General features: G+C 38.7%; 6 protein-coding genes across 9 annotated transcripts in view; 3 read left to right on the top strand and 3 right to left on the bottom strand.

Annotated features, from left to right (window-relative positions):
- The window catches only part of LOC110062273 (signal recognition particle 19 kDa protein-like), a 2,200-nt gene extending 315 nt beyond the window's left edge, over window positions 1-1,885 (top strand). Inside the window, exons 3-5 of the mRNA XM_020769149.2 lie at window positions 390-461; window positions 1,063-1,171; window positions 1,674-1,885. Coding sequence (XP_020624808.1) covers window positions 390-461; window positions 1,063-1,171; window positions 1,674-1,822 — 330 coding nt within the window. The 3' untranslated portion in view covers window positions 1,823-1,885. The remainder of the gene's footprint in view (window positions 1-389; window positions 462-1,062; window positions 1,172-1,673) is intronic.
- Window positions 1,821-12,869, bottom strand: LOC110062272 (uncharacterized). 2 transcript variants are annotated; one of them, XM_020769147.2, is made up of 15 exons: window positions 12,385-12,869; window positions 12,171-12,218; window positions 11,559-11,637; window positions 10,966-11,045; window positions 10,373-10,444; window positions 10,131-10,195; window positions 9,594-9,709; window positions 8,663-9,061; window positions 8,188-8,251; window positions 7,993-8,113; window positions 5,499-5,651; window positions 5,155-5,247; window positions 4,703-4,795; window positions 2,961-4,248; window positions 1,821-2,650 (listed from the first exon to the last, which is right to left on the bottom strand). In XM_020769147.2, the coding sequence occupies exons 1-15, from the start codon at window positions 12,505-12,507 to the stop codon at window positions 2,424-2,426; spliced, it is 3,021 nt and encodes a 1,006-aa protein (XP_020624806.2). In that variant the 5' UTR covers window positions 12,508-12,869; the 3' UTR covers window positions 1,821-2,423. The 2 variants fall into 2 exon arrangements, with proteins under 2 accessions (XP_020624806.2, XP_020624807.2); XM_020769148.2 differs by having other exon boundaries at window positions 7,993-8,110.
- Window positions 12,870-15,605: 2,736 nt separating this feature from the next.
- LOC110062267 (armadillo-like helical domain containing protein 1) lies at window positions 15,606-25,982 on the bottom strand. Of its 3 annotated transcripts, XM_089287090.1 has the most exons (15): window positions 25,884-25,982; window positions 25,525-25,716; window positions 24,859-24,927; window positions 24,476-24,557; window positions 24,148-24,232; window positions 23,822-23,910; window positions 23,359-23,466; window positions 22,757-22,964; window positions 20,994-21,066; window positions 20,197-20,242; window positions 18,715-18,798; window positions 17,685-17,762; window positions 16,813-16,894; window positions 16,694-16,744; window positions 15,606-15,826 (listed from the first exon to the last, which is right to left on the bottom strand). In XM_089287090.1, the coding sequence occupies exons 2-15, from the start codon at window positions 25,713-25,715 to the stop codon at window positions 15,807-15,809; spliced, it is 1,266 nt and encodes a 421-aa protein (XP_089143216.1). In that variant the 5' UTR covers window position 25,716; window positions 25,884-25,982; the 3' UTR covers window positions 15,606-15,806. The 3 variants fall into 3 exon arrangements, with proteins under 3 accessions (XP_089143216.1, XP_089143217.1, XP_089143218.1); XM_089287091.1 differs by lacking the exon at window positions 16,694-16,744; XM_089287092.1 differs by lacking the exons at window positions 16,694-16,744; window positions 16,813-16,894.
- A 1,945-nt stretch (window positions 25,983-27,927) lies between these two features.
- On the top strand, window positions 27,928-35,746 carry LOC110062263 (voltage-gated potassium channel KCNC1-like). The gene is made up of 2 exons (XM_020769137.2): window positions 27,928-28,762; window positions 32,928-35,746. Exons 1-2 carry the CDS (start codon window positions 28,259-28,261, stop codon window positions 34,533-34,535), a joined length of 2,112 nt encoding a protein of 703 aa, XP_020624796.2. The 5' UTR covers window positions 27,928-28,258; the 3' UTR covers window positions 34,536-35,746.
- A 571-nt stretch (window positions 35,747-36,317) lies between these two features.
- On the bottom strand, window positions 36,318-41,697 carry LOC110062274 (uncharacterized). The gene is made up of 2 exons (XM_020769151.2): window positions 41,625-41,697; window positions 36,318-38,175 (listed from the first exon to the last, which is right to left on the bottom strand). The coding sequence occupies exon 2, from the start codon at window positions 38,027-38,029 to the stop codon at window positions 37,025-37,027; it is 1,005 nt and encodes a 334-aa protein (XP_020624810.2). The 5' UTR covers window positions 38,030-38,175; window positions 41,625-41,697; the 3' UTR covers window positions 36,318-37,024.
- Window positions 41,698-54,443: 12,746 nt separating this feature from the next.
- Window positions 54,444-65,761, top strand: LOC110062223 (potassium voltage-gated channel protein Shaw-like). Its single transcript, XM_089287658.1, has 3 exons — window positions 54,444-55,467; window positions 59,903-60,777; window positions 62,655-65,761. The coding sequence occupies exons 1-3, from the start codon at window positions 54,922-54,924 to the stop codon at window positions 63,334-63,336; spliced, it is 2,103 nt and encodes a 700-aa protein (XP_089143784.1). The 5' UTR covers window positions 54,444-54,921; the 3' UTR covers window positions 63,337-65,761.
- Window positions 65,762-70,376: the final 4,615 nt, after the last annotated feature.

The raw sequence follows: 70,376 nt of genomic DNA, 5'->3' as shown, positions 1-70,376 counted from the left end.
ATGACAGACTTTTTCTGAAAAGAGCCGACAAGAAATAAGAGTGCACTAAAGCTTTTGCAAAAGATTCCGGCAAAAGAACCGGAGCGGTTTAATTTTACTTTCATCCACGATGCAAGGAAGCAAGGTATTTAATAAATGGACAGTTCCTTGCTCATGAATTGTAAAACTGAATGTCATTAATTTTCACCCGTGATGTTCACAGCATCGGTTGACAGTTGTAGGTCTTGTATTGAATTATAGTTGAGTGATATTGTTTAAGATATTCCGTGGACAGCAGTGTTATAATTATATTCAGTATATTATAAAGCTTGGTTCAATGGCAGAGCAACGTGACAAAAATTTGAGTGCATTTTTTTGCAACACTAACTCATTCAATATCCTATTGACAGGCTGCTGACAACCCCACAGTTTATGAAATAAGAGATGTATGCCAGAGTCAGGGACTCAATTGCGAATTAGAGGTTGGTGTTTAAAAAAAATCATTAGATGCCACTCAGCTTTGTTTTATTGGAAATCCTTGAATCTGATTGGTTCTCTCATCGTTTTCTATTCAACAATAAGATTATGAGCTCACAATTTCTATCACACGGTAGTTTACAAGGACTCAGCACAAGTTAACTATCACGCATAGAAATGTAGAGCAAATAATCTATTTGTTTTAGTATAAATCTACAAGTCGCTCAAAAGTCTATCTGAATCCTCTTCAGACATTTCGAAAACACAAAGTGGCCAGCAGTTTGTTTACAAGCACACATTGCTGGGGCTACTCGTTATCTACTATGTTCAGAATAGATAGTGAGTAACGTTGCCAATCAGAGAATGGCATTTGTGATAGAATGGTAGTATATTTATACTAATCACTGACAGACAACGGACTGCTAATTATATATAATGCAGTGTAGGACTAAGAGAAAAGAGGGACTGCTTGTAGTCTGCAAGCAAGCTTGATTTGATTAGATTTTTTTCGCAGACTAATCAGGAACCTCCTTTTCTTCAATTCATGTAACAGATTTTGGATAAACTCTAATAAGCAATGCTATTTCTTCTCATTGTTGTTTCCAGAACAAATTTTATCCCAAGGATAGTGCTAAAGATGCTTTGTGCAAAGGCAGAGTGCGTGTACAACTGAAGCAAAGTGATAACAGCTTTATCAATGAGAAATTTCAATCAAGTGAGTGATGCTTGGTGTATAATAAATGTAGATAAATCTGTTCTCCTTCTGTTCACATTATAATCTTCCAAAATACAAGATACAACTTGTGGGAAAAAACCTGACTTTGCAGGCTCCCACTTTGTAGTATCCCATTGTTTTAACAGTAATACTACTATTTTAATACTATTATTTCACCTTGACTCAAGTCAGGTTTAGGGCATTTTGTTTTATAGCCAGCAATTGGTCAACGATGCTCACTGGGCTAATGTAGTTATACCGAGAGTGATTATGTCGGGCTGGGGATGGGATACCTTGCACTGAAAAGAGATAATCGTATACATGTTGAGCTTTCCAGAAATGTAAATAGCATAATTTTTGTATATGTATCATGCTTATCTGTTGTTGACTCAAGTTGTGCCTTAATTACAAACATAATTCAGTAGTAGACCTTCTAACCATTGGCAGATAATTTTTTTTTTTTGCCTTTAAAGATGCACTGTTATTTGTTTGCTTTTGACAGGAAAAGCCTTATTTCTATTTCTTGGTGAAATGATCCCCAAATTGAAAAGTCGTCAAAGCAAATCTTCACAAAGTGACAGTTCAGGTCAACAGCAAGGAGCTGGAGCAAGCTCCAAGAAGAAGAAAGGAAAGAAGGGCAAAGGAAAATGAAAAAACACTTGCTTGTATTTAAACAATTATTTTCATCAAAGTAATAAAATATGTGTCTATGTACATGTGTATTTAATTCTTTGTTTTGTGCAACAAAGGAGTAGTTTCAAGAACACTTAAAATATAAAAGTACATTATTACATTGATACACAAATGTGTGTCAGAGCATTTACAGTTATGCTCGAAAGTAAGTTATCACCCTCTCACAAGACGAGAATCTCATGTCTCAAGAAAAGAGTCTTGTTTTGCAAGACAAGACTCGTCTCGAGAGACGAGACTTGCCTTGTGTCATAATATATTTACAACATGGCACAATACTATGGAAGTTTGAACGATTTTTTAACAATCCACAAGGTAGTTATTGTTGCTATCATATCCACATTCAGCCACAATATCCACAATTCCAATCACTTTCTTGAGAATGGTCTTGTGCCTTCAGGGAAAGAGTGTGGGTTCATTTTACCAGACAGCAGTTAATATTGTGATGCCTACAATTCATGGCATAGATCTTTTTAATAACCATTTTGAAATACGTTCATTTAACTAAGGGAAGCTGAGTAAACTGATATCCACAGTGGAAGACTATTGAGCATTTTGTATTTCACAGTGAAATTGTTGATGAGACATCAGACCAGGCATTAGGTAGATTCACGACGACTCTTTTGTCAGGTGGGGCATTTGACTTGAGGACTGCTGGATTCTTGTATGGGATGGGTGAAACAGGAGGGGAGTGCTGCTGATGTTGCTGTTTAGAACTGTCAAGCCCATTCATGGAAACTGGAGGATCCTGGAAGTGTACATGTGGAGAACTTGGGCGTGGTGGTTGAACTGAAAACGCAAAAAAAGTGATAATTATTGTAAAATCAGAAAAAATATGCCGTGACCTTGACCAACAGGCTTATTGCTTTAGTGTTTTGGGGAGGAGTGTTGGAAGGGGGACATTATTGTCATCAAACTTTTTTTTTTTGCATCAGAGATTTTTGGAATAAGAAAATCAATTAAATGTAAGTTAGGTTTCTTCCATGGAGGCGCAGTGGCCTCATGGTTAGTGCGCTCTTGGCTCGTATGCAGACTTTACCTTTACCTTTAAGTTTCTTCCACATCATAGCAGAGGACAAGATCTGAACATGTACTTTACCTTCCTTGCTTTCTCCTTTGTTCTGGTGTACACTACCAACATCCCAGCTGCCAGTTTTGCCTGTCGAAGTCTTTTGCCTGTTGGCCAAGTTCTGAAGCCGTTCTCTGAGCTGATGATTAGCTGGAAGACCACCAATCACTCCCCTGGAAACTGGTGTAAAGCCTTGGGATTTTGATGCACGTTCCATTTTTGGAGCTGCTTGGACATAAACTTGCCGAGGAGGCTGCTCTTGGTTCTCCTTCAAGTCAGATAATTTAGCAGAAGTTACAGCAGCAGCAGCACCTTGTCTTATGGACTCCGGATTCTTAACATACCTAGGGGAACTCAATCTTGAGTCCTCTTCAAGACCAGCAGGAGGCATTTCATGGGACAATCTGTGGGAGGCAGCTTGAGGTGGTTTTGGAATCCCTTGTGGAAACTCTTGTGGAACACCAGGCATTGGCTGGATAGTGTTGAAGACTGCTGGCTGCTGGCCGACTGCTGACTGAGAGGTTTGTACTTGCACCTGTGCATTAATGCTGGGTTGCCCTGCCATCTGAAGATGAGAACTGTACAAGGGTGAAACTGAGGATGATCCTGTGTGCATCACTTTAGTACCTGGTGGAGCTGGTTGGTTTTGTACCAGTGGTATATTAGGAACACCAGTCACTATTGGTTGGGGTTTTGATGTGGTTGCTTCTCTGTTTCTAGCTTGAGTGAAATGAGCTTGGCTGGGAGGGTACGTGACAATGTTAGAACTCATCTGTCCATGGCCAGGGATTCCATAATCGACACTAGTTGAACCAGAATAAGGATACACCAAAGGAACATGTCCATTGTGTGGCAACTGGGGAACTGACACTGCAGTAGGCACCACTGAATGTTGCTGTTTAGTGTAATTCTCCATGGAAACTTGGATGTGCGGCTGCACAGAGTCAATGCTCGTCACTGGTGGATTGTGTTTGTGGGAAACTGGTGATGCAGCCATTCTACTCAAAGCAGAGTACTGTGATGCACTGTGATCCTGGGATGTTGCAAGAGGTATAAATGAAGGCTTGTTTCTACTGTCTGCTGTCAAATCTCTGCCTGTTCCAGTCCTTAAATTGGTTACTTCCTGTTCTTGCTTTTCATATGCTTGAGAAACTGGAGCCCCAGGTAGATATTCCAAGCTATGATTTTCATGTTGCGATGGATGGAGGGCATCAAAAGCTCCTTGCCTCAAGGCTATAGGGTTTAAACTGTACAAGGTGTTGATACTGCTGGATAATGCTTGATATTCATGGCTTCTCAAGACAGCAAAAAGTTCTCTCTACAATAAGAACAAGTATTGAAGCCATTATTCAATTTTGCTCATGTTTGCTGGGGTAAAATGTTACAGCAACTCAGGTTTTATTTTATGCATGATTATAATGATATATTGAAGTGCATGCCATCAGTACGTAGAGAGAAGAACAAGAATACTACTGTCCAAACAATCTTAAGTCCCCAGTGGATGCAAAGGAGTATGTCGTACAGATAAGCTTACAAACATGCAGCACTTTCACGCATTGTGTTGTGCACATCTTACAGTGTACTTACATCTTACATATGGTGCCAGGAAGGGAATAACAGTTCAAACAATTGCTGTGAAGACTGAATCACTCTTCTTGCTAAGGTGTGAGCGTGTTCTACACTGTTCTACGCCATCAGTGACATACATAAAATATGCAATTTTGTAATATTTTCAGTTGATCATTTCTGGAATCCAGGAACTTTCTATTTACCTTCAAGTATTGCAGCTGGTCATCTGTGGTTTTTCTGTATTCCAACAGCTCATATTGTAAAGCCAGGTTCTGTTCTTGTGTGTGCAGAATATCCTGAAAATCAAATCAGTCATAAACTTTTGACGACACTAGTGGTTACAGTGGGTGGTGCACGACTTGGTCCTAGTCTAGTTCTACTTACCAAATATTAAGTGTACAATCATGAAGACTGTGAGACAATCCCTATTTTAGATGAGTTCAGTGCAGATTGAAACTACATTGATTGTCAGTGCTTTTTGCTTCCCACAATAATTATGAAGAGTTTACTTGATGCAACAAGAGAAAAAGAGACTGCAAAATCCAGTCATCTATAGATCACTGTTGAGTTACAGTACTTGCTATAAAGATTCCATTGTACGGTAAGTGATGAAGATTTTTTTTAAAAGTTGGTTAAGTTGCAATGGAATACTCACATTAGTAAGGGCATCAACTAAAGCTCTCTGTTCTTGAAATCCCTGGAGAACTTGCTCCCTCATAACCATTTCTGCTTTCCTTTGAATTTCACTCTATGTGGAGACGTTGCAAATAAAATACTGTAATTGAAATTTATACATGAAGAAACTAAGATTGAAATTGTTCCAGGCTGAAATGCAAGTGACTGTTATGCATATAATGATAACTATTATTTTGTCATAATTTATTACATTGCTTGCATTATTTTAAACAATAGCAAAGAAGGACAGACAGCTGTTAAGATGTTCTTGAAAATTAAATACTACATAAATTATATACAGTGAAAATGTATACAGTACTGTACCTCCTTCAAGTAACCCATCAACTTCGTGACGGCAGTAATAAGTGATGCAGTGTATCCACTGAAGCTGCCCACAGATGGCGAAGTCAGTTTTGTTTGCTGTCGACCTGTTTCAAGTTCATAAGCTGCTACTTCTGTTTCCAATTCCTCCACCATCTAATGGTAAAAACAAATTAAATTACACACACCTACGCACTATGTAAAACATAGGCACGCAAGGCGTGCAAGAGTTATTTTTTTGTGAACTATAAGTCTCGGAGATAGGAGCATTCATGGAACTGTTTACAGTAATGATTTGGTTGATCTGACAAGTTTTTTGGTTGCGATGTACAGCAAGAAAGAAACTGGGAGTTTATGATGTACATATGATGTTACATCGGTAATGGTAAGATAACTAAATAGTAAGCCATAAAATGTTTGACTGAACAAACTACAGTAATCCGACACGTCTCCAGATTAATGAAGAGAGCATCTTATTTTCTAACAGGTAATTTTATTTGTTCTTTGATACAACCCACACTGTGATTGGTCTGACATGCACACATGCATAACTTCCTCACTCACCGATCATGTAGCCCTTCCCCCCGGGGGGGGGGGGGGGACTCCCTTATATGGGCTATATAGGTCTGTGCGGCCCCGAAGGGTATGGTTTTTCAGCCGTTTTGGTCATAAATAGGGTATCGATTTTAGCTGATTTTGGTCATTTTGGTCATAAATAGGGTACGGTTTTTGCACTCTAGCCTTGATATGGGTATGTTTTAAGAAGAAGCCACTTTTTCATCATTATCGAAAAGAAAATCAACAAAAGCCCTTCACAAATTTATATGTTTACGGTAATTTAACATTGGTTTGAACTAGGGAGCTAATTATAACACAGGTCTGAAACAGGGTTTTGATTTGAGGGTCAGGTCGTAACTAGGGTTTCGAATTTTTGGTCAGGTCATAAATAGGGTAAGGAATATTGCAGATTTTGGTCATAAATAGGGTAAGGGTTCTGGGAAGTGGGCCGCACACCCCCAACCAATTTTTCTGGGAGTACCCCCTCGGGAGCCCTTCCAGCCCCCAAGAGGAATTTTTGCTCAAAAATACTCAAGTTAAGAGAACTTTTCGCATTTTATACGCGTCGTAAGTTTACCCTTTTTACACAACACAACGCAACAACACTACTCCACCAAAAATTGAAAGAAAGAGAAAAAACCGCTCTGACACGTTGAAAGTCTGATTTAATTAAATTGCACTTTAACTTGGTGCCACACAGTCTTCAAAGAACATTTGAACAGTTTTCATACTTTTTACCTTTAAAAATATCGGACTGAAAAGAATGTCATAAAATGCCCATCAAATAAAAATATTAAACTGCTACTGCAGAGACGTAAAAACACTCTAGAAATGAAAGCTTTTTTGTTTAATATCCTGGGAACAATAGCCGATAACTTGTAAGCTCTAATTGAATTTACTCCCATATGAAAAACAAAAGTGTCGAGTTACCATTTGTAACTAAAAATAGCAAACATCTCGTGGGAACAAGTGGTGACGATTCGTCAGCTCTAATTGAATTTACTACCTTGTGAAAAACAAGAGTGTCAAATTACCCATTGTAACTAAAAAATAAAAATATCTCGTTATATTTGCATGCAATAAGAACAAAATAATCGTTACCTGCACTTACTATTGTAAACGTTAGAACTGCTTCAAATCTAAATAGTCTCGTCTCCTCTAAAACATGTCCTAAGAACTAGAACCGACGATTTGTGACCTCTAATTGAATTAACTCCTTGTGAAAAGCAAAAGTATCAAGTTACCCTTTGTAATTAAAAATAAAAATATCTCGTGCCATTTGCCTACTACTCATGAACTGCTTCAAAACTCATGACTCATCTTGTTCATAATTAGCCACCATTACACTGAAAATTATGCACTCTAAAACAACCCAATGTACGTATGTAACTGTCACACTCCCCTCCAAACCGGACTAAAAATCACAAACCGGCAACATACACGTCACTCTTTATTTTTCAATTACCAAAGTCCTTGTGTTTATACATACCTTGTGTTTCTCACGTACCATTTACCTTTACAACAAGAAATTTGATTGGCTGTTCATAGTAGATCCAATCTGATTGGTGTGACATACATACATCTCTCACTCACTCACTCACTCACTCACTCACTCACTCACTCACTCACCCATTGACCCGTCCATAACATACCCGACGCGCCGACTAAGAGGTATTTTTTTTACAAAAAAATAACTCAAAAATTATTGGATAGATCACTCTCGTTCAAATTTTACTAGACTAAGACGTAACTATTCTTAAAATTGTACATTAGCTTATTTATGTATCTATCCAAAAAATTCCTGTAAAAATTGGAATAATTTTCAACAGGTATTTTATCGGAACTACTGTACTTGAATATGTTAGCTAAACAATAATGATTACCAATATTTTTATAATTGCATTAATTTATGTTTACATGTATAATACAACATACAAACCCTTTTTAAGTCATCAAGACTTCGTAAACCACTTGATGAAGAATTAGATGTCGGGTTGTGACTCGGTTTAGCCGTTGTGTCTCTTTTGCTGGGTCCAGGCCGCTGATCTGATACTACACTTCTTTTGAGAAAGCACAGTATGAATTCAGTATGACATCACATTGAAATGTTCTTAAATTCCTTTTTTTTTTATACCTGGATGATTGTGCTCTAACACTGGATGGAATACTGTTGTTTGAAGTTGATTCTCCCATGGACACTAGAAAAGATAAAATCAATTATCATAATACTTATGACAAGTAGTTTTAAGGCAGACAATTAACAAAATTTTATGAAAAAAAAAAATTGTGAACTACAAACAGTAACTAAACAAAGTGGGAAAACTGCTATTTGCTGCTGTAACATTTACTATAGAAATCACCGAGCCTCTGCCCTGTATTTTGTCTTTAGCTCCTCAAGATAGCAAGCTTCTAAGCAAAATATTAACCCGTCGCGTGGGACATGCACCAGCCAAGGGGTGGGGCTGGGAAAGCCTTTCTTTCGTGCTCCATGCTCGCATTGCTGTCATGCTTAGCGAAGAGAAATCACAGGTAAAAAACATCTGTGGACAGACAAGCATTTTAATGCAGTCCAGTTGAACTAAAAAAAATGATTTATGATTTTCTCGCACCTGGTTTTACAAAGTTAGGCCCTCCAGCAATGACAGTATCTGCTGACTCCTGACTTAGAAAAGATGGTGGCTGCCCAGCATGATCAGCAACCATAGGAAAGCTGCTGTGTTGTGCCACATGGTCAGAGCCATGCCCTCCAAGGATGGGTCCAGATCCCTCATCAATGATTTTTATACCATCTGTTGAGGAAATGGTGGGTTGTCCAGCAGCAATGCTATCACATGAGGGCACATTGCCTGAGCCGTGCCCGGCATTTGAGTGAGGTGTATGGTTCTCAAGATATTTGTTCTGTTCTTCAACCACATACTGTTGAAATCTTTGAAGGTCAAGCATGGGTTGGAAGGAAGAGGTTGTTTTTCTTTCATGGCCAGAAGGTGGTGTTCCTGGAGAAAACTCATCTGCATAATAGAATCCATACTTAATATTAATAACTGCACCTGGTGCCTTAGTTGTAGTAATTTAGCTGGCAGTAAACTCTAGATTCAATGACAAGTTAAGTTACTACACCTAGGGAGTGGCTCCTTTCACAGAAACATTAAAGTTTCCCTTAAAACATAATGCAGGGGCCTATGAGTAATGCCCTAGCCCTACATGTAGTCTGGCTAATCACTTCATTGTGTGTTTGGATAAAATCTGTACTCCCACATTCCCTCTCTACTCCCAGATATATAAATGACCACCAACAAATAAGTTTAAGTTTAATACTTTGTCACGCTAATACTTATTACATTAATGGTCAAAATAGTTAGCCTGACAAAATCCTTGGGATTAACTCAGTAGAATAGTGTTTGTGAGTGGGACACTTATTACGTTAGTGGTCAAAATTACAAGTTGGTCACTAAGTTCAATTCATGTATGAATGATTTCATCAGATTCAATTGCTCTGACACTACAAATATTGTTTTAATAGTATGCATGTATGTACATTACCTTGATTGTGGTCATCTGGAAGTTCATTCAAAGCTGGTGTTCTCATGACGGAATCACTCAGCAGCGATAGATGAGTTGGAGTCTCTGGCATTTCACCCAGTGGACCAGCTAGAAAACTAACCACAGAAAGATGATTTTTAAAATCATGTAAGCAATGGTTTCATTAAGGGCCAGGCATGGGGCAAACTGATCGCCTGTGAGGATGATTTTGCCTGCCTAGTTTGACCATCTAAGGAAAGATTTTCTTATAAAGAAGTTTAGTTTCAAAAGTTTTGCCCACCTGTGAAAACCAGTTGTCCTCCTGCTTAAAACATTAATTAAAATCCTGTATAAGGTATATCATAAGAGATTATGCCTCACTGAGCCACACCCAGCTAAATGTAGCTACATACAAATTTGTTCACTTTTCCTACGTAAGGGTTCCAGGAAGGGTGAATTACTGACATTTTTTCAATCGCTTTGATACAGCAGGTACACCAAACACATCAGAATTCTTGACTGTATCATAATATTCAAATAGTGTTTGACTTTACTTACCGCTTTTCTTTGCCATTCAAAGCATTACTTGGGGCAGCAGTGATATTTGGAAATCCCATGAACTTCTGTTAATCGTTGAAAAATGATATATTTTAGGCGACCATACATGTACAATACTACAGCCCGAAAAATGCATTAGAACTACATGTAAAAGCAGGAACATTACAGAAAAATAACAAAATTAATAATATACTACATGTCAATTAACCATGTCGAACACCTCATCTTAAAGTTTTTGTTACCTTTGGATCATCACCAAACAAATCTTTCACAACTGACATAGCTTTGTCGGACTCGGACAACACATCCTGAAACTTAAAAATTAATTAAAAGCTTTTTCAGGTAAAAAAAAAAATAGTCGATCTGGATCAGGATCAGTGATCCAAGATCACTCAGATCAGAGTACATCAAAGGAACGGATGAATCCATGACCAGAATGGATTCATCGGTTCTTTTGATACACTATCATCCGAGTGATCTTGGATCACTGATCCTGATCCAGATCACCCCACAGGAATGCACCCTTAACATCATTTTTGCTGCTAAGGTTTCATACAAAATTTATGTACTTTAAAATAATAATAAATTTTGATCTAGTTGCTTTTTCCAACACCAAACAAATATTCCGGGTAGCATTACTTTTTGGGGAAAAGTTTGCCTAGAGAAAGCCTTAGACTGGAAAAAAATATGGTTACAAAATATTTTTTTACCCATGCATATGTATATTAATTAATTATTGGTACTATGCTGACCAGTTGCTGTTACTTAAAGGAAGATGTCTACAGATTGTCTCAAAGATGTTGATCTTTTTATTGCTCTCTACAGTACATGTTACCTTATCTTGACCATATAAAACTTCTTGAACAATGGCCAGTTTCCGCCTTTCAACTGTATCTGGAGTCTGAATGGTGGAGTCTGGTGAAGCCACATTTTAAAACAAATATTATAGTTATTATTTTAGACTGAGATACTTGATACTGATTGCAAAAATCATGTTTTTAATAAAAGTACGAAATCTAGGGAAAACCATCAATTAATAAGTTTATATAAAGTTAGTACATTGTAAACAGATGTATTTGTTTTTGCCATCCAGCTAGGTAGTTGGGCATTAACACACTAAAATTGTACCATAAGAATAGGCCACGTTCGATCTATCAATATTCTAACATGGCTCCAAGGCTTTCAGGACAAACGTCTATATTTGGTGTTGTTTTCTTTGTATCCAAGTTTCTTTTGGGAATTGAGAGACAAAAGAAACTTACAAAATTTATAATTTTGACCCGAAAGCCTCAGAGCCATGTTAGAATATTGATACATCGAATGTGGCCTATTATGGTAAAATCTGGCATGGTCACAACTATCATCCAATCACTTTTAAAGTTCTATCTTAACAAGCCGTAGCTATCTAATAACAATAAGGATACTCACCTAAACTTCTGTCCTTGACTTGACTCAGCAAGTGCACTTTGCCGGCATTTTTGGATTTGTGAAGTTCATGTCTTTTGATCTTCAAGAAAAATATCATGCACAAAACGAGGAGCAAAACTTTTAAGCACAGTTACAAGCTGAGCTTACAAACTGAGGTGCACTTGACAGGGATTCTGGACATGGGTATGGTCGGGGGGAGGGGGGTGTCGACTTGTGGTTGGTGTTAGGGTCAGTGTTATGGAAGTATCCAGTTACGAGTCTATCTATAAATGGAGGTGCCTTGATCTTTAAAGACAAATGCTCCATTAATTGTATCCACAACCGATTGAAAATGATTTCTTGATTATTCATGAGAAGATATCAGGTGTCTGTGGTCAAACATTGTCAAACTCAAAAGGTCACATATTTGATACGAAGATATGTAGGGATTTAAACATAACAATTGCATAGACTTAAAATTATAAAACAGCTGATAAAAAAGGCGACGGCCACTGAAGCTTAACGGTGCTCCAGACATGTAGCAGTCTGAATATAAACCTTATAATATGTGGCTTAAGACTTTAGCGCGGCTGGTATAAATTGAGTTTCACTAATTCCCAAGACTGATTATACCTGTTCTTCTTTCGTGGCCTTGTGTACATTCAAGTCATTCACTGTGCTCTGAAAAAAAAAAAGATGTGGCAACCTCGATATGAACTAACTGACGTGTCAGAAAAGCGAGAAAAGTCTCTCGTCGTACGTTTCATAAAAAAATTATCGATCTCTAATCTCTGGATTCCCAGCAAAAATAATTGGCAAACGTCTCCGTAAACGTTACAGTACTTACGTCCCATTCCGGTTTCTTCTTCTTCCTTTTGGTTGATTTAGTTTGCTTTGAGGCTACGTATCTGACAGGGCGTCGAGGACGAATGTTATGATCTCCAACAAGAAATCCTCCTCTGGTCGCCATGTTTGATAATTTTTATTTCCCGCCTTCCAGTGGATAGAGCCCAGGCTCGCCTTGGCGGCGTCAGAAACGAGGCTAAACTAGCCCTCTTCGAGAGCATGGCGTTGCGTGAAAGACACGGGGCCAGAGCTGGACTATACCAGAGCCCTGTGTGGCCAGCCAGCATTACCTGTTGCCACCTCACGACGGGGTCGACGTCAGCGGGGTTGGACTTTGAGTGGCGTAATTTGCCTAGTACCCTAAAATAGCCATGAGGCGTGATTTATTATACTCAGTATGGTAAGTTCTTTGAGAGACAAGAACTGAGTTTTTAGTTGATGTGAAGTGTGAATCTTTTGGTCAGCGGAGTCATCAGTATGACACTCCACACTGAGACTAAAGCAAAACCAAGAATGACAATTCACATCTGAGTCTTTATCATCACCCTCCAAAAGTACAATTTCACTTCCAGAAAGCAGAACAGAACCAGTTTACTGCTCAGTCCACCCGCCCGGTAAATTGATTCGCTTTTTTAACTAATCCTTATCTCATTCATTTTTTTTTTTTTAATTATCCCATTTTTTATCATTATTCAAAGAGATATCCAGCTGGACATCTTTCTTGTTAAAACCCATGTTTTCAGGAAATCAAGGAACACAAAGCAAAAATTTAGCTGTGAAATTATATGTGATTAGGAAATTTCTTGGAAAATTTCCGACATAAGATTATATATGTATACCTTCTTTACTTCTCCTGTATACATTTTTCTCGTACGACGAAAAAGTGATAGATAAATAAATAAGGCTAAATAAATAAATTGATTTTTTAGAGTGGTTTCTTTGTCTTTTATTGAACCAATGAAGTTGCAAACAACAATGCACGTGCTGGCTTCAAGTGCGTCATCAGGTGTTAGCTAAACACGTTTTCGTTTAAATTAACATACTTCTGTCGGCGTAGACAGTCTAATCATTGCGATATAATTAAAATTTATTTTATTAACTGATACAGTTCGTGAAACGAAGGAGCGCGGTCGATTTGAGGCAAGCAAGTGTCCCAGGTATGTACGATTTTATCAGGGATTGTGAAAATGGATGAAGGTAGCCGATACAACTCAGAGAACGAACAGGCGGCTAAGCGTCGGCTAACGGCAGAGGAAATATCACGATTGCCGATTCGTTCTCGACCTATGTTTCAGGCTTATATTAAAGCGAACAGTCTTTTAGACGAAGCTGGCCAAGGATTACAGCCGAGTAACAATTCTTTCCTGGCCGATTTTGCCAATGAGCAAGGCATTCTTAATGTGGAGGAACCACCAGCCATTAAAAAGATTCGTCGTTTCGTCGGTGAAACGATCGATGAAAAGAAAGAGGGCACATTTATTTCAGCTTTACCAGATGATACCGGAATGTCTCTTGCACAATGTCAGCAGTCCCGACTGCTATGTCCTAACTACACATGTTCAAACCCACAATTCCAGGCAAGCTCATTTGGCCTTCATTGTGCTGCCATAGCAGAACACGAGCGGTTCATTCGGTCCCAGGACTTCACCCTTCAAGTTGACCAAATCTCCCGAGTTTGCATAGGCCGCCGCAGGCACGCTATCTGCGAAGAACTGGACAATACAGCATGCTTCATAAGAAACCGGAGAATGGAGAGCTTTAATTTGAACAATATTTCTCATGAGTTAGCAATGCTAACGGGTAGCCGAAAAAGAAAGCGATCTGACATCGAAGAATATTGAAGAAAAATGCCTTTTGAGGTGAAATATAAATATTAATAACAATTTTAATTATAACAATTTTTAACTTTAATATAATATAATGTCTGTGCCAGGCCCTGGCCGCGACGTACTTTTGTGGATCAAAAAATATATATATTTATTAAACCAGTCTGACAAGTTATTGCTCGGCACACATTGATTCTCCGATTGGCTGAAAAAAAAAAGAAATAGCGAAAAATATGTTTCATAGTTTCGGGCGTTTACAGTTGGATTAAGGTATGTAAATAATGTTTAAAACACTCTTGAAGACAGTTTAAGCGTGGTTTTCTAGTGTCTCGTGTTATTGCCCACTGTAGATGCTCGTCCATAGATAGATTTAGCAGTTGAGTGAAATCCCGATTAGTAACGAAGCGCCAAGTGACTAGGGAAACGTGTTCGTTTATATATGGAGGTTCTTTATACAGGCGTCCTGTTATATGTGGGTGTCAATGGCATGAACCATGCAAAAGTCATCATGGCCTAAAAATTAACCGTCAACCGTCAAATAAGAAAACATTTTACCTTCAGCCGTCAAAACAACCGAAAATGTAACCGTCAGTCGTATTCGTGTATTTTAATTATAATTACTTTGACTGGCTGATGAATACGTACGTTATACGTATTAGGGAATTATTAACAGGGCTCGTCATATCTGGATTCCGATGTATATGGCTTTGGTTATCAATGATAAATGCATGGCAAAAATTAAAGGGACACAGTCAGCTGGCGCACATGCGCATTAGATACCATTTTATAACAAATTTGCATATCACAGAGACGCGATCCGTACTGCTTTTAACCAAATATGATAAAATAACATCATAGGATGAGCAAAACCACACTCAAAAACAGGTTTTTCAGTAAATGATTGAAAGTCAAGCAAGACACTGCGAAGATTGAAGTGGATTTCTAGATGCCGTTCGATTTCAGGTTGAGGTGAACTCTTTTCAAAGTGAAAAAACTAGTGTTCAGTCCAAAAGCTGACTGTGTCCCTCTAGGTTGGTCTGTCTATTAAAGTAGACGTAACACAATAATGTCAACACAACGACGTTAACGAGATTTCTTCCTATGCTGTAATCTTTGTTGTTGGGAGGGATATTCACGCATGAAGGACAATTTTTAAATATAAGAACACGAGAGGAGAGAGCGAGTGAGAGTGTCTAACCAAAAAACACAAGACAATGAAGCCCGGTTGGGCTCGAATCCAGACTGCAATAGGGCGCGAGCTTCTCGTGATTTCTCACCTCCAACTCGCTATAAGTAGATCCTCAACTTGTTAACGACATTTGTTATTATTGTTGTTGTTGATGATGTTTTAGTGGACTTTGAGAACCACATGTAGAGCGGCTAAGATTTACATGAGTTGAGATTTTTCAAAGTTTTATTATGCAGATAAGCACAGTTCACTAAGACACGAATACAGTTACGTCATAAATATGAGGCATGTACTTATCATTCTCTAGTATTTACAGGAAAGGTGAGTATTACAATGCGCTAAAAACAAAACAAAAGATAATCTCTTCTTTATTCGTGACGTTGTGTCTTCCCTAGAAAACCTCACACGTTATTCTTTCGTTTCGATCACTGGAAGATATAAAGAAAACAAAAAATTGTGTGAGGTTAGCTTCAAAAAACAAAAACAACAGTTTACCTAGTTATTGCTAAGTAAACAAATTACAAACGTGATCCGGGGTTTGAAGGGCTTGTGCTATTTTTACTAGACTACGAGCAGTCCTTCTTTCGCTTAGTCCGTCGTGGGTGACGCGAAAGAAAACCGCGAGAAAAAAATTGGCCGCGCGAAATCCTGGGGGTTCCTCGCCTCCAAGATTTTTCGCGGCCATTTTTTTCTCGCGGTTTTCTTTCGCGTCACCCACGACGGACTAAGCGAAAGAGGGACTACTCGTAGTCTATATTTTTACCAGCACAAGTTGGAATTAGAAATTCCTATGGCAGTTACTGTGTAGTAAATGAAAATATCAATCCTGTATACGAGAATCTATTTTTTCTATCAACTCAAGCTGTTTTTGTCACGGGGTTTACATCAGGTGCAGCCTGGCATTGTTTTAAAACAATTCTTTCTTCGCTTCGCCGCGTGAAGCAAATGTTCCGGAAACACTGAAACGTTCCCAAAACATTAATTTTCATTTCCACAACAAATGTTTCCCAAAATATTTCCGGCACTCCAGCTGTTCATCCAGAGCGTGCTCTTGAACACGAGCCAGACATTTACGATACAATTTCAGTTTCTTCACAATTTTCAAACGATCATCAATGCAGTCAGATAATAGGCTACTTGTTGACGGAACGAGAAGGCAAGATGGCAATATTTTTGTCCATCCTACAAGGGTTTCATTTAGGTTTTGAGTAGGAAGGCAGTAGGATTTTACAGGCAGGCAAATATTTTTGAACTGAACTTCTTTGCACGAAAACATTTTGTGAAGATTTTTATACCAGCAGGCAAAATTGTTCTCACAGCGGGTAAAACTTGTCGGACATCATTACCTCGCTCAGTAAGTAAGCAACAAATTTAAACTTACGCGCGCGCAAACAAGGTATTATTTCTGTTTTACCTCCTGGTATGTTGACTTTGTTCGACACTAACACATCAGCCTGTATAGCTGTCATACTAACATACATAGTGTCTGGGTGAGACTAGTGGAAAGAAAACAAAAGTTAACTTCTGGAAGTCTTCTTTGAGGAAGAAGTGTGGGGGGAGGGGACCACGGCAAGTGACTGAAAATTGGTGAAAATTTTGCTCTTTGTTAATTGAGGAATGACATGTTTTCTAACTCATAACTGAGATCCAAGTAGGGAAACATTCACTGATAGCTGGCTAATGGGCTGTAATTTGACCTAATAACTGAAAAACCGCCGAGTGTCAATTATAATTGAGAGTACAGTAGTTTCATCCAGTCCCTCTCCGAGTGCAAAGTTGCGTATTGTCATCAGGCCTCATTAAAGATGATTTCCAGTTCTTACTGCGCAGTCTCAGCACCCTAATAATTAAAAACATTATAAATCTCACTCGATGGAAAGCGAATCGATGTTATTCGCTACGAACCACATACCTTACCTTTGAGGCCTTTCAAATTCTTTTTCCAACAGCTTCATTGATTTTTACAGCTGCGAAGTTGTTTCATCAAGAAATATGAGAAAGAACGAAGCATAAAGCTTCGACTGCTTCGCATCCATAATGGCGGTTGTTTTGAAACTTTGAATTCACTTCATGTAAGTATATGCAAAATGTTTACATTTTGTGATGTCTTACATGAAACAAAACAAAAAACGCAAACAAACTCTCGAGAATGCGCAGTACGGACTGGAAATTATCTTTAGACAATGCGGTTGCTTCCTTACAATTTGGATTATATTATGTCTTTTATAAAAAATTGACAGTAGACTTGAGTTGGCGATTAACAACAGAGAAGTATAAGACACTTACCATGAACTCTTCATAAAACGTGTCACCGAGGGCCTCGCGGACCCGATCGTTCACAAGAGGGAATGATCGAACAAAGAACTGCGGAAAAATAAAAATACCAGCACTCTATTCTCAACGATATGCGAAATAGAATTGTCCAGCAAGAAAATCCATAATAATAGCTATATAGCGGGTGATTAACCATGTCCGTTGAGGGGCGGTTTTCCGCACTTGAGTGAAAGTAAAATTTGTCCGCATTTGTTTTGGTTTTGGACATACGACGCACAGCAATTGGCTTCAAAAAACTCGCGCCACTCTTTCATCCAATCAGAAGTAAAAATGAAACCAAAACCACTCGTGACTTTCCCGCCCTTTGCGTCGGCTGCACATCGTATTTTCTTCAGTTTTGATTGGTTCATTAGATTGCCTGCATGTGTCCTCTGCGATTGGCCAGTGTGTTTACTTTGGTTTTTGGTTTAACGACACTCGATTGAAAACTGCTCTATAACACTGCTGATTACGGATTAAATTCTTTGAGGGGTTGGCGCGGTTCCAAGCCCGTATTTACTTTGGTTGCATTGCGTTTGCTAATAAACTCCGTCTCTAACTCGAATTGGTTCAAAAACGTCCAGTGAGCTCTAACAAATGAAAGGCAAACGTGCAGCTCCTCAAACTAATCACAACTTGAAACTGGTAATACTTTTCACAACTCATGATTGCATAAAACTTCGCCCGCGCATGCATATAGGTAATTCCTGTGCATGGTTACGGTACGCCTTGTAACAACGCGCAGGCACATTTTTTCGTGATGAGAATGCATTAAAAACGCGCGTTCGATGTTCACCACTGATGTACACCACTGAACTGGGGCTAGACTTTCTCAAAGTACCTCGCAGTTGTAGGCAGTCCCAGCGCGAAGGACAACCTTGTCATTTTTGAACGTCACGGATGTTTTTTTCCTAGTAAGTCACTAAACAGAAGGATAGTACAATATGCGTACAGTGGAAACTATTTGGAAATATGGCCTGCAAGGACTCGATATAACAGATACCTCCAAAGCGATGCCTGCTTGTCTCTGACTATCAGCATGTTGAGTGTTTCCCATGGCAAAAAGGAGACCATGAACAGTGCGAAGCTGCAGAAAATAAATGATGTATTTAGTATTAACTAACATGACTAATCGTACAAGCTCCAAAGTGTAAACAACTTAGACATGAACTGGTCATTTTACTCAATTGTACCTTCGAACTTTTAATATTACCCTTATCGGAGTTTTGTTATGAAAGTTTGAAGTTCAATTATACCCTTATACCCTAATACCCTAATACTCTAATATTCTTATATCCTTATAGCCTAATACTTAAATACCCTAATACCCTAATACCCTAATACCCTAAAACCCTAATACCCTAATACTCTAATATTCTTATATCCTTATAGCCTAATACTTAAATACCCTAATACCCTAATACCCTAATACCCTAAAACCCTAATACCCTAATACTCTAATATTCTTATATCCTTATAGCCTAATACTTAAATACCCTAATACCCTAATACCCTGATACCCTAATACCCTAATACCCTGACACCCTGATACCCTAATACCTAATACCCTAAAACCCTAATACTCTAATATTCCAATACCCTAATACCCTAATACCTCAATACCCTAATACCCTAAGACCCTAATACCCTTATACCCTAATGCCTTAATACCCTAATATCCTAATATCCTAATACCCTTATACCCTAACACTCTTATGCCCTAATGCCCTAATGCCCTAATACCCTAATACACTAATACCGTTATACCCTAATACTCTAATATACCAATACTCTAATGCCCTAATACCCTAATGCCCCAGAATCGTCGAAAATGTTCCTTCGCTGTGATGTTCCACAGGGAACGATTCTTGGGCCTCTTCTTTTTCTATTATATATAAATGATCTGCCTAATTGTCTCCAGCATTCTCAACCAAGGATATACTCTGATGACACTAGTATTACTTTTGCTGGTAGCGATGCTGGAAATAACAGCATCCACACTACGTAGGAGAAATTTGGAAATGCAGCTTTTCTACAGTTAGGCCTACCGTCCACGCTAATCCATCACGAAAGCGAAGCTTTTTGAAAACGCTCTTCAAACCGGAGGAATTTGGAAACGCCGGCTTTGCGTTTAATCTAGTGTGGAAAGAAAACATTTTGAAAACGGTGATTTTCAAAAATGATAGTGTCATGATAAATCATGTGATCCCTACCCACTGTTTCCTCAAACACAAATCCAAAATGACCGGTGATTGTTGCGTTTTTAAATTCCTCCAGCGTAGTGTGTACAGAAAACATTTGTTGCGTTTTCAGAGTGAAACCTCCGTTTTCAAATTCCTCCGGCGTAATTTGGATGGGGTCAATATTAGTCTCAACTATCTTAACTTGAAGCCGATTGTTGTTTGTTTCCTTGAATGTGCTATTTACATTGCACACATTTAAAAAAAAAGTACACACTTCTTTGGTTTTATAAAACTTTTTGTACCTGGACAAGACTTTCTACTGTTTTGGCTGATTCTTTAGCGAGAATTCTAAAGAAGAGATAAATGCAAATTAGTCTCGCATTTGTTTGATATACAAGTACACCCTAGGGCAGATTTAACTGGTCGTTGTGGCCTCCTAAGTGGCTTTGTAACGCAAAAGGTAACGTGTTTAGATCGTTGCAGCATACTTCAAGAGAATCTCTTACCGCAGCGTGTCCTGGTGTGACAAAATCAACTAATACTGAGGTGATTAAGTAGCTACGTCATGGTTTGCATATCTTGAAAAGTTCAGCCTAAATATTTCAAGTTCGTCGTTTGTAATCCGTGTTAATCTTCTCCATCCTTAACCATCCTTGTTCCTTTATGGTTTATTATTATTTTGTGGGAGGTGCAGCGGCCTCATGGTTAGTGCGCTCGATTCCAGAGCGAGCGGTCTGGGTTAGAACCCTGGCCAGGGACATTGTATTGTGTTCAAGATTGGGCACGACACTTTACTTTCATGGTGCCTCTCTCCACCCAGGTGTATAAATGGGTACCGGCGAAATTAATGCTGGGGGCAACCTCGTTCCCAGGTTAGCCGCTTCATGCTATTGAAACCGGGATAAACTCCAGCCTGAAGAGCCACTTGGCTCGTATGCAGACTTTACCATTATCTCTTTCAATTGGTGTTTTTATATCTTAGTAAGGTATTATTTTCAGGTTTCCCTCAATTAAATGCACTTTTGTGCCTAGCCAAAATAATTCAAAATACTGTGACTGAGCTCCTTCAAGTGTCCACAAAAACACCAAGTCATCTTACCCAATCATCTTAGCAGCTGCTGCTTGTTGTACAAATATGGGAAGAGGGGCCTGGAGCTGAGGGGCATCAGGATCTGCAATTTACACAATCATGTACATATCATTCACAATCACAATCAGAATGAGTCAGACGTGAAATTATGACCTACACAGTTGAAATAATCAATGAAACCTCTTGATTAACTTGGTTTCTTGATTACAAGGGATAAATTATCCATGCCAAGGGCTTCATTAAGGCTGGAGTAAAAGACCGGGGATGGGGGGGGGGGGGGGGGGGTCAAATAGATTGCAAAGAGCTTAACATGAACAAGAAGTGGGATTGTTTGATAGATGGTGGTTCAAATATACAGTTAGCACTTTGATTTACTGGCAGAAGGTTACATGTAAATTTGGCAGCGGTTCAGTATTGCATACCACCTCAAACTGTTGACTTAAATGGGTATAAAATGTCTTGAGTGTTTGATACCCCTCTGTGTAGCCTCCCTGGTTGTTACATCGACCTCAACTACCCTCTCCCCCACTCAACCCCTAGGATAACCCCTGAGTAGAGGGCCCCCAATAGGTTTGGCGGGATGTGGGATTTGGCTTTTTTTCACCATGATATTTGGGATTTGAGCTGAAAACAGGGGTGGGAAGCGGGAATTACAATTACAAGCGGGAGCGGGATTTCTTGTTTTTATAGGGTTGGGATGCGGGATTCTTAAGGGGAACAGAGCGGGATATGGGATTTCAATTCTCACATGACCCCATAAATTGTTATTGACCAGCGCAAAAACCACAAGCTGGCAGAAACGTGCGTATATAGCTGTGTCAGGTTTCAAGTAATTAATAGCAACAGCTCTGTACCCTGTCAGGTTCTGTCAAACGTATCCATTATCGCTTGACTACATTAGTACCATGAGACTGTATGAGATCTTTGAGTCCTAGTTCTACTGATTGCGATCATTTGTGTTGACCTCTGACATCAATGACATCTCTCCATTTCCGACATTTTCGACGATTGCGTCTGTAATCTTGGCCCCCCCAATCATTTCTAGGTTTTCTAGTCTTACGACCTTGTCCAGAGCGCTTGGTTTGTTTTGGTCAGGATGACCACACCAGATGGCGGTGAGAGTGATTTATCGTACAAAGTATGCGAATTACGAATTGCATCGCCATATATTACGAAAAGGATGCGCGAGCAGGAATGCCTTCTTTCGGAAAGAAAAGTTCTGAGCCCAGATCTCAAGGAAAGTGAAGACGCTGAAATTAAAGCTTTGAAAGAAACTGTCAAGTGTATTTATGGGCCATCTCTTAAATATGGTAATGAACAACCTTTTTCTTTCACTGATACGTGGACAAAAGAACACAAAACAGTAAACCGTTTACTGAAAGAAACGTTATAATCATTTGGCTTATTTATCTGCTACCCATTGAATTCTTTTGTAATCTTTTACTGACAATTTTGATTTTTAAAAAGTTTCTTTGTTAATAATTAAATTAATTATTAATTTAACAAATTAAAAATTAATGCAGAAACGTCTTTAAAAAGTGGGCGGGATTGGGATTTCCAGGCAAAAAAAGGGTGGGATGGCAGGATTAACAAGAAAAAATGGGTGGGAAAGCGGGAATTGAGAACCCTATTGTGGATCCTCTGAGTAGCATGACTTACTAACCTGACAGCGTTGCTTCTTTAAGTGTCTGGTACCCCTCTGCGTAACCTCCCTACCCCATTCTCCACCCAACCCCTGGGATAATCTCTAGTAAGTAACATTACTAACAAACCTGACAGCATTGCTTCTGAGCTGTCCCTGATTTCATCCTTGGTTGGTTTTAACAATCCCACCATACCCTGCAGCAGCGAGTGCTGGACATCATACTTCATAAGATCTTTAATCAGCTCACAGGCCTCGTACTGCACCTCCAGGTGAAGGGACCTCAGCAGCATCAAGACTGGTTCTACTATGGTTGGGTTGGCTGCTCCGACTATTGGCTGTTACAAGAAAATCGATCAAAACATCAACAATTGCATGCAAATATGCATCAATTATTTCATTGAATTTCATGTAAATGCTGCTCATTTTAATACTGAAAGATTTGCTGTTGAGAGGGGGTGGAGATTCAACTGCTACTGCACCCTGGACAGAGCCTTTGTATTGTGCCCTTAGACAAGGCAATTTTTTACACTTTTTTCACAGTGGCTCTCTTCACCCAGAATATAACTGGGTAGTGGAACAGGACAAAAATGTTGAATAATACCTAGTTGAGTCAGAACATACCTACAGGTAAACACTGGGGCATAGAAAACAATTTAACACTGAAGGAAGTTTCTGTCTTGAAGCTATCTGCTTTGTTTGCAGACAGGTATTTGGTATGACCACACCCACCTGTACTATTCTCAGAGTCTGAGCAGCCATCTGTTGAGCCTTTGGGGACACACACTTTAACAGAGCAATCAATGCCTTGTAGACTTGACCCTCATACTTTGGGTTTCCCTGAAAAAATGTAATATCATAGTCATCATCATTATGATTAGAACACCCAAATAGAGAAGCCCTACACACAAGTTGATGTCGCAAGCGATACGAGTCTCTTGAAAGCACAAGAAGACTCATTGAAGGAAGTGTATGTACAGGTAGTTGCACAAGCAGTTCACATGAAGGGAAAATCATACTTCTGGGTAGACAAGTCCAGAGGGCCCAGGAAACATCTCTACAAAACATGTTGTTACTTTCTGGGCTGAATGCAAAATAGATTTGTAAGTGATGTTAATAGTTAGCCATCTGTGAGCACCTCTATGATCTAGCTAACCATTTGTATAGGTGCAAGGTACAGTCTGCATGTACTCACATTTGAAAGTTGTTGTAGTAAATTTCTGGCACAGTCTTGTGTCTCCTCGGAATTAGACTTTGCCAGGCATTCTGCAACAGCCCTGATACCTAACCAAATTAAAATGGTTTCATTTAAAATCCATAAATTATACACTGTACGTTCAATAATGGTTCTCTATTCACACAGTAACTTTTAAGAGTTCAGAGGCATCTTTTTTTAGGGAGGGTATGATCACAGGTTAGCTGGAGTTAAGCCTTCCCCCTACCTCCTCCCCTCCCCCACCCTCACCACTCATCTGGCTGTTGTAATTGTTAGGATTGGAGTATGGATTTACATTTTCTTACCAAAGCTTTCGCAAATGAGTTCTTTGTATCTTCTTCCAGAGTTTGCCACGCACATCAGTAGCTTCAATGCCTGGGCTTTATCCTCCTAAAAATCACATAATGTAAGAATAATGGCTGTCCAACTTTTCCAGATCCATGTTAAATCAGAATATTAGCTTAACTAAAGTTAAGTCAAAGTAAGATTTTGATCTCACTTCTCTCGCATATTAACTAGTTATTAAACTTTTAATCAGAGATTTGGTTAATGGTAGAAATAATTATTTTTGGAATGCATTAAACATAAAGTCAAGGTGTATTAATTCATGCACAACATGTACTCGTACAGTACCTCTTTTGCCTGCTTAAGACCAAGAATTTCTAAGACAGTGAGAACACCACCAACTTCTAAAAATTCTGCTAGAAATTTATGCCTGAAAAGCATGTAGAATAAAAGAAACGCATCAGTCATTCTGCAGTAGTTAAGAATTAAAATAAGTTGAACAGCCTGGACAGCCTGGATCACAGAAAAGGACTAGGAGAGAGGTTTAAAAGGTCATGACAGCTGTGGATTCAGACCGATTCATGGATTTTGATCTATTTTGTTATTTTTTGTCCATAAGTTCCTTATGGTTGTGATCATAATAGTTGACAGCAGCCACATATATGCAATCATTATTTAGGATTCGAACTTCAGAGTTTGTATTAAATTGAAAGGCACATACAGGCACTTACCCACTTGAAGATCCAACAAAAATGGTGATAGCCTGAAGCTGGAGTTGAACACATGTTCCAAGCATGTATCTTTATCACGCAAAAAAACACCAGTCAAGGAATAAACTGCACATCTTTTGCTAGCATCCCTTTCTTAATTTTTTTTTTGTTAATAACTTGTCTCAATTTTTGTTGGCATTCATTGGAAAATAATATTTACTGATATTCCCCAATAATCCAATACTGATTGTCATCATTATCCCCAGCGGGGACTCCCGTATGAAAAGGTTGGGATGCTCTTTGGAAAAATTGAATTAAACTCGTAAAGGAGACCAGTTTAGTCATGGCTTTATTTGGCCCCTAAAAGTTACCATTAAAAAGGAAATTTCTTAAAGTGCACCCTTATAGATAGTTTGAATGCTAAATATTGGCATTTTGTCCTGAACACCCTGACATACCAAAATCCGTGATTTATACCCGTTAGTGAGACCAAGAACATCCGAGTCCGACCGCCCCTGGGCCATTACAGTGTAAGTTCCCACGTTAAAGTTCTCCCTGGGAATGTATTTAAGCTTAATTAATGTCCATTAATTGCTAGCTTGTGAGTAGACTCTCTTCCAGGGAATGGACAAAACCTTCGCTCGCCTTTTCTCACAGAGGCTGACGGGACATACATGAAAAGGATACGTGAGGCGTAGCCAGGCAGTAAGACGGGTGAGAAACAAGCTTGCTGCATGGGCAAACTCCAGTTCCAATTCTGGTCCAGTTTTACCATGGTTTGACTTGATAAAATCCTGCAGAATCTTTGATCGAACACTCTTCGACCCATGGTCCCACTGTTGCAATAATTTAGTCACAGCTGCCTGGTCGGTCTTCATTCTTAAAAGCAAGTTAATCGTAATCAATAAAATTCTCGCCATTCTAGAAGCGATCACTCGCCCGTAGTTTACAGTTCACATCTTATATACGCGGAGTTGACGAGACTTCCACGAAATTCAAACCCAAACCAATAAATTCTAAAAGAATAAGTCGATTTAGCCCCATACCTTTTAAAATGGTTCAAAATAAAGTAAATTACGGTTCACTTCCATGTCCGCCATAACAACCCGTGTCCGCCATATTTGTTGACAATGACAACTGTCTTGCCATACCGATGACCAATATGACTTACGGCTCAAATCCCAGTCCCAGTTCCAGCGCACTTGGCTCTTAGATCTCGAAAGAAATTTTAATGCAAAAACTGAAAACGTATTTCCCAAAGGACGGAAATTGCATTGTTTGGCAACAATTACTCGTGACGTCAAGTAAAACGCTCTATTCACTTTAATGTGTATTAAATATCACGGCATTTAAAAGCTTGCCATCTCAAGTTCGTTTTATTCCGACATCACCCCAGTTTCAAAATATAAAATAACTCGAGTTAATTTAGTTCTCAAATTTCATTTTTTGGAAATTATATGTTCCTTAGTCTACGACGGTTTTTATCAGTATCTTTGAAAGCAAGCATGGCCAATAAAACAAGGAAAATGAAAACTCGGTTGCTTTTTATTTCTTCGATACAGCCGCTGTTTAATGACGTTCTCATAAGCAATTTCTTCCAACTGTTCTCAAATACGTTTTTCGCTTTTGAAATTTTTTTTTTAAATTTCAATCAATCTGGTCCTTTCTACAGACATCGTGGAACCATTGCTGAATATTTTGTGTTTTTTGTAACGATTTTCAGCTGGTAATCATTAATTTTTTTCTTCCGCTGTCGGCAAATTTCTTGTCAAAAAAGCTTTTGTCTCTTTTAGTTTGAGACACAAATATCCAGTCAATTAATTTAACTCCAACTTATTAAGTACTTGCCTGGATGAAACTCTAACATGTGACATTACAAATGGAACTGTTGAGTAATATTTTCCTACGTTTTATTTGTCTTTCCGAAATTTGAAGAAATTATTTTCATTGTTTTTGTTTGGCCTCGTCACGGTTTTCTCTTGTTTCATTTTATCAGTTTTACAATTTGCACTTGATCAGATCCTTGCTCGATGAACTCTACCGAGGAAGTCGAAAATTCTGAATATTTGGCCTTACGTTCCTGGTAGCCACAACAAACGCTAAAAGACCTTCGTCATTCAGCTTTTGCTTGCAAATTAGGATCCGGTCCCACGCATGTACTTTAGCGAAAGGTTCCTGTAATTAGTAATGAAAACACCTCACTTGGCTGATAAAGGAACCATTTAATCAAGTGGGTTTTTCCAGAATCCAGAATATCTATTGAAAAAACAAGTTCATTTGTCAGTGATGGGTGTTCCTCCATCAAGTAATTCACCTTTGCATTTTCGTGCACTGGACCCAATAATGCCTTGTTAATTGGGAAAACATTCCCCTAGGTAACTCTAATGAACCATAGAAAACGACGGAAAAATGCCTGTGGGTTTTTGCCATTATAGATCAACGCCGAACCAAGAAAAACACAAATGGCCTGTTTATAATTTCAATTAGAAATGATTTTGTTGGCGACAGACCGTACATTCACAGTGGGAAGTAAGAAACATTAAAACGAAAACAAAACTGGTGAAAATATCACCATATAGTACATGAAACCAATGGCGATCTAACTTGCTGACAAGTTTTTAATATTAGCTATTTTAACACGAAATGTGCCCTGGAAATAAAACAATTAGACATGCCAAATCAATATTCTTCGTACATTTTAGATGGACAGTGTGATTTTAATTCGGCGGTATAAAAATTGTATGCTGCAATTTGAAAGCTTTTCTGAGCAAAACCGCGGCAGGAGAATAAGTCCTTTATACTCATATGGCTGACGCTAAAAGCAAATGTGTCTACTGCCATTTCTCAACTGGCGTAATTTGCATGTCGAAATTCACTGTTTGCATAAGCGACAACGGATGACAGCTTTCGTTTATCAACGACACGAGTTGCAAGATGAATTGTCAATATGGCATCTCCTCTCGTTTCACTATTGTTTCTCTATCTCCTCTGAGGCTATGATAGAAGGCGAATCGAAAATTTCCTAAGTAAACTCATAAATTTTTCAACGTTATGGGAAAAAAAACCCACTCTTATTGGCGACTATGCACATATATCTTTATTATTTCTTTCAAACAAAGCTTTGGCCTTTGAATGAATATGCGGTTCTTTTTGCCAATATCACCTGTTTTGGAAAATAGACAGCTGTCAATCATGTTTCAGAGAAGTAAGTTTAATATCCGTCAGTAGCTGTGCGTTTGTGTGCCTTCATGTTCCCACGAATACCTCGAGGCCAAATGAAGTTTATCATCGAGGATTTTCACGCAACGAATTTCGCAGTTTGACAAGAACACTTTCAATACCACTGCTCAGTCGAACAATTCGCGAAAGAACAAGTTATTGCGATTTCTCGCTTGGTTGTCTCGCATCTCTGTCTGCAACTATGGATACCGAAAGTGACAGAATTATAATCAACGTTGGAGGAAAACGCCATGAAACATATGCAAGCACTCTACAAACTATTCCCGATACCAGGTTGGCTTGGCTGGCGGGGAGTTTCATTAACGGGGATACCAAGCAAGAATATTTTTTCGACCGAAACCCTAAAATATTCGGTATCATTCTCAACTATTATCGCACGGGCCAGTTGCACGCTCCCAGGGATTTTTGCGGACCGCTTTTTGAAGAGGAGCTGACATTCTGGGGAATCGAAGAAAAAGAGATGGAAGCGTGTTGTTGGCCGTACTACAGTCAACATCGAGATGCTGAGAAAAATTTGAAAGATTTTGTCGGACCTGAGTTTGAGGATTCGGATGATGACGATGATAATTCGTCCCCAGATTTAGATTCATCGTATCGCCAAATGTCATCGCTTTCATGTTGGACAATCTACCGACCAAAGATTTGGGCTGTGCTCGATGATGCTCACTCATCAACCAGGGCAAAGGTAGCGAAACATATTTAGAAAAACGTAGAATTTTTTTGAATTTTTTTCAGCAAAGTAAAGTTCTAAATCCATCCCGAAAACAATCTCATTTTCAATTTTGTCAGTGCTGCTGAAGAAATATTGGATTTTAGCTTCTTAACCGGTATTTCATTCCACTAATCCAGTGTTCTCATCCTTTATGAACCCGCGAATGTTTTAATATTTTCCTACCTTACGTAAAAAATCTATTCTGATAAAACAAGACGCCATGAATTGAATTATCGTAATGCAAGTTGAATACATGGGGAATTATTTATTTTGCCCACGACCTCTGAATAAATACACAAAAAAACAACGCCTGTACACAATAGGAATTATTAAATATAAACAGCAATATTAAAATTACGTAAAATATGTTCTTAAGCAGGATTTCGTGGAGTGCTGGCAAATCCAGGGGCTTTTTGTGTAGATGGACGAATTTGGCTAGTTTAATGTTTTTTGAAGAATTATAAATGTGGTTGATGCGATCTTAATCCCTTTAAGTTTAGCCCTGCTTATTTGCACGCAAAACTATATATAAAAGTTTCCCATTGGAAGCGAATTGAAAGCATTAATGCTTTAATATTCCAATATTTTTATAGCCTTTGTGTTTTTTGCATAGTCATGTTTTTCAATGTCTACTCACTTTGTTCAACTTTTAAATTAGGGCGCCTGGTTTTTACCAGCGGGAATTCTAGATTAAGCGGTCCAGTTCCGTATTTATGGAAACTAATTGTTAGAGAAAATAATTCAGGCTGGGAAAATAGGTCAAAAGTGTAGAGATCTTTCCAGAAACCTCCGGTGTTTAAAAAAAATGAATAAAAAATTACGAACAAAAACAACTTGACGCACCTATTAGAGTCTTCCTTTTTTGTTATGCAGCTGTTTAGTTTCCCAGTGAAGGGTCTTCAGCTGTAGTTTATTTTATCTACCGAAGTCTGCTATCAGATCAGTATTGCTTTGTTATCATCTAATCCTTACAAACCTTGGAAGTAGCGAAAGACGTAAAATCGTAAATGGACGAAAATTAAACTGACCTTACAGGCTAGTTTTGCTGTAAAATGAAAAGAAAAGTTTCTTCGTCATGGTGAATCACGCCTCTTTTAACCACTTTGGAATTAATTTTAGTGGCTTGTTGAATTATCTCTTGCAGGAATACTTATCGACCGTAAAACTCAGACAAGATATATATTTACAAATCAAACTTTGAAATTAGAGACGCCAATTCTTGTTTTCTGTATGTGTTCAAGTTTCAATGACGGCCGTGATACCCTTAAGATTTTAACCTCTGCAAATAAATATAAAGACTTATGTATTCTAAGTGGCTAGCCACAACCTACCACATAATGCTCAGAAGCGAACGTGTCAAATTAATTTAAAGCTAGGTTCGCATCGACATCAAATTTGGAAACGAAAGTTCATCTAATAACAAAATTGTTTTTATGCGCGTGCAGTAAATACACACTCTCTTTTTTTTTTTATAGAAACATTGTTTTTTTCCGGCCGAGGCTAAATGATCTCATTTTTCTGCCGATTTTAGGCTGAAAAGTATTTTCATGAATATTTTCTTGAAAATATTCCATTGAACATTCTTAGATTACAGCGTATGACGTTTCTGTTTTCGAATGTATTTGGTGTCTGGATGGTGTTAAAGTACGTAATTTTGGAGCCAGCCTGCAGGCATAGAGGCCTGATATGACGCACATAACGTCTTGCAGAAATGTGTTAGCATCAAACATACGGCTAGCGCTGTTTTTGTTGCTTTTTGGCTAGTACTTTTTTTCTCCGTTTAGAGAAAGGAAGAATGTTAAACGGTTTACGTAAATTTAACATATTATTGTATTATATTTACAAATTTTCAACATACAAAATTATATTCTTTTCAAAATTTCATCCTCAGGTTTATTCCTAAAGTATTCTTAAGATTTCGCAAATTTCAGCCCCAATATTCTTATAAAAGATATTTAAAAAAAAGAGTCTAAAGTCTCAAAGACTTTCGCCGCAAGCGTACAATTAGTCCTCCTACGTAGTGCAAATGTGAGCAGAATTCGAATATCTAATTTTTCACAGGATGAATTTGTCACCCCTTATTTACCAGCACCGCACACTGGGAAAACACCCCTTAATATATTTTCTTTAGAGTAAACCGGGCGACATTTCCAGAAATTTCTTAAAATTGACTGAGGTTCCGGGAAGAATTTGAAAAGAATGCCTGATGTACCACATTTTAAAGGTACCTCAAACAAGGAAAAGTTGTCGCAATAAATTATATGAACGGCTGCGCGGAACTGTAAGCAGAAACAATTTTCTTGGGCCCCCAACCAACACTTCCGCATTTGCGCAATCAAAATCAAGAAACAAAAAGGTAATGGAATAATGAAATCGTATGGTCAGCGAAATTTTTGGACGTTGTAAAAACTATTAAGACGAAATCCGAGGGAAAATCAGCTTTTAATGGACAAAAACCCTGTACTAGAGTAACTTTAAGTATATTACAATCCTTTCTGTATTTTCTAAAAGCCAAACATATAAATAATCGCTGAAATAACATCAATAAAATTTACCATGGGGACTCGAGAAAATGTGAAATTTCAAAGTTCAGGGAAACTGTCACATCACAGGTAAAATTTCATCATCAGCTTCATTTCACCAGTACCTCATGTTTCATATGAACTTCAAAATTTGTTTTCGTCATTTAGTGTTGTTTGAAATGATTTCTTTTGAGAAGATATGTAAAACACTCGTACAGAAGTTTGTAAAACAATGTAAATGACCTTGGTACAATTTTTGTCCACCTCAGTTACTCGCACTTGTGGAGGATTCCTTCTTAACAATGTTGAATAAATGGTTCAGTGGTAATGATGATAATATGAACTAGATTGTCCGATAATGCCAATACATACATACATATATATACATAATATTTCGCAGGATGACCCCTTTTGTTAGAAAAAAAAAACACTTGTAAAAAAGATTCCTGCTGCTAGATTAAAAGAAAAGGGATTCGAAGATTTTCTTCAGTTTTCCTATATATGACGTATTATTTAAACTCATCAGTCGTGCATACGAAAACTTGCACACATCATTACCCGCCTTACAATATATAGTTTTAGAGCGAAATATTTTCTATCCCTGATCGATGATGCCGTCGATCGGCGAAAGCTTAAAACATTGACTTGACAAAATACAATAATCAAAGGCCTCACTCGAAAGAACACTAGATTATCCAACATGCCACGTACGTACTGACGGACAACATTCAACGCTTTCTAAAACTGGCGTCCTGTTACATATAGCACATGCAAGTTGTTGTTCACAAAAACGGAGCATTAACCAGGATAAGACAGCGTGGCCGAGTGGTGAGGCCGCCGGACTTGAAAACCGGACGTCGCGGGTTCAAGTCCCGCTCTGACCACTTAACTGGAGTTGTTTCTTGGTAGAACCTAGTTCAGCTCCTCGGTCATGCTTGTAAATAGCCAGCTGGTCTGCCTCTCATCAGTTGAAATTTTTAACCCTATTATGTTTATTTGCAATATTTCTTTCTTTCAGTTTAAGTGGCATGTTTGAAAACTAGCTAGCTGTAGCCGAGTGCATCGCAACTATAAACTCGACGTTTAACTTTCTTTTAACAAAAACTTTCTCTGGTTAAAAAGGAGTTAAAACATGAAGTTTCGCCTATCAGTCTTAAACGATTAAAAAATGTTTTAAATGTTTTTAATCTTTTTAACAAGAGAACGTTTTTCATTCTTACTATAAGTTTTTGTTGTTGTTTTGTTTTCTATGGTTGTTCGGGCGCAGTTTTTTTTTTTTTTTTTGGTGTTGTTGTTGTCCAGCTCATCAATTTTTTAAGAAACAGTTTTGCAATGTGCTCAGCCAAACCAACCGAAAACAGTAGTTCAATAGAACACTTAACAAAAGACTAATAAATATACCTGCCAATAAGTACAGTCTCCAGCGGGGCCGTGTTAACGGGTGGCCGGATTCAAGGGGTTCTTTAAATAACAAAATGACTGACTGAGCTTTTGTTTGGGCCAGAACAAAGCGGCCGCAATTACGATGTGGCCCTATTAACGGGGTGTTCACTGTATCTACTTTAGGAACATTCAACCCAACTTACCTTCACATTTAATTTGTTTATTTTCTTCAGGTGTTTGCTATGGTGTCCCTGTTCATGATTCTAGCCTCGGTTGCTTCAATGTGTGCCTGGTCGGTTGTAAAGGACCAAAATAATAAATACATTCAAGGGTTTGAGTACGCCTTCTGTGCCTGGTTCACGCTGGAATTTGGAGCCAGGTTGATATTTTGCCCCGACAAGATCGCTTTCTTTAAGGAAATCATGACCTGGGTCGATTTGATATCCCTGCTTCCATTTTACGAAAACATCATTCTTGGTAGTGGAAACCTAAACTTTCTGCGAGCGGTGAGGCTCATACGAACATTCCGTGCATTGAAAGTGTTCGCTTTTACAAGCGGTTTGCAGATTATCGTGCAATCGCTCAAAGCGAGCTTCAGAGAACTTATCCTTCTTTTGATAATCTTGCTAATTCCAGTTGTGGTATTTTCCAGCGTTTTATTCGAGATCGAAACCAAACAGGGAAGTGAACCTGATTTTCAAAGTATCCCAGAAGCATTTTGGTGGGCGATTATCACCATGACAACCGTTGGCTATGGTGACATGGTGCCTAAGACAATCCCTGGTAGGATCATTGGTGGAATATGCGCCATTTTCGGCGTGCTCATCGTAGCTTTGCCTGTCTCTGTGATAGGAAATAATTTCTCCACGTATTACTCCCATGCACAAGCCAGGCTTAGCCTGCCGAAGAAAAAGCGACGCTTAATTTGTGAGGCTAAACTGCGCGTGAACCCCAGACATGGTCAGTCACCAACCAGCACCACGTCATTACAACAGAACGGGCAATTGCCGGAGGTGTTGACCCAGGAGTCAAGAGAAGGCTCGGCTACTAAGTTTAGGCGCTATCATCGACGCTCTCGAAACACTCTTTTTGCTCATGGTGATGTGTATATCGGTCCAAGCAAGTACGAGAGAAACAAGGTTCGTCGAGATGACACGTGTAATGAAGAAGAAAATGAAAATGAAAGCGAGAGCGAAACAAAGATAGAAAGTCCAACCACAAAAGAAACAGTGGGAAGCGGGGATGTGGACAACAGATCAGAAAAGATCGCTCATTTGCCATCGGCTCATGAAATGGAGGAACTTCCTACTATTTCCGCCCTCCCCAGAAATTTCACACTTATAAACTCGATGCACGAGAGCGAGGAAATCATTGAAGAAGACACGAGACCTCCGTCGGTTCTTTCCGAACGCCGTGGAACGAAGAAGAGAAAGAAAATGTCCACCTCCACCATCCCTTCATCCCGTCGTAAAAAATCCAGTAGCTCTCTATCCAGGTCATGGGTGGAATTAAAAACTGAAAATTCTCCGCAGAAAAACGGGCGCCCCCAAAGTTCCCGCGGGAACAAGGCCCGCGTGTCACCCGCGGACGCGCGGGGGAGTTATAAAAATCCTGCTTTGGAGTTAGAAAGTCCTCAAAGTTTATCCCCATCTCAAATATACTCTGTGCCCTCGTTTAAAGTTGGCGTTGAGATGACTCGGTTGGACAAGGCTGGTGTTCTAAACTTACCCAGTGAAAACAGTATTGATAAGAGTGAAATGCCGTCGACGGTGGTGAGGGATAGCCACCACAGAACGGGAAAGGGAAACGAGCATGACCTTGCAAACGGATTTAAAGCTTAATTAATTTAAAAGCTCACTGTTTAAGTCAGTAACGCACCTAGCGGTCAAATACAAAAGCCCAACGATAATAAAATTTCCCGCGAGAGACTCCCATACGGAAAGGACGGGGGTGCTTGTCGGAAATTTTCTAAAAGAAAAGAAGTACCAAGACCTTGTTTTGTGGGCGTGATTGGAAATGTTTCTCACCCTTAAGAGGTGCTAATTCTAAAGCAACAAATCAGTGTCACTGACTTTTTTCGCGAAAGCTCCTGCTGTGGGACCTTTTGAAGCTTGACGCCTACCAAATCCACTTTTTTAACCCCTAAAAGGTACGACAAACATCCCGGTCCTGTTTAAATGGGATTCCCCCCGCCCCCCCTCCCCACCCGGGTACAAGTTCAGTGTCGAGAAAATTTAATGAAATGAAGACTATGTTTAAGAGCAAAAAAGTTTCCAGAGAAACAAGTGACGAAAATAGGTCGATAATAATTTCAAATTATCAACGCGTGGACGGTATTTGGCGTACAGAGCGTACGCTTCCTCGAGCAGAGTAATTTTAGAAAAAAAAAGCATAATTTGGTGGCGGCAGTTTTGGTAGGAACTGCGCTTGCGTCGTTCAAGTGACCGCTGTGCGGGAAAATGAAATGTAAGTTATAAGTGCTTGCGGGCTCGATTAATGCTGCTCTGTTGAAAACGCAGGTTCGTTTTTCACGACTAGCAGATCTTGATTTTTATCAAACTCTTCGACTTTGGAAATTAGCTTTCAAAACTGAGACAGGCTTGAAAATAAAACTTACGAAGAATGGCAATGCATTATGGAAAGAACCGGTCAATCAGAGAACGCAAATAAATAGTTAATACATTAATAGGCCATTCTACAGTTGTTTGCTTAGTTACCTGGCCATGAATGCAAGCGAGGCTGGAAGTGGCCTTACTTTGATACAGACCTCTCTGCTTTTCTCATTTAAATGCCAGCTAGTTAGCATAAGAGCAACTAGATTTACACAACAAAAGCAGTAAGGACTGTATCAAAACAAGGTCACCTCCAGCCTCGCTGCCATTCAAAGGCCAGACCACTAAGCAGACAACTGTAAAATGGTCTATTAATAAATACATAGATGAAAAAATAAATAAATAAATAAATAAATAAATAAATAAATAAATAAATAAATAAATAAATAAATAAATAAATAAATAAATATAATAAACAACACTGGCCTCTATTCACATGACATCTGTTATTTACTGACCCGGCAATAATTAAATGATTAGTAATAGTAATTGGACCGAGTGGAGTAAAATTCAGGGAGTAATTGCACGAGTAATTTCAAAATCGGATGAGCGCGAGGGCGAATTAAAACTATGAGTACGATTACTTCTTGAATTGTAAATCACTCATATTAAATGATAAAATGATCCATAATACCTAATTGAAAGTAAAATAAAATTAAGAAACCGTGAGAAAAGTGAGCGTTTACGGCAGTTTTGAAGAAAATTAACAAGTTATGATCAAGACACTACAGAATGGCTTTTAATTGTTATTGAGTGTCGTAAACCAGACCAAAAGTAATCACTCTGGCCAATCGCAAAAGAGTGAGACAGTACAGAAAACCAATCTCTACTCCCAGTAATTATATGTAGCTGGCGCGAAGCGCGAGAAAACGTGTGCGAGTGGTCACGATTGGTTTTGGTTTTACTTCTGATTGGGCGGCTAAAAGTGGCGCGAGTTTTTTAAGCCAATCGTGTAGTGTGCTTGATGCGAAATCAATTACTTTTCGACATTAAAGTGAAAACCGCTCAATCTACCTTTATGCATTACGTTTATTATAACCTGAAAAACATTTTGTACAGGCAAAGTAGCAAATGGAATATTTTAAATTAAATTCGATTGTTTTCAGCCAAAAAGGAAAAACGTACGACAATTCATCTCTGGAGGTTACGTTTGCTTTAAAGTACTTTGACCATTTCACTGCTGCCTTAATTTGGTGCTTCAAAAGAAAAAAATCACCACCATTCTGGAAGCACGAACTTAAACAGACTTTGAAAACTTTATGTCGTGGTTAAAGGGGCTAGGTCACGCTATTTTAGGTAATTTTGTTTAATTTTGTCCATGATGAGTTCTAAATGTTAAATTAGCAGAGCTGGAGTCTTTCATTTGCAAAATCACGGCCACATAACAGATGAGAATGATTTTCCAGCTGTGGAAATGCATTTTGATTTTAAACTGAGATAAGCTTGCAAAAAAGTCGGGCCAACGGTTTTCAAATTTAGCCAAATGCAATCCATTTCAATCCTCTCCAGTTTTGTCCATCCATGTCCCTTCTTGGCTTTCCTATGTTTTGTTTGAGTTCTTCTATAGTTTTGAGCCGTTATTGTGACGTTTTAGCTAACTCTATGACCGTTTGATCAGTGCTGAAACTGCCTATAATTGTGTGACCTAGCCCTTTTAACCTAACCAACATTATTATAAACAAGGACGCAAAAAGCTAATGGCAAGGTTTACACAAGCGTCATTTTGATCTCATATGATCATCGTAATGATGGATGAGACATGTCTCATTACTAAATTCTTCCTGACAGATCCAACAGGTGAGGCTTTCAACTTGGCTTAAATTTTCTGCAGTCGAAGAAAACAACTTACCATACTTTTTGCTACCTTGAGTAGTCGTTGGCTCCTCCAGATGTCTTCTAAGTTTTCGGTTCTGGCCACGCTGGTTGCGTTTTAACGAACTGTCTACATGTATTGCGTGTTTTTCTTCATGCTGCTTGCAATTTGATGATTGGCTAAAGCACTTACTACAATGCCTGCATGAATACGGCTTCTCTCCTGTGTGAGTTCGCTCATGTCGCTTGAAATTTGAAAGCGTGCTAAAGCACTTTTTACAAAGTTTGCATGAATAAGGCTTCTCTCCTGTGTGAATTCGCTCATGTACCATGCACTGTGATGATCGGCTAAAGCACTTACCACAATGCTTGCATGTATACGGCTTCTCTCCCATGTGAATTCGTTCATGTTGCTTACAATCTGATAACTGGCTAAAGCACTTTTTACAATGCTTGCATGAATACGGCTTCTCTCCTGTGTGAATTCGTTCATGTCTATTGCAATTTGATTGCTGACTAAAGCCCCTTTTACAATACTTGCATGAATACGGCTTCTCTCCTGTGTGAGTTCGTTCATGTTGCTTGCAATTTGACAGCGTGCTAAAGCACTTTTTACAATGCTTGCATGAATATGGCTTCTCTCCTGTGTGAGTTCGTTCATGTCTCTTGGAATCTGCTAATCGGCTAAAGCACTTTTTACAATGCTTGCATGAATATGGCTTCTCTCCTGTGTGAGTTCGTTCATGTTGCTTGCAATCTGGTGACCGGCTATAACACTTTTTACAATGCTTGCATGAACACGGCTTGATCCCTGAGTGAGTTCGTTCATGTTCCTTATAAGCTGATATTTGAGCAAACACCTGGCCACAATACTTGCATTCGTGTGCTTTCGCTCGTATCGTCGTTGCCATATTTATCAAACCAGATTTTTATTCGTCTAAATTTTAGGCCGCTTTACGTCAAATTTCTTTGTAAGCTAACCTGGATATTGAACTTGATTCCCTTTCAAGGTATTTTTTCAACTGTGTTGTCACTATAGATGTTTCCCCATATATTCCTACCGAAATGAAAAAGAAAATATCACATAAGGTTTTGTCACTTAACGGGCAGTCCATTGCAAACCCGACTTAATTCGTCCGATTTACATGTTTTCATTGGTGTTCCAAGGCATCTTAGGTAGGTTCAGAGCCACCTTAAATTTTCGAAAATTTAAGGTGGCTCTGAACTCACCCAGTTTTTTGATGCCATGAATTTGGCATCAGCCAATATCGAGTAGTTATAATGACCCATCAAAATATACATCTTGGAAAATGCTGAAAACTGTTTTGATCCACCTTAACCATTCTGTCTCATGAGATTTTGGTGATAAAAATGATGAAAGGGAGTTAATCATGGCTACTCTGACACTACAAAGTCATGTCGCTGAAGATGAATTTTGACAAAATCAACACATCATAATGACAATATTCATTTTCACTGCACATTAGTTCTACAATTTGACCAGTTATTTGAATAGCTTTCATGACACTGTATTTTGTAGATAACCCTTAACCAGTCAATGCACTGTTGTTTTCATCAGAATACACTACTAAAATCAGCCACAAGTGTTTCTCTTTTTTTTGTTACTTAAAACTATTAAACACCGACTGTGTAGTGGTACTTATTAAACATACTAGTTTCCAAATAAAAGAATCATTTTGTCTGTAATAAAGCAGGCAATAAAGTGAAGAGAGCCGGAAAGTAATGTTGGGTAAAACACAATCCCCAGAGGAGCATCTCTCCCAGCTTCACTGGCAGTTTCTTTAATACCTTGGGGGCTTTATCAAGACCTTTTATCAAGCAAGATCAAGGCTCTTTTTGTATTTGGGTTTACAATATTTGGCATCACATTTTTCTCAGAGAATGGGCTTCAAACAGGTCTTATTCTTCCAGGTCTCTTAGGTCATGTTATAAGTTAGGACCTCATGGATCATGCACGACTGCATTAATGGTTTGCCAATTCTTTTTCAAAGAGCATAAGAATTCCTCCAATAAATATACACACCACTTGGGGGCCATTGTTAATTTTGTGGTAGAGCTCTGTTGTTTCAGTATGTTGTGAAAATTCCTCTTTTGACTTGTCAAAAAAGTGAGTTCTGTAATGACCTTAACTGCACATACAGAAAAATGGCTGATGTTGGCATAAGCTGTGTGCATTGTACTCTCAAAAAACACACTGTTTAAACTAGTGCGAGCACTTTTACATTTTCATCTCAGTCAATGTAAAGTGAAGACCATGGACTGTGTACTCCAGAATGCCCAGGATAAAATGCAGACTGAGGGTAAAATGCAGGACTGTAAATTCCAGACTCTTAAATTACTGCATCATGTTACCATTTCCATTATTGAATGTTAACTGTAAAACAGACTAACCCAAGCATTATTCTGGCAGGCTAACCCGCAAAATATTCAGGCTAATGGGGGTGCTATTCAGGCCACCCAGACTGCAGCATTTCACTCTGATTAGCATGAATAATGGCCAGTTTAGCCTGTTTCTGGTTAGCACTTGATAATGAAAATAACACTGCATTTTACCCCCGGTCTCTAGTCTGCAGTCCATAGTCTGTCAGCAGTCTGCAGACTGTGTTTTACACTGACCAGTTGACATTTTATTAAAAATGAAACAAAATCATTAGTAACTACAACAATTCAACACATCTGATCAATGTGTGCAATAGTCATTCCTTAAGACCATCACACTTTTGTAATATTTATTCTTAATTATCACTGCTAGTTTTAGTCCCTTGAATCATGTTGAAAACAATGATAGGAAATACAGGGATCTACACTGTATGGTGCACCTCAAAGCACGAAAAACCATCTATGGTATACCTTAAACTGTTGCTTATAAACCCCTCCATTTATAAGCCCCCCCACCCCCCCCCCCCCACCCCAGTTAAAGGCCCAGTTCAAGGCCCATCTACCTGTACCCTCCAAATTAATCCAGTTATACCCCCCCCCCCAGGTATAAGCCCCCCTCTAGTTTTCCTTGTTTTGATTTTGTTTTATTATCATGTTTTAATTAGCTTAATTAAAAACCAGTAGATGAAAAACCTATTTCGATCAGCACAGCTATAACTCGTTTTAAAATGATTTTCTTATTCAGGTTTTTAGCCGCCTCGGATATTAGCCCCTCCTTTTCTTAGACCATCTAAAAGATGTAAGACCCTCTCCAAATCTCAAAATTTAAGACCCAAGATCCCCTTCAAATCTCAAAAATTAAAACCTAAGACTCCCTCTGAATCTCAAAAGCTAAGACTGAAGACACCCTCTGATTCTCAAAAACTAAGACCTAGTATGCTTTCGAAATCTCTGATATTTCCTGTTCGGACAGGTTAGACTCGGCTGTCACGTTATTTTATGAACATCAATCGGCTTAAATTTTAAAGCCTGTATCTCTGAGTATGAGTCTGAACGAAATAAACATGGCTGACCGCAATTATTTTCAGTATGCGCAAGCTCAGAAGATTGTCCACCACACAACCAAAACCAAGTGTCGAGAACATAGTGATTTTCTAGTCTGCTCAAGCTCTTTAAATTTTTGAAATCGCTTGGCACTTAGAAACAAACTCAGTTGAGTAGACTTCCCATTGAAAATCTGTCAAAATTTTAGACTGCTGAAGAAATTATACAACCTCATTCACAGGATCTCTCATTTTACTGCCCCCTGGAGCAGTAAGATGAGAGACCCTGGAAACAAGGTTGGGAATTATACTGTTTCCAGTTGTCGGACACTAAGATAAAATTGTTCACTTAATTTGCGTGGTAAAATAAACCTGAGAAATTTATGAAGTCACATTCAATTTTTGCAGGCCGTTTACCCGCATAAAGCTGTTAAAATTAACACCTACTAATGCACGTAAAATAGTGTGTCTGTTCGCACCAAAACTTGTGCACATAACACTGCTGTGTTACATTTGATCCAGACTGACCTGTCACCTCTTTTCGTCTCCGATTATGTTGTTGTCGTTGTAAATAAATCATTGTCGTTGTTGTGAATGAAATGTTTATCATTTTGTCGTCCTCGAACCCTATTATATCGTCCTCAACAATGACAGAGTCCCATGTCTGGAAATATGAAAGATTCATTGATTGAACAGGAAACAGATCTTCGAAAGCAAACAGTTGTTGATTTTAGTCTTATATTAAAGCAAACTCAGGTCTTAGATTTTGAGTTTCGGAGGGGATCTTAGGCCTTAGCTTTTGAGATTCGGAAGGGGTCTTAGGTTTCAGTTTTCGAGATTCGGAGGGGGTCTCAGGTCTTAGATCTTAGATCTTAGGTCTTAGTTTTTCAGATACCCCATCTAAAAGCCATGACGAAGTTATAAGCCGAGGGCTTTACGGTAAATTGCTACATTATAAAACACAGACTCTACTGATTTTTATATCCCATGAGATGAAAAGAAGTGACGCTGTATTCTATATCTTAGCTAGACATGAAAAATGCAGTCTTATAGACTTTCTTACCTTTATAAACCAGCAACGGGGTCTTCGACTGAAATAACGGCCGACATAGGATGATTACACTAGACCCAATCTCTCAACCGTGGATTTCAGTAGGATTTCAAGGTGGGGACATTGGTGGGGACTGGGTAGTATAGCTGGTTTTCACATGACGTCACCAAAATTCAAAGTACAAAACTATTGATCTTTCTGAGATTTTACTTAAATGATGTATAAGAGCAGCTGAAAACTAACATTCATACAAATTTTCACTCCGAATGGGTTCTTGGTTTTGTGATACACTACGCTTGAATTTCTAAGCTTTTGCGTGACGCGGCATTTACATGACGGCCTAGAGAGCTGTCATGATGGTTAAAAAAGTGACTTATTTCGGGGAACTTGACTATCTGAGCAGTTCATGTCTTAGAAAAAGTATTATTTTAATGTTTTAGAGTTCCTCGAGGGATAAATTCACGCTTTTGTAGCAAAACTCAGTGACAGATGTTTCTCTTGGTTTCCGGCCGCCATGTTGGTGCCCATACGGATGGGCACCAACATGGCGTCTCCATACAAATCTCTATAAATTTGGGTAAAAAATTTCTCCGCATATCTCGCATAAGAAAAATTGCAGTGGCCAGAATTTTGGCGAGAGTCTTTGCATATTTACCTTCTTTCATTTCCCAGATTCTGGACTTTATCTATTGACCGGTTTTGATTTTGATTTTGATCTATTTTGAATTGCGTGACACTGAAAACCAGCAATAATATGGACTTAGCCAAGTCTAAAGGCTGAGCTCCTGGGTCCAGTTGTTCAAAGCCCGACTAAGCTAACCAAGGATAAGCAAGAATTTTGATTTGACTTCAATAACTTTGCGTTGAGGTTTGCTGTACATTGTCTGGCCTTCTGTTTTGAGTTTGAATAATCTCGAACTACACGAAACAAAACAGTAAAACAGTAAAAAAACATCTGTGTACAAGAGAAATTTATGGGTTAGCGTTAACCGGCTTCCGAACAACCTAGCCCTGATTAAACAAATGAACCTGACTTGAGCCCGCGAACCAATCGAAAACCAACACTTAGTAACACACTACGCCGGAGCATAGTTAGTGGAGGGGACTAACTATGGCCGGAGGAATTTAAAAACGCAACAGTCAACACCAATTTTAGATTTGTTTTCAGGAAAACTCGGTCAGGGAAATCACATGGTTATCGTGAGGCCATTGTTTTCGAAAAGCATTGTTTTTAAATGCTTTCCGTCTACACGAGAGCTAAAAGCCGGCATTCTCAAATTCCTCCGGTTTGAAGAATCTTTTCGAAAAGCTCCGTTTTCGTGACGGATTAATGTGGACTGTAGGCCTAACCGCAGAAATAAAGCTGCGTTTTCAAATTTCTTCGGCGTAATGTGGACGGGGCCTTGGTGAGATTCTTTATTCAGAAAGCTTCCGAAAAGTCGCAGATTATCTTTCTTACTTAGTAACGCAGCTAATGAAATATTGGTGACTGGCTAAAGCCAGTATCCACAAAAGGGTGTCAAGCGAGTCTATCAATGTTACACAGTAGGTAAAGTCTGCATACGAGCTGAGGGTCCCATCAAGCTGGACTGTTATCCCGGTTTCTGTGGCATTAAGCGACTATCCCCCCTAGATGGGATGTTAATCCATCGCAGGGTTACCCCCAGAAAAAATTATCCGGTACCCATTTGTACACTTGGGTGGAGAGAGGCACTGTAAGAGTAACATGTCTTGCCCAAGAACACAACACAGTGTCCCCGGCCAAGGCTCCAACCCGGAACGCTCTATCCGGAGACGAGCGCACTTACCATAACGCCACCGCGACTGCTCTTTGTTATGTCATAATCACATGTTACTTCTCAATTTCACGATAGGCTGCCGTTTGCTCCAGGCCGCCGGCGACATTTTGAGATAGACAACGGATCAATTATTCACAGAATGTCACATGATCTAATATGGTCAACAGTGAAAATAACACTAGTCAACCTGACTCTCCTTCTCTCTTTTCTTTCCATGTGGAGGGTGTGGTGTCAGCGGTGGATGATTGCGATGCTAGGTGGTCCATTACGTAATGAACTCGTTATAGGTTCAGTTAGGACCAATTGATCAATCAATCAGTCAATCAATCAATCAATCTCTAAACATTATGATAAACCCTTTTAACCTTGATTCTCAAAGAGTTTATTTATCTTCGCTCCGTTTCATTAAACTTTAGCAGAACATCGTTCCTGTTAAAAACTAGTATTAGACTGAGCAATTACTTAGATCAGAGTTACAATCAATACACATTTGACGATATTTGGTTTTATTAGCCGCAATACGCATCTAACAACTTTGATAAGCGTTTCTCCTGATAAATTGAAAAAAATCCTGGTGGTGTTTGGGAGGATCCCCTAAAAAATAAAGGTCTAAAATACATAAAAAGTTCAACATACAGTAGAGCAATAAAAGCTAAAAATTTAATAATGAAACTATGGTTTAAAACTAGAACTAAGATTAAAGATACTTCAACTAATGTTAAACTGATGGTTTAGTAAATACTGTTCAGTTTCCCTTTAAAGATTTAAATCGTTTTCGGCGTGAGTCTGTTGAGCTCACTCAGCATTGAGGCCTAAACGTCAACTGCGGTTTAATAAGACTTGTTTCTGCTTTATTCCGTTCTTGGTCACTGCGCTTGCGTTTGGCCACGTAGCCATTTCAGTTATTAAGACACACATTGGGCAGCAAGATTCCTGAATTAGCATCCTTTGGACGTTTGGACATTGGCACTTATCGTCAAAGGTCTGCCTCTTTAATTGTCATACCTGCTACCCACCCATTTCCCAGCGGCGACCGCACATAGTACAGTATTAACTCATCAATCGTATCTAGAACAAAATTCTCGATATTGATTGGTTCCCTTCGCGCCTGTTTATCACGAATTCGGCGCACGATCACGTGGGTGTCGAACCACAGGTATCCCATTACGACTTTTTGTGATTGGATAACTGTAATTGGATACCCACGTAATTCGCGGGTCATTTACGCGCTTTGATGACTTCCTTCTAATTTTTCCCTCAAAAGAAGTTCTCAAACGACTTCTTTAATTTCGAAATTAAAGACGAAATAATAATAAAAGAAACGCTCTCATTTAATTTCTGTTTTCAGTCTCGATTTCCGCTGATCTCTCGAGTACGCGAGTCGGGTCTACACGTGCGCGCGGGATCCTTTCTTGAACAGTGGGTAGTAATCGAACCTATTCGTTTTAGGGGTCTAATGAAGCTCAAGCAACGTCCATATTAGTCTCCCTTGGGAGTTAAATTCAAATTTCCGACGAGAATCACTTGCCTTTTCGTAGGGGAGCTCCCCCGGATTTCGGAATGTCTAACGGGAAGTGAAGGAGTGAAGGAGTAAGGGAGTGAAGGAGTGAAGGAGTGAAGGAGTGAAGGAGTGAAGGAGTGAAGGAGTGAAGGAGTGAAGGAGTGAAGGAGTGAAGGAGTGAAGGAGTGAAGGAGTGAAGGAGTGAAGGAGTGAAGGAGTGAAGGAGTGAAGGAGTGAAGGAGTGAAGGAGTGAAGGAGTGAAGGAGTGAAGGAGTGAAGGAGTGAAGGAGTGAAGGAGTGAAGGAGTGAAGGAGTGAAGGAGTGAAGGAGTGAAGGAGTGAAGGAGTGAAGGAGTGAAGGAGTGAAGGAGTGAAGGAGTGAAGGAGTGAAGGAGTGAAGGAGTGAAGGAGTGAAGGAGTGAAGGAGTGAAGGAGTGAAGGAGTGAAGGAGTGAAGGAGTGAAGGAGTGCGTGATGGAATGAAATCGTTCCACCACTACAACTTGGAAAATAATAGATATTTTCCAAGTTAAAAAGTGCCTAATCATCGGTGAACACGTTATCATTTTTGTGACACAATAGGCTACCAGAGCAAAAGTACGACTTGCTAAAAACACCCTTAATTACAGTTTTAGGAGCTTATAATTCAAAAACGGCACGGTGCATCATCAAAGTTTAGTAAGCATGATAAGACCTAACTTTTGGCAAAGTTTAAAAACGTTCTGTACATAGGATTCAGAGCCACCTTAAATTTTCAAAACTTTCAAACAAGTCCAGTGCCCTAACCACTCGGCCACGCTGCCTCCAGATTTCGGAAGTGGTGGTAGATTTGGGATGTCACTTGCTAATCCCGAAATCTTCTCACAAGTGACACAGTGAGTGATCGCGTTCTTGACATGCAGACGTCCTGGAAGAATCCAGTACCTGAGACGTAAGGCATTCAGAGTTGAATTCACACCAGCATGCAATCGACGGACATGAGTGTAACAAATGAGCAGTTCTGTAAACGGATCCTTTGGAGGTAACAAGTGTGGAAACTTGGAAGATCCAGAGGCTGATGCATTGTGAGTCCTCTCGGCCTGCCACCGCAACAAATCAGGGGGAGACCTGCATCATCTAGGAAAAGGCGAAGTGTGCAAACCACTGCTGTTTGAGATGAATATTTGGATAGCATGCCGCTGATCTCTTTGTGGTAGGTCACTTCCTGACAGGTCTTCATCAACTCGTTTCTTGTATTATTCAACTCTTGTGTAGTTAAAGCTTTTGTTTTTCTTGCGTTACTTCTTTAAATTTTAAACAAATTGCAGGACCTAAGCTGCGACACTGAGAAGCTTGGAAAGTTTGGCACTGAGGCAAGCTGAAGATGAGCTGGTCCCTTGTATCTGGTTTAGCAAAGCAAAGGGCCATGCATTTTGGGTTAGCAACTTGGAGTGGAAGTAGGAAGGCCTTCCGTTGGGGACCAAGAAAGACATTGCCATTTGTGAGGCAGCCCGGAAGCAACTTGTTTCCAATTTTCCGAGGATATACTTTGCTGAGATTTGATACCTCTGGTAAGCAGGTCAGCGGAGTTGTCCTGATGTGTTCCAATTTGTCAGCGAAACCGTAAATAAAGTACCAGATATTACTTTTGAAAAAGAGTGAGTCCCAAACAGAGAGAGAGAGATTGAGAGATCTTTATATTCTAAGCTTATTGAAAGCCAATGTGTGATGCTATTACGTATTGTTTCAGATGATACAAAGATAAAACCAATCAAATTCTGTTAAGTATCACTTTACTAAACTGATATGTTGTCACAAATGCTAACTACAAGATCATTCGTCCGGTAATTTAAACCAGGCAAAAATAATTTCAAAATCAAAACATCGTTTATTGTCTACTGAGGCTGTAACAAGAAGATCTGGAGGAGAACTAGGAAGCCAAAGTCAATCGAGGACATAATCCGGCAATATCTGGCATGATACGATGTTAATTTTAGACCATGAAACTCTGCAACTCTAAATGATTAGTCCTAACTCAGTTTAACTTGAATAAAATAAAGAGTAATTAAGGGATTCTTATAAATGGATTTTGTTATTTTTTCCACAATAAGACGTTCGGTTTGAAACGTTTTTTTTTTTTTTTCAATTTATCGACTAACCATCTTAAAGATAAAGAACCCTTACTTAACTTATAGCGGTAAATATTTACTTTGAAAAAGAATGTAGTTGGCAAGAATGCTTATTTTACTCGTATCTAAAATCCCAAAATGAACATCCTTTATATCAACCTAACAGTTACATTTAAAGATTTTCAAAGTACGACCTTTAAATCGTCCCAAAACATACACACTTTTGTACAGCAGGAAAAGAGCCGTATTATTGTCTCCAACTACTTTTCACAAAAATCGCATTTTGTTCGGCCTTTTTGGTGCTTATTTTCAGCCAGAAGTAATAACCTGGGGTCTTTGCCTTCGAGAAACTAATGGATAAGATGTGCCAATTCAGGATGTTTGCTGTCCACTGCGAAAGCTCTTCAGTGCGTCGCCAGTATATTTCTTGTAACCGTGGTTACACTGGCGATAAATTCAGAGGCATAAAAATTGGTTGAAACTGCAGAAGATTGGCACAGATCATGTGCAAAGCCCTTACTAAAATTTTGGGCTCAACGTTTAAAGACGTACTGTATCTGCTCTCACTTCTTAACAATGATCTGTCTGCAATTTAGACACTTTCAGTAAGTGCCGGTTTTGTTTTTATGACGAAACTGACAGCTTATTGCTATAAAGTTGATACTTGAATATGTGACGACAGACTCAATTAATTCATAAGTATCAATACCATCAGAAAGTAAGCAACTTATTTCATTGATCTACCTAAAGATTTCATGGTTCTTGGAACATTTGGAATCAACAGAAGTAGACGCCGAAAATATGTTAGTATTAGCCCTTTTTAGGTAAGGTTTCTCTCGATATTTAGGAGAAAATTATCATCTTTTTGCCAGACTGCCTAACAAAATTGTAAGATGCGAGATTGCGGTTAATCAAACCAAATATGGTCAAATATTTATTGATTGCAGCACTGGTCCAAGTAAGGTTTACCCAGTCTAAGACTGGTTTTTAACAGCAACGATGTTTTGCAAAAGGCTAGTGAAACGGTGCGAAGAAACCTTGACAAAAAGTGTCCTTCTAAATGTTGAAAATTATCGATGCTAAAGAAAAGCTATATATTTATCAGTGGATCAATACAGTACAAGGCGGCTAATGCTGATCTTATCTCGATATTCATAAAGATATTACAGATTCATTGTTATTTAACTTAAGGATTGTCAATTTTGTAAAAGGCTAGCAACCTGTCGCAACTGACAACGACACAAACCCGCTGAGAATTGGTGATTTAATGAAATCATTTACTTTTTGTACCACCTTTAGGGTTCGAATGCAAGAAAATTCCAGAGATGTTGATGTTTTTGTATCTAACTGCGTCAAAGGAAATCCTATTTTGGAGTTAATGAAAATTTCATCTGATGGCTGAAAAACAATCTAATTGATACAATTAGCCTCCATTAGGAAGTTCCACATTGCAAATGCCTTTCCTCTTTGTTTCCGAATCTTTGTTTTGTCTCGCCACAGCAGGACTAAGGCAAACTGAAAGTTTTCCTTAATTACACCTAATTCGCCAAATTTTATTGGCAACTCGTTCTTTATGAGAGGAATAAATGAAATAATAAACTTTTCAAAATGAGGGGTATTGTCTTGATGTTTGCACTACTCAATCTCTCTTTCAGAACTAAGTTACAAGAAATGTAGGACAATTACAACGTTAATAGAAAGATTTAATGCAAATTTAACGAAGCAATATTGCAACCTTTTTCTCTCCATTCTTACATGTACGACAAATAATGTAATTTCCAAATAGTTTAATAACAACGTCACAAAATGTTCTCATGTTGTTTTCAAAATGGATTGATAAAGGGGTCCATTAGTGAATACATTTTTTTTTATGTTTTCAAAATAAGTTTCTTTTTTTTCTTATAAACTAAAAGTGCCATTTCGCACGTACAAACTACACTGCAGACAAAGGAACTTTTAGAAGGAATATAAGAATGACATCTTCACGATGTTTTGGAAAGAAATCTTAAATTAAAGGTGAAATTTTTGTGGCTGCATATTCTTAGACGTAACTAAGGTGCACTGAGAAACGTATTTCAAACGAACTCCGCCACCGGTAACTTGCGATAATGAATGCTCTCTTTCAAGAATACATAGCACGTGAAATCGTACTAAAGCATACAGGTATTTCTTAACTTAAAAATTTCGACAAAGCCGAAGAATTTTGTACAAAACACACGAGAAGAAATCGAGCGAATTTATTCATAATGTCATTCATTTATATTGGTCACCATCGCTAAACACCGCTAATTATGATAGTGTGTAAAGAAAATTCTGGAAGTTAGTCAAGTTAGGTTCATTAGAGTAACCTTAATGGTATCAAAGGCTGTTTACCATTTACTCCGAGAAACCGGTTCGTTAACGGTTTGGGCAAATGGTAAGCAGAACTCCTTGGTGGTAAGTTCCGTTCGGATTGGCCATTTACCATTTACTTAACTCCTAATTTACCGAGAGAGCCCAAGATGAGTTCAGCCAGATTATAATTCCAAGATGGCGGCTGGAACTGGCGAAGAATTGAAATGGTAAGCACATTTTCCATTCGCATATTAATTTCGGTTGGAAATTTTGGACTACCTTTCAAGACGCTCCGTCTATTTCGTATTTTCCGGTTGGCTGAGACAAAATTTCCTTATCATTTCTATTCTGACCAAAATTTCCGAAATTTTTGGGTAAATGGTAAACAACACCCTCGTTTGCAAAGCAAAATTACAAACCTCTGGGCAAAGGAAGACATGTCCTTCGGTAATGGGGCCCTGGTTCTTGCCACAACACAACAAGACTAGAATTTTCTACAAAACAAACAGTTTAGAATGATGAATATTTATAACCGGTAATCAGGCCTGTCGCCTGTATTTCAGTCCGCCTGTATGTGTTAATTAAAGGTAGCTTATCTACAGCCACCCATTCTTCTAAAGAAAATAAGACGACGGAGATAGTCTATGTTTTACATTTTGATAATCGTGTTCAAAGCCACAAGATTCTACCGGGAATGGTTATGTAAAAGATGCCTTAGTGGATCTCTTGATCTTTTTGGGTTTTATAGCCGAAGCGTATAACGTTTGTTTTATCCATGATAGTGCTGACCAATGTCGCGAGAGTTGGCTTTAGAAATCACAATGGAAATTCGTTGCACACTGTGACTGAGATTTACATATGGCTTTTCAAATTAACTTCAAAATTATATATATAATTTTGAAGTTATATATATAATTTTGAAGTTAATTTGAAAAGCCAGATTAACGGAAGATAAAACGTATGGTAAATTCTGCGTTAGGCCTAAGCTTATTCAGTGTATACTATCCGCTCCCACCTTCCACCCCCCACACAGTTAGTCCACTGTGTTGTTGCTACCGGCATTCAACTTGCCTGCACTCATTTATACACCAGGATGGAGACGGGTACAGTGAGAGTAAATTGTGTTGCCAAGAACATAACACAACGACCCCGGCCAGGACTCAAAATCGGACCGCCGCCATGATGTTCCTGATCTGGAGACCATCGTGATGACAATAACCACAGACTAAAGAACACAAACAAATTGTCAAAGTGACAAAATTATTGCGAGTGTGGTGTGTTTAAAAAGCCGACTCGTTCTTGCGAATCTGTTATCAATTAGGGGTCAAGTTTCCTAGCTCATTTTTCAAACAATAAATAGCATGTCGGCAGCTAGTTCTTGAAAATGGCGAAGAGAATAATAAGAAGGAAGACTATAAAGAACTGTTAGCTAGCTAAACGAAATGAAACAAAATGTCCCTGACTCCTTTCCTCTTGGAATCTTTCGCCGTAAGACTTGATTCGTCATGTTATTGTGAGCCTCAACTTTACAATGGAATTAATGAATGTGGAAAAAATTTCGTTGCCCAGCTGTCACTTCCATTTCTAACCGCTTTTTCAGAAAGCCATTAACGTTAAGTAACACAATAAAACTCAACTTGTCAGATATCATTTTAACGGCACCGGCGTGCGTTCGTTTGCATCTCGACGCTGCCACCGTTTAATACCGATATTATGACAATGTGCATCAAAGGAACAGTCAATGCTGAAAATCTTCCATAATGTTCTAAAATGATTGTGTGTCCGTAACAAAGAGTCGAATATTTTTATGCCTTGCAAAATGGCCCGTGCTGTGTCTCAATTCTTTATATTGAACGATGTCGAAAAAATCGCTGGAAAAACGTTTTAGTAAGTATGCTTAGATGACAAAATAAACAATTTCGTCTCCTTGAAAGTATGAGGTCAGAACAGTCAACATTTTCTCTCCTTTTTTTTCCTTGTTGATGTTGACAAAGTTTGGCTTCCACGCAATTAATTTTACATTTGAGAGCTTTTATCCTTTTTTATTCATTTTGATTACTTTTGAGGCATTTTGGCGCTATGTGGACGTTTTGAAAAAATAAATAAATCCAAAATGACGGATCCAAGATGGCGACTGTTTGGTTAACATGACGCAGTTATTACAAAAAATGACGTCATCATTCCATGCTACTTGCGTTAAGAGGAAACTTTTTCCACGTTCTAAGTTTCAGAATCATTGCTTGTCAGTTTGTATTGAAGTAACCAGGCGGAGAGGGGTGGGGTAGATTCCGGGCCCTCTGCCGCTCCTAGAAGAGGTGAGAAGGCTGGTCTGATTAGATTAAGTCACAAACCGCTTGAATAAATGCTGACAAGAATGGCCGGAAAAAAAAAGACACAGGCAGTTTTTACAAAATGTATGACGACACAGGAAGAGCTAAAAGACAAACAATATAAACTGACAAGGAAACGTTTTTACCAAGTTTTTAGAAATGTATAAGTATAAAATTGTTTAAGTCAACGTAAATAATGAATCCAAATCTGCCTGCGTTCATTGTGAAAACACAATATGATTGGCTTTCGATTAATGACAAACAAATTGATTTTTTTTTTCATAGATCGTCAACAATTTAAACGTGACTGTTAAGTCACGGTCGTACGTCACCAACGACGATTTAATACTTAAGCTTCTATTCGTAACATTTGTTTTGCTTTCCTGTGAGATGAATCGGAAGGCGAATTTTATTTTAGCATTTTTCTGATCAGGAATCAAACCGTAGAGCCCTCTAAGCAATATTCGTCGTCTAAAGATGGAACCTGGCTTTACGAAAGTTGTTTCTCGATCTCGATGCAGCAAAGGAAAATAATTAAATTTATTTTTTCCATCCGTTAAGTCTTCAGGAGCAGCTGGTGATTATTGCCGACGTCTTCCGTAACAGAATCTAAATATTATTTCCAATAAGGCCAGTATGGACTATTGAGCATCCTGTTGCTGTTTTCATAGGTTAAGAATAAAAATAAATGGTTTTTTTTGGCGCAAATGGAAAATAATTAGGTTTAGAGAAAGATTCAATTGTTTTTTTTCGGACACTTTCAATACGCAGTCGGCAAACTTGTTCACGTCAATTGATCAACTATCAGGGAGACTTTTTGACAGGGACGGCGGGGCCGGAGAGGCTGCCCCCCCCCCCCTAACCCCCCAATTTCAAGCAAAAAATACCTAAAAAAATAATTTTATAAATATCTCCAGACCTCCTACAAGTTAGCGCCTACGGCGCTCGCTTGTAAGCACCCCCCCCCCCCCCCACACCCCGCCCCCCAATTCAAAAACCTCTCCGCCATCCCTCTTTGAATGTATTGGTTATTGAGCAGAGCAGGAACGCTCGTCACGTTCCGAGCGAGAAGCGACTGAAAACGAGCAGAGAAACTGGTCTTGGGCAAAAAACCATGAGGCAAACTCGCTCGTTTTTTTTTTTCCTCTCGTATGTATATCGTTACATTTATTGAAAGCCTAGCTGCTTATTTAAAAGCTATTTAAACCTGTTGCGCCAAACAGGAGGGGAAAATAATCACCCAAAGAAAGCTTGGGCTTTACTTATTCGAAACAAATCGAAATGTTGCAAAAAAATATAGCTATTCCAAAATATTTCAATTTAATAAAGATTTTCTTTATAGCTTCCGTTCCAAGCTACCGGTATGCCACGTAACATGTGCTTCTTTAACCAAAACTAGTCTCACTGCTTTTACACAAAACTTTGTTTCTTTTTTAAACAATTGCGAGGCTGATTGAAGCCTTATTCTAGAAAAAAAACATCCGTTACTTAACTACTCAACTGAAATGAGACGTAGAAATATAATTTCACTTAAAAATGTAAATGCTTGCGTAAATTTTTCTTCGGGATACGAAAGACTCGTCTTGTTACAGCTGTTGATGAAAGCAGTAAAATTTAAAGCTACGAAAATGTGATAACAACATAAGTTTCGTCAAGAGTGAAACCTGAGAGATGAAATGGATTCTCCGTGGGATCAATTACCATATCTTTCATCGCTCGAGGCAAGAATTCAGTAAATGCTGTGTTTGAAAGTGGAATTTTAAGTCATGAACTGGCGTACTTGAAACAAGAATCTGACTATCTACAAATAGTGCCTCAGACATTAACTGAAAAAAATAATAATAAATAGAACTCATGTCGCCAAGGAAACGGATTTCTGCCAAGGTCTGAAATATCGATTTCAGACTCGTCTTCGCCTTCCGTGACGAGAAAGGATGTTATTTTACCATTTTCGCTGGTCTTTTCTCAGTCGTGTTTAATTTTTAAACGTTTTACAAGCTTTAGCGGAACAGTGGTCAATATTTTGAACTTGAAGCAGCAAACGTAAGTCACGGTCACAGCTGAGAAGAAATTGAGAAAAAATACACAAAAAGACATAAATTTATGTAGGCTCACGCGCGTTAATTTTGTCATCAAGATAAGTTATTGACAGTGATGACGTCAAAACAGCTAGGGGATAACCGATTTCACAAGAAAATGTATCCCTGCAAGTCCGGCTTACAAGCCATATCTACCCTTGTTGTTTTCTACGCATGTCGTTTTCGGTTAAATAAGCGGAATAAACCGTTTACCAACTTGACCTCAAAATTTAAAGCGATAAAACGAAGTGGCTATATTGCCTCAATCATTAAAAACAAAAATAGTAATATGGCTAGTAGGCTAAAGCGATCACTTTATGGATTATTCTTTTGGTTGAAAACTTTCAGAATTATAAATTATATTTAAGCCAAGGAGAAGCGCGCGTCTTATTCTGTTGTTACTCCTTCCACTGTTTATTTTCCATTGCGACCGTTTCTATGAGCAAATTTACATAACACCATTTCGCTTTTTCGAACATTAATTTAAATTTTAACCATTCAGAGGTGAGGGCTTTTTGAAACTGATGCGAAATTCGCAGAGTCCTGGACGGTGATTGGTACATAACTGACACCAAAGTGTGACAAGGCAGTCTTGTATTAATAAAATGACTCAATGGATATTGTTCAACGCGCGCTTTTATTAAAGTTTCTAATTGGCAATCACCCAATGGAATCATGAATATTTATGTCTGTGCAGGTGGAAAGCAGGATGTGAGAGCTTTGTAATATCGCCCCACAAATTACTTGTACTAACCTATCCTGTGAGGGAACCGATCTGCGCACAGCAACGATTAGCAAAACACTGCAACACAGTGAAGCGTACAAGGGAAGTTTCTTTACCAGCGAAAAAAAGGCTGATCAACGTCGAGATGTGAATAAAGAGAAAGTTTCAACAGCAGGTATAGATAACGCGAAGGAAAACACAAGAAATTTTAATTTACAGCATAGAAGCCGCTCTGTGTTTATACAAAAAATTACCATACGGGGTTACTTCAAGTTTAGTTTTGGCCGAGTTTGGGTCCACGCTGAGGCTTTTCCTGGTAAAGATGACTTAACACTTGGTGGAAACCTACCAAATAAAACTCTCCTTGTCTATATTTTTATCAGGGGAGACGGCGAACGAGAAAAATCATGTTAATGCGGTGGAAACCTGAGTGAAAGATGTCCGAAGAAACAGAAGAAAATCTTCCAAGTCCTACAAGACGGGACCGCATTGTGATTAACTGCGGCGGCGTTCGACACGAAACCTTCAGGAACACTCTTCGAAATTTCCCCGGAACAAGGCTTGCCTGGTGCATAGAAAACGAAAATAACAGTGCGGAGTTCTACGATGCAGAAAGGAATGAATTTTTCTTCGATCGACATCCAGGCGTTTTCGCAGCCATTATAAATTACTATCGCACAGGCAAACTACATAGTCCACACGACGTGTGCGGACCGCTCTTCGAAGATGAGCTTTTGTTTTGGGCGATCGACGAGAAGCAGATGGAACCATGTTGCTGGACGTATTACACACAGCATCGCGAAGCGCAAGAAAACTTGAAGTTTTTCGAAGCGGCGGAGATGTCGGACGATGATGACGATTGCAATTCTGAACTTGGCGAGATTGTATCTGAGAATTTTGGAGGGGAACAATCATGCTGGCAAAAATACAAACCGAGGATATGGAACGTCTTGGAACACCAGCGATCTTCAAAGCTAGCTAGGGTAAGTCGATTCAGACCCTTGTTTTAACACTGAAGATCTGTTTGAAAAAACGTTCGGAAGGATGGTGATCATATATACCGTTATTAATGAGTGTTTAACGTGCCGCGCGGTTTCTCCTTTCTACACTGGGAGTTATGGCGGCGTTTCATGAATTAATTCGAAAGTATCGTGCTGACAGGCTAGAAATGTCTGTGAAATGAGCAAAGAAAACACCACCCGTTCTCGGTGAAATTCGATCTCTGGTTTTATCTTTTTTTTTCGAAATAATATACTCGTTTTTACTTAAAATGATGCTATCTGCGAACCGTTCAAACCCAAGAAATAATATTATAATTATCATAAAGAAAAAAAAGGGTCAGCCGTTTTGAATTTAGCACGCAGGCAAATGAGACATTGTTGGGAAAAAAATAATTTCATCAATCTAGTCCTTTTTATGAAAAGCTGATATCAGAATTATCTACTTTTGTATTATTGTATATATCCCTAAAATACGTGAATTCTCATGAAGCGGTAACTTGCTATCGTGCAATAATCGTGATATTTTCCTTTCGGGCAGTTAAAGTTTTTGTTTAAACCCGGAATTTTCCAAACATCTGTTGTGGCAAATCTCCTTTCGAGAAATGCATGCGCGCGTTCTAGTTTTTTGTTTCACTCTTTTCTTGACTTGTCATGAATACTGAGAACCTTCGTTTAAACATTCATATATATTTATACAACTGTGTAGCAATCGTACATTAAGTTATCCCTTGAATAAATTCAAACAAAAGTGTGTGTCGCATTTATTCGCTCTTAGTTTTGAGAGAGTATTTAGTAATCGATATTATACACGACTTTCCCGGCAAAAAAATAAACGCGTTGTGACATAATATTACCCCATATAAATGTAGTAAAGCTGAATTTGAAATATCCAAATGTAAATGTTGTTTATATACCTCGATATAAACAGCTTTGCTGTGAAAGAAGCATCACCGGATAAAAATTCAACTCAAAAGAGTCAGCACTATATTTATAATTCCGCTTTGATGAATGTATGTTTTTTTGATGTTCTCTTTTCATAAGTCAGTTTCGTTTATCAACAATTTAGCAGAGGCATTTCATAGTTTTATTAACCTGAAGTAAAAACAACATTTAGAACGATTAATCTTTCATCATTCTAAGATAAACAGTTACAAAAGGACGGTATATTCATACGAATGCCTGTCACATAAACATCCCGAGGGCCTAACTGAGAAAGTCTCGTGTGACATTATTTTTCTCAGACGTACTTTCCGGGCTTTTAATTCTGAAAAGGTTATTAATGTTGTTTTTAATTCTCTATCAACACTGTTAACATATACACGGAAAATAAAACGTTAGAATTACAACTACCGGTGCTGGGTTTAGAATTTCACACAGATGTAAATTACAATTTAGTCTCTAGGTGAACCAGGACATTTGAATCATGCACGCCTTCTAATAAACAAATTACTGCCATAGTCGGGCATTTAAAATGGATTAATTATCGTTCTACACTTTCCTTGTCTAAAAAGTCGTCAAATTTTCATCGCTACGTCAATCTTCTTCAATCCAGTAACAGTAACAATTTTCGTTCCCTTAAAAAAATATATATATATACATAAATATTAATATATTACACTTTTCTATTACATTCAATGAGATGTTATGGCTAATATTGGTTTGTACAAAAGAAGTCATTTCACAGTGAGTTTCGTGCCTTAAGCGAAGAGGTTTTCAATTCAATTCATCAGATAGAAACACATTTACCCTATTTATTTTTCTCTCCAATTTTCAACTTCAGGAGTCTGGTTCGTACTTGATTTTGCTTCTAATCCTTTACAAAAAAATTAATAAAACCTTGATTTGAACTTCACGTAAATAATTTTGATGAACAAGCTTTTATTACCTGGCTGATGAACAACTATAATTTTTCATTTTTGATACTAGGAGCATCTGTTTTCTTCATTAAACGAACGCCTATGCTGAACATGTAACTTCTTGATAAATAATTAATTGCAAACTAGCTTTTAAACTCCAACATGGCACAGTGTCCACATTGCTTTCAATTACTGATTAATACCAGCGTGTTTTCCCCGCGATTTAGCCTCATGGCCGTATGAAAGAAAATATTTGAAATTAATCCTACTCTGTTTTTAGATGTACACGACCCTTGCTTCATACCGCTACTTAACTCTGCTATTAAATGAAGAACTGTATCAAAATTACTTTCAAATCGAGAACGAAACTTAAAATAATACTTTATCATGGAAATGTGGAAAATCTCATAGGGAATTCAAAATTTGAAGTTTCTTGTTAGGTTTGGTTACGTGCCCCTTACAGGAAAACCAAGCAGTTTGGTTTGTGACTTATTGTTTAATGAGGAAGGGATAATTTTTGGTAGTTTTGTCATTGGACAGTTAAGTGCGTTTATAACTGATTTTTGGCCCAAACTTAACATTTATTTATCTTTATTTATGCACGGAAAATCGTTAGTTACAAATGCTAAAAAAAACACTATTATACAAATATTATAATATAAACTACAAAAATCAACTGGCTCTCATCATTCCTGTTCGGGAACCCAAAGAGGGAAACTGGGCTTTGATCCTCTTGATGTTTAGCTGAAGTCGTTCCGGATTTTTAGTTTATTTTCTCTCTTTGCAATTTGTATTTTCTCTGTTATTGTAATTTCCATCAGCCAAATGCAACTAATTCTTTATTTATTAATTGTGCCTAAGTTGCCACTGAAAATATCGAAAGACAATGATAAACCAAAAAGAACCAAGAATGATTAATGTTGCATGGAAAGAACGAGAAGGATTACGTAAGTAGCAAGCTAACATGAAAACCTTGAGTAAACCTTCGAAAGTGCTAAATCCATTTCGTCTCTTTACCTGAGCAAGGTTCTTTCTGCTCAAGGCTTCCTCGCCAACTTGTAGAGATCTAACGTTACTTGGTTTTCATCGTTGAAATTCTAACGATTTATCACCCAAAACCGATCGAGTAAACCAACAAAATATATAAATTTATAGCATGTTTTCCAGCCCACACAGTTATAATGGTTTTCAAATTAAAATGTAGTTTTTTAAAAAATAATTACACAACTTTCGTACGTACAAGTAAGGTTAGTACATACATAGTGCCTGAGAAATTTTCGAACAATATAACTGTCTTTAAGTATCACTTAAGGCCCTGGTCAAATGTTGAACTTAAAATGAACGCGTTAAATTGAAATTTGAGTCGAACCAAACGGGTAACGCTTGACCGTTGGATCAAACGTCGAACTTAATTCGAATTTAGATCTAAATTCAGTTGGACAAACTCAGTTGGGTCAAACGTCGAACCTTATTGCGGCATTATAAAGAGAAAACTAACGTTTACTAACCTTCTTGGCAAAATCTGTTCATAACTTTTCGTTTCAGATCATCTCATGGCCACCATATTGGCGAAATAGACACATCAAATTGTCAGTTAAAGTTTTTCTCCAAAAATTTGGCTGACGAGAGAGCTTAATTAAAATCTAATCGTTGAGCAAAACGTTTCTCAAGGTTGCATCTATAACATGCAAAAGAGAGCTTTATCTGAAGTAGTTTACATTGTTGCAATTGAGTAGAACTTGATTTCACTCAGTAGAAGATAAAAAAAAGTAATGACAATATACTAAAAGTTTCGGTGGATTTGGCAATGTGAAACTATAATTGTGGACACTATGTACATACTGTATGGACCTATATGAAGAAGTAGGTACTAAAAGTTAACACCAGATTTATCCTTATGAGTGTTGTTTGAGCCTATAAGTTTTTTAACAATAGCAGGACCTTCGAGCTTCTATGTATCATGAATGTGTTTCAGTGTTTCATTTGCACGCGGGCAAACGCGCGGTTGCTACGATACCGCATTTGGTAGATTCCAATCTTGTTTTTGTTTTCTTTTGTTTTAGTTTAGTTAATTCGATTGAGAAGATTTATCAAACACTCAAGACAGTGTCTAAGCACATGTTCAAATACTTCGAAGTGCTCCAAACACGTCGTTTTTTTTCTACTCTTTTCTCGGTATTTGGAAATGTGCTTAAACACGGTCTTTCGTGTTTGATATATTACGTCTCAATAGCCCTTTTCACGGTTAATTTTTCTCATTTGCATTACAATGTAATCCAACGTGGATGCGAGGTGATTTCGGGCTAAAACTACAAAATAGCCCGAAATTGCCTCACATACATGCTAGATTTTATTGTAATGTAAATGAGTAAAGGTAACCGCGAAAAGGGCTATTGATCTCCACCGATCTTAAGCACCCTTGTACTATTTTGGATGATTAATCATTACCACCTCCTGTTGTGCTTTTCTACCTGACAAAACTCTCTGTAAGTTTTCATGGAGTTGAAGACAGATCTATGCATCATAAAAATTTACTAGTAATTTTCTCTCTTTGCTCACAGATGATGTTTATGGTGTCACTGATGTTTATAATTCTGTCTGTCCTGGCTTACTGTGTGCAAACTCTTGAGCAGGTATCTGGGAATACGTCAGCCCGCCTGGCCATGGTAATTATCGAAGGCGTCTGCGGAATCTGGTTTACTATTGAGTTCACACTCAGACTAGCAACTTGCCCAAGCAAACAGGACTTTGTCAAGCAAATAATGAACTGGGTTGATTTTATTGCCATCTGGCCATTTTATGTTCGTATTTTAACGACAAATGATTACCCGCACGGGGAACCTCGTATCGAATACGATATCCTAGCAATATGCCGGTTGTTCCGCCTATTCAGGTTTTTTAAAGTTAATCTTGGATTCCAGATTCTTAAGCAAACAATGATCGCCAGCTCACGTGAATTGATGCTGCTGGTTCTGCTTCTGATCGTACCGGTTATTATATTCGCAAGCTGTGCTTATCTGGCGGAGAAAAGAGCCAATCCCGACGACTTTTCTTCCATCTTGGCTTCGTTTTGGTGGGCCGTTATCACTATCACCACGGTGGGCTATGGCGATGATGTTCCAATAACACCCACTGGGAAAGTCTTTGGTGCGCTTTGTGCCGCGCTGTCAATCATCATCACTGCGCTTCCAATCTCTATCATCGGCAGTAACTTCTCACTATACTACTCGCATGCACAGGCGCAGATGAAACTCCCTAAGAAATCAAAGCGTCCCATGGTTGGTGCTGCAAATGCCTTGATGTTGCAGTCCGCAAGACCAAGCGAGGACCTGACTAGTACAGATATGACAGAGGGAAGGCTGGAAACGAGAAAGTCGTCACCCGTTGTTAATGGATCTCTGGGTGGAGATACGAAAGTACACCCATATCGGGGAAGGTAAGCTCAGCATTCAATGACGTCATTGCTTGTACTTTTCCTCATTAACATATGACTTTTTACAATGAAGGCATTACGCTAGAAATGAATTGACTGCAAACATTTAAAGAACTTGTGAAACTTAGTAATTGGTAAAATGTTTTACTCTTTGGATGTAAAAATTCGAGGAAAAATTGACTTTCAAAAACTGCAAAATTTATGGGTGGCAAAAGCGCTAATGAGCTCATACATTCTTTTTAAAATTTTGAGCTTTTTAACCCGCGTTGCACGAAAAGTATTCAATACATCGGGCTCAAATTCCTTGCATTGAGACAGTTAACCGTGCTATGCCCGTTCAATATTCAGAGCTAATGCTTTCTTTAGCTCCGTCAGAAACTGTATCGCTTATGTTAATGAGGCAATTTTTGTAAACAAGGATTCTCCCTGATAGACTCTTTGCACGATCCGATCTCATGGTACAAAAATCAGCCATGCTGCCGGGACGCATGTTACACGGTAGGACTTTCAAACCAAAGCGGCAACTCACACCAGTCCAGCTTGACTTTTCACTGTTTTGGAAGTCTCACTGTGTAACTTGCGTCCCAGCATGGCTGAATTGGTACCATGGAGTGACCAGGTCCTGCAAAGGGCTTATCGTCAAAACCCCCAGCTGGAATGCCGCAGACAGCTACGGGCCACTACCAGTTTTTATTTTCATGAATTCGTTTAGACTTCGTAGTGCAAGAACAGGACGTTTGTAAAGAAACATTATCCAACATAGCGGCAAGCCAAAACACGAGGTACCAGGCTTGTGAACAACAATAATAAAATTCTGTATCAGGTATATACTTATTCGGCTTGCAAGGTTTCGTCTTTAAGGTGGCTCCCTAGAGTATTTACAAACACTCGCCCTATAGAGCGCGAGTTAGAAAAGGAAACTTAGTTAATTTCTCTTAAAGTTTTCCCTGTCGAGATTTACCAGTATGGGTACTGTTAAAATAAGGCTTATTTTTTTGGTTGTCAATTTTTGGATTAAGACCGTTACCATGGCAACATCTCATCTAATGACAGGCAGATATATTCCTCATTTTGGCCTAAACTCCTTAATATTTATATTTTCCTTCGGTAAAATTTTTTCATACTTTACCACATCATGGAAATGATATTGCCTGACATTTTGAATTGCTAAAAAGTCAAGGTTGTTTAGACGGTTTTTCCAATATTCAGTAATTTGTCATTCTTCTAAATATATTAGATTAGCTCTGACAGATTTTAACAAAAGTAGAGTATTTTATAGTAATTGTATGTGGTTACAACTGAGCCAAATTAAAAAAAAAAATCACCAAAGGAAACCCGAGAAAATTCACTGTCAGTTTTGCTTTTTGTCCTCATGTTGACGTCACAAAAATCGAAAAACACTTACGTTTTCCTTTGAGCGCGCGCAGATTACTTGAGCTTTTGTCCTATGCGCGCGGGCAATCGCAAAACTACAGGGACACCTTAAGCTTGAATTGCGACAATAATTTGGAATTGGACATGAAATGCGCACGCGTCGTATGCCGTGTGACTAAACCAACGTTTGGAGGTAACTGAAATATTTTAAAGAAGCTACGTCACGGTTTGTGCATCTTGAAAAGTTAAGCCTAAATTTTTCAATTTCGTCGTTTGTAATCCGTGTCAATCTTCTCCATCCTTAACCATTCTTGTTCCTTTATGGTTTTTTATTATCTCTATAATGCTTCTCTATCTTATTAAATGACTCTTTATGACTTCAATTTGAAGGTGATTTTCTATGTGGCCAAAATAAGCTCCTCTAATCCAGTGTAACAAATAGTAAATCATTCCGGGTTCTCTGCGCTACCTGCTGAACTAACAAATAATTTACACGTCTTCTCTAGGGCTAGACGAGCACGGTCCTCTTTGTACGCTGGGGGCATGGCTCATCGACAGTCTTTCCCAGTTCGCTCTAGAAGCAGTGAAGAATTCATTGCAGTTAACAGTCCACCTCTGGACGACAGAAAAAAGAGCCACACCAGTACTCAGAGTACTACGATTGACACTCCTCCCAAAAGCCCCCCTCACTACGGGAATACCCTAACGGTGGATCCACCGGAGCTCTCGGAAGCTATCACAGGATTTATAGATGAACCGATTGAACAATCATCACCAAAATGCCCGCCTATTGTTCACCGGGAGAGTGAAGAGTTCGAAATTGATGACATCGACAACGTGCTCGCTTCTATGAAACAGAAAGAGAACAAGGAACATTTGGTAAATGGCAATGCGCGGCCGGGTTCTCCCTGTAGACCGGGAACCCCTGGGAGACCGGGGACCCCAGTAAAGAAGAACCATGCAGTCCGGTTTGTCAAACCAACATTAACAGTGACTCTTAATACAGATAGTAGAGGAATGGTAAATGAATCATTCGATGAGGAGGCACAAGAAGATGAAAATGAGAATGAAGAGCCCAAAAAGAACGTGGAACCAATGTCACCGGTTGAAACTAAGTACTCCAGACGTCGGACAGCACGGAGTCCGGGCCTCTCGTCAATAAGAGACTTACAGACTCATCGGACGTGATATAAATTCAGGATTTGGTGAATCAGTGATTAGTGTATAACTGAGTCGATAATCGATAATTCTGGTAGTTGTCGGTTAGAGAGGAATAGAAAATGGCATAGTCGTGGAAAGCACTAAATGCTCTGAAAAGGGTCGAGTTCTCTTTTTTTTTTTGTTTCTGAGGGTCTGTTTGATACACTATATAACTGAGGGTGCGTTCCTTTAGATTGATCTGGATCAGTGATCCAAGATCACTCAGATCATGGTACATCAAATGAATCGATGAATCCACTCTGGTAACGGATTCGTCGGTTCCCTTCATGAAACATGATTCGATTGATCTTGGGTCGTTGATCCTGATCCAGATCATCCCAAAGGAACGCACCCTAAACTTAATTGTCGATCTCGATATGGCGAAAGGCGCGATGTATCTTACGAACGCAGACATGAAAGCCTGTTTTCACTGATTCGCTAAGTCCTGTAGAAATGTCGACTCAATCATTGCTTGATACAGTCAATGGCAAAATTGCTGGAGTTCCAGTCTCTCGTGCCGCGTGGTGTCAGTCATTAAAGTTTGATCTAAACTGAGATGGTGCACAATACAAAACCGAGATGGCTTGGTGAGTGTCACAAGAAATTGTGTTGCAACTAATTACAACAAGCAAGAGGCTGGTTTCTGGTAAGTGGGAAACAAGCTGAACCGTGCCATTACAACACTGCAATGGGTCGGGTTGGGGCAGCATTGCTCAAAGGCCCTTTCTTCCTACAGCTTGAGGAAACAATGGAAAATGTACTCGACAGCATGCAGCAAGGTTAACAGTCAACCATAAAATCTTTTTACATCATGAGAAGTTCAATATTAATATTAATATCGTGTAAATATATCCTTGCCCTATTTTCTGGCAATTACTTTGATATGGACTGAATATTTTCTCAGTAGACCAACATAATGAAGTGATTTTATGTATATTATTGTTAGAAAAGGCCAGAAGACTATGGAGAAAACAGCTTCGATTCTTTGTCTTAAAAGAATTTGCAAATGCACAACAAAATCAACCATTTGTTAACGTTCAGTAGCATAAATTAAGCTGGTATCCTTAAAAATAGTTTTTCAATTTTATCTTTAATCCTTGTATAAATTTGCTAGTGCAAATAATTTCCTGTAAAGCGAAGTCCTTTACATTGAAAGGCGGGAAATGACTCTAGTCCTATAACCTGATTGGCCAAGAAACAGCACGCTTGTCGCAACTAGGATATCGACGGCCAGAGTAGATCCAACAGACTTTTGCAAAGCCAAGGGAAAGATTATCATTTCTTGCGAAGTTCAATTTAATTTACCCGATTTCGTTTCAGAATTTTCAACTTCATTAGGTAAACCAAAAGTAGTTTTGAAATTGCGGTGTGCTTCGCTTGTCAGACCATGCAAAGCGTTTAAACTGCACATCATGAGAAAAAAATAAGTTACTTCGACTTACTTCAACTTGGAAAAAATTACATCCAAGTTACATTTTGTAAATTTTGTACAATTTGGTCTCTACGTCTATCTTAATTAATTGAGAGAATATTTTCCTATTGTAACATAAACATTACTAGTAGAGCATAATTGAGCGGCTTATACTGTTGGTTTGTACGCCCGCGAGTCATCAAAGAGATCACTGAAATTTCCACCATGGGAACCCGGCGTAGACTCCCATTTAAAAAGGACGGAGGTGCTCTTCGTACCATTTAGGGGTTAAAAAAGCGGTTTAAGTACCTCTTTGGGGAGTCAGCCTCAAAAGGTCCACAGGGGATCTCTCGCGGTACTTTTTAGGGTATTGAGCCGAAAAAAGTCAGTGTCTGTTTAATGTGTTGTTTTAAAATTGGTACGCGGCTTGAGGGAGAAAAATTTTCAAACCACACCTACAAAACAGGATCTTGGTACTTCTCAAGGGTTCTTTCCACAGCCAGTTCCAACAAGCACCTCCGTCCTTTTTATACAGGAGTCCATCCCCGGTGGACTGGCTCATTACGCCCAACTACAACAAAAATAAGTATATTGTGGAAGACTGAGATACAAACGTACAGTTTAAAAGAGATAATTCTCGTTTCCAGAGTTGAAATATTTCCTTGTCAATATTTCGCTTTTTAACTTTAGGGCTGCAAGGTTTCACACGAATCTTACTAATTGATTCCAATGTTATGTAAATGACAAATAATAGTGATTGTTTAACTCTGTTTATGAACAGAAATTAAATTTGACGGTGAGATTTGGAGCGTTTGACTAATGAAAAATGCTGAAGTCTCGCTCTATAGAGCTTCTATTTAATAGAGTGCTAGTTTTTAAAGTAACTACATTTAGTAGTAATAATTCCAGTGTCATGATTCATGTACCTTTCGATATAAAATGAACGATTAATTGAAAGTCAGTTGACCTTCAATGAGAATAAAGCAAAAAAAAAAAAAAAAATGGGGATTGAATTGATTTAAAATCAGGGCCTCTACCAACTGAAGAATCAATTTTTCTTAACTAAAATGATTTGACAATGGACCATTTTTGTATTTTCGGTATTAAACTGGAAGTAGGTTGACCTTGAGGCTAATGCGGGGAGTCTTTTCAAATGCAAATGTTGTGTTCTCTTTTTAATGATATTCCACCGCGTGAGCCCGCCTCCATTACAAGCTAGTTTCAGTGCAAATCCCGAGAATACGAACATCGCCTATTGTTGCTGCAGTATTTCCGCACTCTAGTTGCCAAAGCGAGGTCTTGGTAAACAGCGTTTTTACCGGTGCCCCACTGCCTGTATGTGTTGGTGCTGAAACCTCACAATTCACTGACCTAATGGCTTAGTAATAAGTTACTTTCACACAGACTACGAAAAACTCTCAATTCGGACTACGTTAACACGAGACATTCTGGTGTGACTGTAGTTTATTGAGGAAGCGTTAGTCAGGCATCTGATGCAGATACATTCCGTCTAATAAGAAAATCTGTATCCTTGCAAATTACAACTATTGGTTCTAATAATTAGAACCTGTACTACGCCAGATACGAAATTAAAACCACTAAAAAAACCACCCATAAAATGTGGCCCCTAAAATATTTGGAAGCGTATTCTTCGTCTAAAGCAGCAGCACAAGGCCCCGAGGAAAGAGTGTAAAATCATTAATAACGTAGAACATTTTACAATTATACAAACAAGTTTTTATAACAAGAGCTTAATAGATATAAATGGACGAACGCTAAGACTGACAAACCCAGAATGACCTAAATCTCCCGCCAAAAGTCTAAATAGTCTGCGTCAGGGGAGACAATCTATGCAGCCGAAGTTTATCCCCGGTTTCTGTTGCATGAAGCGTCTAGGACTATTTCTACTCCTCCTAGGTGGGATGCCAGTCCATTCGAGAGTTACCCCCAGCGTTAGTGTCTTGCCCAAGAACACAACACAGCATCCTCGGCCAGGGCTCTAATCCGAACAGCTCGATCCGGAGACGAACGCACTAACCATGAGGTTATCGCGCCTCCTTCATGAACTATAAGAAGTGGTATGCGACCCCTAACCCACCCCCTCTCTACATTATACTCGGCTACATGTACAACGCCCGAATTGTCCTTAAGTGTACGAGTTGCTAGTGTACTCTCAAATCATGGTTGGACTGGGTACTGTCTGGAACAAACATTACATTAGCGACATTAAGCAAACCAGGAAGGGGAACGACAACGAGAACGCCACCAAACATAAAGTTTTATTATCCGGCGAGGCGTAGAAAGGATCATCACAAGCGAAATGAAAAACACACCTTATCAGTGTCAATTTATTTCCACTTTTATAAGCCCATGCTGTTTGAAATCTCTGAATTAATGGTTAGCCGTCAAACAGAAAACGTCTCTGAGTATCTTTTTTTTTTTACAACCCTACTCTGCTCATTTTAAAGCAATAAATCAAAGTGCGGGAGAACATTTCAAAGTGTATTCCTCAAGCATGAATTCTTAGAAAACCCGGTCCCTCTAAAATCCTCAAAAACAAATCCGGAATTAGTTACAAAGCCAGGCAAAAGGCCCTGGGAACGAGGATGGCAGGCGCAGTGGCCTCATGGTTAGAGCGCTTGTCTCCGGATCAAGCGGTCCTCGTTCGAGCCTTGGGTGGGGTCATTGCGTTGTGTTCTTGGGCCAAACGCTTTACTCTCACAGTGCCTCTCCCCACCCAGGTGTACAAATGGGTACCTGTAAACTTAATGTTGGGAGGTAACCCTGCGATGGACAGCGTCCCATCTAGGGAGGAGTAGAAATACTCCTAGTCTCTTCGTGCTACGGAAACCGGGATAAGCTCCGGCCTTATGGGCCACTTGCCTTGTATGTAGACTTTACCTACCATTTACATCACACGGGATTTTTGGCATGGCTTGAATATAATATATTGGTACTTATATCAATTTCCTCCCATATGATCCTCATCCTTTCTACCTGCATGGTCCGAGCACGGTTGAAAGCCCAACTGTATACAGTAGCCAATTTTATCGAAGTCGTACCAACAATTTCGTGTGGTATAATTGAATTTTGTGTGATGTCATGACAACAAAACAATCTTCAAAGATTGCTTATTTAAACTTCCCGACCAAAGGAGTAATTCTCACAGAGTTTACATTTCATTCCGTGACATTCCCCGCAAGGTAAACAAAATTGTAAAATGGTGTCATAAGTGGGTAAAACAAGCTAAGGGTGGGAACGGATGGGACCGAAAACGACAGAATATGAACAAAATAGCTTTGTCCGTGCAAATTTTGCGATCTACTTTCAGGTGAAAGAAGAGAGAATCTGTTGAAACTCAGTATCGGAACTTAGTTCCAATTCATGAAAATGAGTCGCTTTCAAAGCAAATGTGTCCGCGCCTAAAGTGCGCATGTGTGTAGAATTCACAGTAGAATTCACAGTAGATTTTCTTTCAAACTTTACCTATTGGCTGCTTATATCAAGAGAACTTAAATTTTGAAATAAAAAGAGGGTCTTCCGGTGTTAGGAGCAGGAGAACTTTTCAGGAACGTATATATTTGAACCATTTACTTAACGTTTTGTGAGCGCAGAATGACCGGGAGAACGTTAAGCGAGAAAGTTAAGCGAGAAATACATCAATGGATGTATTGAATCAATGTTAAGGAGCAATTTGATGTACGTTATGTACGTTGATGTATGTCCATATTTAGTCGACAGGGATTCAGAGTGTTAGCTATGCTCTAATTTTCAGTGATATTGTTTTACTCTGAGATAGAAACTGATCTATATTCACTGTGTAGAAAGAAGGTGATCGCTGCATTCAAACTAAATGAAAAAATAACTAGGTCCCGGTACTCGTTTCCGAGAAGAAAAACGATGATTTGTCTCTCGCAAGCCAAGCCGTTTAGAAAAAGCCACCATTTTGTTCATGTGCGCGCGCTAATTGTGCGTGATAGTCTGCTCAGCAAGAATACGCAATCCAATACCGCGGCGCACTTGCCTTGGGCGTACTGCTGTTTCTAGCAAGGAATTTAATGATATTCTTCTCGTGTACAAGAAAAGGTATCTTAATTAATAATAAACCCGCCATATTTATCCCCCGCAGACCGTTGTCGATCTAGTGCTTACAAAAGGGCTTTTTTCTCAGGGTGGAAAATATATTTCGATTACTTCTGTTAATTTCCAGTAGAACTGCCTCTTTCTCATACATGTTTAAAAGATCTATTCTAGGTTTGGTTGCTTGCTTAACAAGAAGAAATGTTTTAGACAAAACAAAGGCGTAAAAAGGCTTCAAAACCATCACCAAGTATGCATTTACATTAATTTTAAAAGCTATACTCTTTTATGTTTAAGTGCTTCATGCTGTAGAAACCAGCGAGTCATATTTTAATGCGGAATCATTAGGTCTTACGCAATAGCCCGTCAAAAGCTCTTTTGACAAAATAAAGATAAAACTCATTGGAATGATTAATTAAGGTCGGCTTTGAGATGTTTTAAATTACTTGAATCAAAACATTCCCACCAAACAAATAATTACAAATGGTTGGACATTAATTTGTAGCTTCGAATTTCAGCCTGAATTTTACCTCGACTTTATTAGATGCTGTTTGTGATATTTCCGCTAGGACAGTACGAATCCTTATTGTTTCTTAATTCTCGTTTATTGCAGTGATGCTAAATCTTGTCCTAGGTTTCCGAACTGCTCGGTAAAGAATTTAAACCACCATCGTAACAAACAACGGCTCCTCGGGCTGGTTTTTAACGATACCTCAGCAACTGACGCAATAAAGCCCTATGGCTTAAGCATTTCAAAAGTTACCTTAAATGAGACGAATAACAAGAGGATTTCTCCATATCAAGTCGATTATTTTAGTACAATCAAACTATTGGCGTTAGCGGGTGGTCCACGAAAATTAAAAATCTTAGGAATAAAATGACTCTGGAAATGCGTAATTATTTTTATCCGTCATTTCCATCATGGGCTCATTTTCAATTAAAATTCTTTAAGAAACTGGCAAGGGGTTCCCGTAGAAATTCAATTTCTCCATTCTTTTTTCATATCATTAGGTACAAAGCGCCTGATTTGGATATTCAGTTCTATTTCCAAAAAAATTTGAGCCACTAACAACAAACTAATTAACAATTGTTGTGAGTTTTATAATTTTTGCCAGCTTTGAATTTAACTCTCATCTAGTGTAGGGTGTTGACAGCTAAACTGTTCTGCTTAAACACAAGAATATTAATTCCTTTCGCAGTTGAGTCAGTAGACGACATTTTGGCTAGACGTACAAATTTCCTCCTGGTGGTCTTTGCCGCAAAATCTAGCTCAGGTCTGTGATTCGGGAGAATCGCTTTTGTTCGGTTTTCCTTCAACCGCGCGTTATTGTGTTCCTCTAGTTTGTTCTTGCAAGATCTTGATGTGTTAAGCTTTAGACTGCTGTTTTGATAGGAAAAGTCGCCGGTAATCGATGCGAAAGATGAAGATTTGAAAGCTTTTAGTCCATAGGTCAAAGTCGGTTTTTGATTGGTTAATAGTGCGGTCCATTGTATTTAAATATTGATTTACGATGTAAAACAAACCTTGGGGCCTTAA

Source organism: Orbicella faveolata, unplaced genomic scaffold (genome assembly GCF_042242905.1).
Source record: "Orbicella faveolata isolate gen_17 unplaced genomic scaffold, um_ofav_v1 contig_14, whole genome shotgun sequence".
NCBI lineage: Eukaryota > Metazoa > Cnidaria > Anthozoa > Scleractinia > Merulinidae > Orbicella > Orbicella faveolata.
This window is presented reverse-complemented; position numbering and strand designations above follow the sequence as displayed.

Coding starts and splice junctions, on each gene's coding strand:
- LOC110062272 (XM_020769147.2), bottom strand. CDS start 12,507: ATGGCGACCAGAGGAGGATTTCTTGTTGGAGATCATAACATTCGTCCT. Junction 9,710..10,130: donor TTGAATGGCAAAGAAAAGCG/GTAAGTAAAGTC, acceptor TTCTGTGGTTAG/TTTTCTAGCTGGTCCACTGG. Junction 4,249..4,702: donor ACCAGCTGCAATACTTGAAG/GTAAATAGAAAG, acceptor TTCTTATTGTAG/AGAGAACTTTTTGCTGTCTT.
- LOC110062267 (XM_089287090.1), bottom strand. CDS start 25,715: ATGAAGACCGACCAGGCAGCTGTGACTAAATTATTGCAACAGTGGGAC. Junction 24,928..25,524: donor ACTGCCTGGCTACGCCTCAC/GTATCCTTTTCA, acceptor TGCGTGATAAAG/ATACATGCTTGGAACATGTG. Junction 21,067..22,756: donor CTCAGAAGCAATGCTGTCAG/GTTTGTTAGTAA, acceptor TGTAAATTGCAG/ATCCTGATGCCCCTCAGCTC.
- LOC110062263 (XM_020769137.2), top strand. CDS start 28,259: ATGGATACCGAAAGTGACAGAATTATAATCAACGTTGGAGGAAAACGC. Junction 28,763..32,927: donor ACTCATCAACCAGGGCAAAG/GTAGCGAAACAT, acceptor TATTTTCTTCAG/GTGTTTGCTATGGTGTCCCT.
- LOC110062274 (XM_020769151.2), bottom strand. CDS start 38,029: ATGGCAACGACGATACGAGCGAAAGCACACGAATGCAAGTATTGTGGC.
- LOC110062223 (XM_089287658.1), top strand. CDS start 54,922: ATGTCCGAAGAAACAGAAGAAAATCTTCCAAGTCCTACAAGACGGGAC. Junction 55,468..59,902: donor GATCTTCAAAGCTAGCTAGG/GTAAGTCGATTC, acceptor CTTTGCTCACAG/ATGATGTTTATGGTGTCACT. Junction 60,778..62,654: donor GTACACCCATATCGGGGAAG/GTAAGCTCAGCA, acceptor CGTCTTCTCTAG/GGCTAGACGAGCACGGTCCT.